Raw genomic sequence first — 71,658 nt, 5'->3', positions numbered from 1 at the left:
GAATTTAATGATTTCAAATAACAGAAGAGTTGAGCCACACTCTGTTGTTCACCCCCTGGACTATATTGACTTAACCAAATGAATCAAAACATTTCTTTTGGAACCATATGGATCCCAGTGCTGCAGACTGTATTTTGAGAAAGAGAAACCAGGCCATTTTAAAAAAGTAGGGTCCTCTGTTGAATCAAAAGACTCAGCTACCTCATGTCAAATCTCTAGGTACAGCTTCATTGTTTTATTTAATGAGTTGTGAATTCCCAAGATAAAAGGCATAGATATACCAACACAATTACTTAAAAAAAATTTTTTTTGTTTAGTGTTTATTTATTTTTGAGACAGAGAGAGACAGAGCATGAACGGGGGAGGGTCAGAGAGAGGGAGACACAGAATCCGAAACAGGCTCCAGGCTCTGAGCTGTCAGCACAGAGCCTGACGCGGGGCTCGAACCCACGAACCGCGAGATCATGACCTGAGCCGAAGTCGGACACTTAACTGACTGAGCCACCCAGGAGCTCCAATACAATTACTTTTTAAAACCCAAATGGAAATGGTTTTAATGTTGGACAACATTTAGGGTTAGACAAAATCTTTTCTACTTCCTCCATCCTTATTTTTCTAGAAATCTGGAATTGTCAATAGGCCTAATAGCCATCTTATTTGTGGGACTGATACATCGATTCTTTGTAGTGCAGACTAAATGGTATTAAGGAAAGTACCGTGTGTTCAGGTTCCATCAGGCACATTATTCTGATAAAGAACCTTAAAAGTATTGGTATCATATATTTTTGCCGTTTAATCCTAGGTTGGCGGTAAAATCACTGGCCATTGGAATCTGGGAGAATATGTTCCAAGGGAAATCAGGCACTTCTTTTTGGTTTGGTTTCTCGATTGATAATTTCGCCTGGATAATTTTCCTTTGTCTCAAATAACATTTTGGAGAGAACACAAACATTTTAAATAATGTCATTATTTGTCAAAGTAATTTGAGCATATTAAGGTCATTCAGAAAATATGCAAGAATAAAAAGAAGTACACGAAACTGTCTCATCAGCTGATCTCTGGAGGCACCTATAATAAATAATTAGGGCTAACCTGTGCCCATAGAGTTTTGTCCTGCCTTAAAAAAAAAAAAGGATATTGTGAGCACTTCCTTTCTTAGCACTTTGAATAAAAAGGGAAGCACAAGATTTTCTGTAAAAAAATATATGACTGAAAACTAAAAATAGGAAAATAACCTGTTGCCTTAGTGGACTTAGCTCAAGAAACAAACAAATCATGTAAATTTGAAAAAAAGCAGGGAGCTTGAGCTATTTCCTCAGAAAGAGTTATAGAATCAGCAGAAACAGTGATGGTATTATGTTAGCCGGAAAACCAAAGGCATTACTGTGCTATGTAGGGAATTTGGAAACCAAATGAAATGGATCATCATTTAGGACCGTAATAACCCAAATTTTTGTCAGCTGATTCAACATACATATGTAGTCCAGAAAAGGGGCCAAAATACTTGCACACTTTCCTCATCAGAATCCCCCACTGATTCAACAGAGACAAACTTAGATATTTTATAAAAATATTTATTTATTTTTGAGAGAGAGAGAGAGAGCACATGGGGGAGGGCAGAGAGAGAGAGAGAGAGAGAGAGACAGAGAGACAGAGACAGAGACAGAGAATCCCAAGCAGGCTCCTAGCTATTAGCACAGAGCCAGATGCAGGGCTCGAACTCATGAACTGTGAGATCATGGCCTGAGCCAAAATCAAGAGTCAGATGCTTAACCGACTGAGCCACCCAGGTATCCCCAAATTTAGATATTAATGGCTAACATTTATAAAATGCTTACTTGTCAGCCACTGTTCTAAGTAATTGACATGGACTAACTCATTTAATTCTTAAAATAACTCTTGGAAGTCAAGACTATTATCTTCCTCATTTAACAAGGTAACAGATTCAACTTTAGCCATTTGATTCCAGAGAATTTCAACGCTAATCACCAGATTATCCTGCCTCCCAGATCGAGACAGACAAGATCCTTTCTCTCTCCCTCTGGTCTTCCTCCCCTTTTTTTCTTCTTTTTCTGCCCATCCCCACATACTTGAATCCATTTTGGAAACCCTCTAGGCATCAAGGTTTAAAGCAAATATCCGGGTTCTATCCTTGATGGATGACATCACATAGATACTGTGCATCTTCAGAGCAGGCATTTTGTTTCTTAAATTCCTCAGAGTATGGTATTTAGAAGACAGAACAAGAGTTCTTTCTCTTGACAATTGACTGCCACTTGTTATTACCCTCACCAAGTTTCAATCCTTTTTTTTTTTTTTAAATCAGTTCTCCATTTCACGGAAATGGCCAGAGTAGAGAAAAAGGAATGAGGAAGAAAGAGAATTCCCTCTTACCACACATGTAATTGAGAACAGGGAGCAAAATGAAATCGATCCACAATTGTTTTGTAAAAAGACAATTTAATCATAATTGAGTTTAAGATGAACAAATTATTCTGATAGCATCTGTAACAGCACACATAATGTTTTGTTTTACCCTATTTTATTTTTTGAGCTGGGGACCATTGATCGCCAAGTCATTAAGGAACATATCAAAGGTCGGTTTTGCTTGGGAAGGGGAAAGAAAAACACCGCCATAACTGTTTATCATTATCCATTTGTAGATGGGACTTTTAGGTTCTTTCATTTCATTTCTGATTGATTTGACAAATATTTACTGAGCACTAATAATATCCTAATGCAAGGAATGGAAGGGGACCCAGGGCAGCGCAATAGGAACTGTAGAATGTACCTGTACATCATCTCATTTGGGGTGATAGGTCAAGTACATACCTGTGTGTATATCACAACTAGTTAAATTCCAAATTACTGTTATGATTGCTACTATGCAGGTAAAGTAGATCATAACTTACCTTGTGGCTGCTGGCAGGAAGAAACAAATTCATACTTCCCTGTAAAAGAACACTCACGTTTCTGTGATGGAAGCATAAAACTGACAAGATGGCCCGTTGTGTGTTAACCTTGTCCCTACTCGGAAAGTCAAACACGTGTTTCCCAAGATGGTGAAGCCAGTAGTATGCTCTCTGTCTTCTCGGGGTAGGCACTGAAGGGATGGAAAAGGAGCCGTATAGTGCAGCCCCTGGAAACCAGATGATCAAAGTGGACAGGGTGGTTGTACAAGAACGCATGTTCCTTTTCGATCCTTTTCTATCTTTGGGCAAGCGCTTGGTGTTTACAATGCCAGTCTTCTTTCCTTTACAGATTTTGCATCTGGTAGGAAAGACCTGTGGGGAAGCCAGTTGCAGAACGGCCTCTGTTCCTTTTGGTATCTTTCCCAATCTTGCAGGGCTTTGCCACACCATAGGAGAGTGACAGCAAAGAACTCAGAGGTCTTTGACCCTGGGCGGAGGCGCACCATGGCAGAGACTTTCCAGTTTGTCTCTGCTCTGCCTCCACAGTTTAGGTACGCCACACAGGTCCCTTCGCTTCTCCCTCTCTGCTTCATGTGTAGAATGAGGGTAGTAACATCAGCACGGGGTTATTATTGTAATACACAATAAAGGAGCGTGTACGGAAATACCTTGAAAAATACGTACAAGGTACTGGTCTTTGTTGATGGAGACTCTGCAAGGAAAACCGAGATGTCTTCTCATGTAGGGAAACCATCTGTGGCACCGGGATGAACGTTTTTGAGAAATAATGGTTTGGATTCTGGTTCCCAGAGGCCTGTGCTATCTTCTGAGAAAATGTCACTCGTCTATGATTTTGATCTGGGTGTTATTCTTTCCTACCTGAAAGGCAAGCCAAGAGTTTTTTCCTACCAATGGTGTCTCCAGTGTTTCAGGTTACAACTTTAGTCGGTCATTGCTTGGGGAATATTTGGGAGAAGGGGCAGAAATTAACCTTGTAAGATGACTCATCCGTGTTTTCTTAAAAAAAGAAAAGAAAAGAAAAGCACACACTTACGAGGAGCACAGATTACTTCAGAATATCAAGTCCCACTTTTTTTTTTTAACATTTTTATTATTTATTTTTGAGACAGAGAGAGACAGAGCATGAAAAGGGGAGGGGCAGAGAGAGAGGGAGACACAGAACGAAACCACGAGATCATGACCTGAATGGAAACCAGGAGTGAGACGCTTAACAACTGAGCCACCCAGGCGCCCCTATCGCGTTTAACTTGTACTTTTTTCAAGGTAAACAGTAAACTTGTCCCTCTTCTAGAGAGGCAGAAAGACAAGGAGGAAGAAGCGGGTCACTCTGATATCTGATTCCCAGAGGGTGACTGACACTAATGACTCCTGTGGGGAGTAAGTCTTGTCAAGCAGATGGGATGGAGGCCGATGGTCTCATCATCGTCACCTCAGCGTCACCTGGAATAGAGAGTGATGGCTTGTACGTGGGGGCCACCCAGACAAACGAGAGCTGCGTTCTAAAGCAGCCTATTCTCAGTGTCCCCAGACATCGAGCCTAAGATGCTTCCATCCTGAATGTGACTGATCCTAATTCCATGCTCTGTGACGGAGCGTCCTTCACTGTCTCCACCTTGACTTCAAAATGTCCATCAGTGCTCAAGCACTAACCAGGTTTTCAAGCGCCACCTCCAAATCATTTGATAAAATTGTCGTGGGCGTCGCCTGACCATTCCGTTCTTCCTTCGTGTTGCGGTCTTATTTTTACGTCAGCTGTTTTAAGGCTGAAGGTGCTCTCACAGTTAGCTCCTGGGGGCTCTGACAGACCTCAGCAGGATTCATGAGTCTCACGGGAGACACAGCTTGGAGAAGGGGAAGGTCACCTTTATCTAATTGGAAATAAATCTGAGAGTCTCACAAACACGAACCCAGAACATTATTAAAAACAAAGAAGGAAGCAGGGCCAAGAATGTTACCCAAGCAAATCACTCAAGGGCAGGTCTTCTGGGACTGGTAAAATCACGTACGTTTGCTTAAAGCCTGTAGGAGTCCTCCTGTGTCACAGCTGTGCACTTACCGAGTTTATTGACCCCAAATACCAAGTATGAGAATAAAGCTAAGACACAACTCACGCTGTGCTGTGCATAGGAATAAGCTCAAAGCAAGCTGCAGGCCTGGCACGAAAGGCAAAGGACTGGGTAGTTCTTCTTCCACTGCAAATCTATTTTAGATGCTCGGTAATGGGGACAGGAATGAGGTTGAGGAGAAAAGATATGAATAAAGGTAGCTACTGGCAATAATTCATTTGTAAAAGAAAAACGCCCAAATGGGGAGGCATTATCTGTAAACACAATTTCAGCAGTACTGGCTATATCAGACTTTGACAGGATGCTTTGGGTGACTGTTCCTCTTGGTGCTTTTCTCACAGATCTTAGAAATATATCATCAATCTTTGTGGCCCATTCTATGTCGACAACTGAGACAGAATTCTAGCGGACAAAACCAGAAACAAGAAGAATTATCCAGAATGAGTCTCTACAATGAGTAAACTATTCTATTCCTGCTCCAGTCCCCCTTCTCTCGGGCTTTCACAGGCCATGAACACCAGACTCTGTTACCCCATCAAGCACAGAACATCCCTGAGATTCCCTGGTTCACCAGCTGAGCTAAAACTTTCACACCATCTGGACAGACCAGAGATAATTAAGTAGAAATGCCTACTTTCATTTAATAATTACCCAAAGACACTCAAGCTCTTCCCAGGATACCCATTCAAACTAGATGATGTTTCGGGGGCGGGGGGTGCCTGGGTGGCTCAGTCTTTTGAGCATCCAACTCTTGATTTCAGCTCAGGTCATGATCTCGTGGTTCTTGGAATTGAGCCCCGCGTTGGGCTCTGTGCTGAAGTGTGGAGCCTGCTTGGGATTCAATCTCTCTCTCTCTCTCTCTCTCTCTCTCTCTCTCTCTCTGCCCCTCCCCTGCTCATTCTCTCTCTCTCTCTCTCTTTCAATAAATAAATATTTTAAAAAATGATATGATATTTCAGGACAGAAATCTAGTTTTCCTTTGGTATTGAGAAAATCATTTGAGAGCAAATGTTTCACCCAAACGTTCCAAATATTAGCTTCTTGGCTTTTCTTTTTCTTTCTTCCTTTCTTTTTTTTTTTTTTTTCAGCTCAAGTGGGTATGTTGTTCCTTATTTTAAAAGATTTATTTCTTCATAAAGAGAAAAAAATGAATATTTTGAAAGGAAGTTTTCTATCTCCTAACAGCATCTTCACCTGTTACCACAAAATAAGACACTTGAGGCTAGAGGGGAATAAGTAGTAAGTAAAATAATAATTCACTTAGCAGTTAGTATTTAGTGAGCTCCTCCTGTGTTCCGGGTATATGTTGGACTTACTCATAACATCCAAGCATAACTAGAGCGTTGTCGGTCCCAATTATAGATAAGGAAACTGTGCTTCAGAAACCAGAAATAAGATCATACAGAGGGGAAATGTGGATTTGAACTCACAGCAAAGCTTGTGATCTTCTCATTTTATCCCATTTCCCCTCCACTTACTATATTTGTTTTGTTTTTTTTTAATTTTTAAATTTTACTTATTTTGAGAGGGGGTGGGTAGGGGCAGAGAGAGGGGGGAAGAGAGACAGAATCCCAAGCAGGCTCTGTGCTGTCAGCAGAGGGCCCAACTTGGGGCTTGAACTTACTAACCATGAAATCATGACCTGAGCTGAAACCGAGAGACGCTTAACCAACGGAGCCACCTAGGGACTCCTTTGCTACATTTGTTAAGATGGGCATTTTCTTTTGTGAACAGAGATGACGCTAACGGACCATTTTTCTTGGAGATGATTGGTTGGGGACGATTCCTTCACACTCTCCCTTCTCTTGGTGTGAGGTGTCACCTCAGATCAAAAACCTTCAAGCACCCAGTACAACACCTGAGCCTCTTCAGATTTCCAGCCTCCATCCATCCTGTCTCTGGCCAGGCTCCTGTGGTGTGGCCCAACTCTACCTCTCCAATCCCTTCTGCCATGATTTACCTTCTCACAGGCAGACCACAGGCCCATGAAGTGACTAGTGCCTTCTCTCATTCTGTACTTTCCTACCTCCAAGACTTTTCTTTCTTTCTTTTTTTTAATATGAAATTTATTGTCAAATTGGTTTCCATACAACACCCAGTGCTCATCCCAAAAGGTGCCCTCCTCAATGCCCATCACCCACCCTCCCCTCCCTCCCTCCCTCCCCCCATCTACCTTCAGTTAGTTCTCAGTTTTTAAGAGTCTCTTATGCTTTGGCTCTCTCCCTCTCTAACCTCTTTTTTTTTCTTCCCCTCCCCCATGGGTTTCTGTTAAGTCTCTCAGGATCCACACAAGAGTGAAACCATATGGTATCTGTCTTTCTCTGTATGGCTTATTTCACTTAGCATCACACTCTCCACTTCCATCCACGTTGCCACAAAGGGCCATATTTCATTCTTTCTCATTGCCACGTAGTACTCCATTGTGTATATAAACCACAATTTCTTTATCCATTCGTTAGCTGATGGACATTTAGGCTCTTTCCATAATTTGGCTATTGTTGAAAGTGCTGCTATAAACACAAGGGTACACATGCCCCTATGCATCAGCATTCCTGTATCCCTTGGGTAAATTCTTAGCAGTGCTATTGCTGGGTCATAGGGTAGGTCTATTTTTAATTTTCTGAGGAACCTCCACACTGCTTTCCAGAGCGGCTGCACCAGTTTGCATTCCCACCAACAGTGCAAGAGGGTTCCCGTCTCTCCACATCCTCTCCAGCATCTATAGTCTCCTGATTTGTTCATTTTGGCCACTCTGACTGGCGTGAGGTGATATCTGAGTGTGGTTTTGATTTGTATTTCCCTAATGAGGAGCGGCGTTGAGCATCTTTTCATGTGCCTGTGGGCCATCTGGATGTCTTCTTTAGAGAAGTGTCTATTCATGTTTTCTGCCCATTTCTTCACTGGATTATTTGTTTTTCGGGTGTGGAGTTTGGTGAGCTCTTTATAGATTTTGGATACTAGCCCTTTGTCTGGTATGTCATTTGCAAATATCTTTTCCCATTCCGTTGGTTGCCCTTTGCACAGCAACGGAAACAATCACCGAAACTAAAAAGCAACCTCCAAGACTTTTCTAGGGCCACCAACTCAGCCAGGAAGGTCCTTCTCCCTGCCCCTTCTGCCTTCATGAGACTCACTCCTGCCACTTTCCCAGCCCTCCTCCAAGGCTTCCCTTACTTCTCGTGGCTGGAAGCAATTTCTCCTCGTGCACTTTTAGAGCATTCTCTGTATATTTTGTGTAAACTTATCCCTTTTCACACTGTAATATGGTATTTATATTTGAGTCTTATTTCACACTTTAGAGCCAAGGGAGGGTCTGTACCCAATTCACTGTTTTCCACAGAGCCTAGCTTATAATTTTAAGGATGCTAGATTTAGAAAAAAACTATATATTTAAAAAGGACATCTACTTAAAATTGAATTTCAAATAAAGTGTAATTTTTAAGTATAATTGAATATATGGGGTGCCTGGGTAGCTCAGTTGGTTAAGCACTGGACTCTTGGGTTTTGGCTCAGGTCATGATCTCGTGGTTTGTGGGTTGGAGCCCCACACTGGGCTCTGTGCTGGCAGTGTGGATTCTGCTTAGGATCCTCTCTCTCTCCCTCTCTGCCCCTTCCTTGCTCGCGCTTCCTCTGTCTTTCAAGATAAAGAAATAGATAAACATTAAAAATATTTGAATATGTAAACTATTACATGGAACATACTTATATTTTTAAAAAGTACCTATTCCTTATCTGAAATTCAAATGTAAGTAGGTATCCTGTATTTTACCTGGAAACTTTACTAGTAGATATTCAAATTATTTAAAAACTTTTTATTTATTATTTTTGAGAGCGTGAACAGGGAAGGAGCAGAGGGAGAGGGGGCAGAGGACCCAAAGCGGGCTCTGTGTTGACAGCAGAGAGCCCGAGGTGGGGCTTGAACTCATGAACCGTAATATCATGGCCTGGGCTGAAGCTGGATGCTTAACCGACTGAGCCACCCAGGTCTCCCCTCACCACGTGGTTTTTGAATGAATGAATTTCATGCAAGTCTCCAAATCTGACTGCTGTATCATTATACGCTCAAACAGTCATAAATTACAGATAGCTTTGGAAAGGGTCATAATGGCAATTAAGCCCAACCTTCTAGTTTTAGGATTATTTTTCAAAGCGGGATCTCTCTGAGACTTGCTGCAAATCACACGACTAGCTGGTATTGTTTTAAAAATATAACATAGATCCCTGAAGCTTTAGAGAGCTCTAAGGTTGGAGAGAACTTGAACCTTCTGGACGTACTCAGTGGCTCATTCTGGGGTTTCCATGTATAACTGTTTCAGCCTCTGTTTTGCTGCCCTTATGTGTCTTTACACATCTGCACATTGTTTCAAACTATGAAGTCTTAAGAATCAGGGACTGTCCTGTCTGTTGGGTCACTAGTCATTCCTGCACGCTAAATAGAATACAATTACAAAAAGACCCCTGCTATATGTCAATAGAACCAGGACGGACCTCAGGAAAGTGATGGAGGCCCCACCTCTCTGTCTCCTTGCCCTTTGGAAACTCAGCCCAGCCCACCGAGCTTCTGTCCTTACAGGGCCCCGGATCTCTGGCCCTCCTTCCTCCCTTCGGAGGCTTCCTCCTGTCATCCGACTGCCAAGTGGAAAAACAACCTGACAAACTAAGCTGAACGTTAAATGCCGACATGGATTTAGTGGGTTTTGTGTGCACCTCCACCAAGAACCAGCTCAAACGCCATACTTTGTGTGAGGACTCTATTGATTTCCCCCGGAGATTAACTGCTTCCTCTTGGGGGCCTATCACCACATTTCAATCAACTCCGTGGTATCATTCTTCACGGGCTGAAGTACAATTAGCTGTTTATAAACACGCACACACACACACACACACACACACACACAATGACCTCTTCAAGAACAGGGACAATACCTTCTTTATATGTGTGCTGCTAACATCTAATATAATGTCCATCTAATAATAGGCAATTAATATATATTTCTCCTATTTTGATAAGTTTATTGAATTGGGATTCCTAGGTGTATAACAGCCAATACAGTGACTCTCAAATGAGTAGAGGGTCGAGCACCGAAAATAGCCAGGAAAGAAGCTTTCTTCTTGTCTCATGTTCTAACGAGCCGTCTTCAGTTATGTCTAGCAGTCAGGCCTGGAGATTCCTTCTAAGAATAGGATTATGACTGGTTCAGGAGTGTTTACAATGCTAAGCATTATAAATCTTAAACTGTTTTTTTTCTTCTAAGTGTTGCCTCCAACGAAGCTGTTTTGAATCTCTCTCTTCTGTTTCTTTAATAGCATCGTGGGCAGATTCCATAACTTTCTGGCCACTTTTAATCATTAAAACACAGACTTGTCAGTTCAAAACAGGAGGGGAGAGGGTGAGGTTCTTACCCTACTCTCATTCCTTCCTTCTGGGCCCATTTTCTTTGAAGTTGAGGGCAGGGAGGAGGGACAGGAGAATTAAAGGTCAGCTTATAAAACCATCCCTATCCTGGACCAAGGTATAAGGCATTTCTGGAATCCCCCTGGTTTGGAATGGCTCTGTCCTTCGCTGGTGGCTTCTGTTGAACCAGTGGTGGTCTCTCTGTAAGGAAAGTGTCCTTCGTTTCTTGGAGAGGTGTTCACTTGTCCCAAGGCTAGTCTAAGTCCAGCCCTGCTGCCATATTTTTTGGGGGGTAAGGGCTCCGTCCCTTGGTCCTATGGCTGCCTGAGCTGCTCTAGAGACCCTGCCCCCACCGAACCCCTGTATCCTGTCATTTGGAATGACAGATATGATGGGTTCTCTTCCTAAATACTTACGTTGGTGCCTTTGAGCCCTGCAGGTACAGGCTACACCAGCATACTTTCTGTATTCGTTAATATAAGAATAAGAATACAAATATAAGAATAAGAAATAGGCACTTTTGCCATGTTTACAAACATGCTCTTCCTCTGAATCCCTTGTCAGGTTTCCCTAAGGACTCCCTCCCCACGCTCCACCGTTTTCCAGTGGGAGCTCTACAGTGAGCTGCAGGCTGTACAGGTCAGCAAGGGACAAGGAGACAGACTCTCCCTTCTGTTGGCATCTCCAACTCTACCCAGGATTCTCTTGCAGCATATGCCCCTTGACCATCCTCTTAGGCAGCTTTTCTTAAGTAGGGTCAGCAGCCCTCCCCTGGTCAGCCGTGAGCGATGCTCTAAAACTACATCACCAGAGTTGCGCCGCCCCATGCTGGTCTAGAACTCCTTGCGGAACCCACTGTTAGCAAACCAGCCTGTTAGCAGCAGTCTGGGGCTTGGGCACATTTTAAAAGTTGTTTCTACGCTGATACTTTGTTATTCTTCTTTAAAAAAATTTTTTTTAATGTTTATTTAAATTTGAGAGAGAGAGAGAGAGAGAGAGAGAGGGAGAGAGAGAACAAGCAGGGGAGGGGCAGAGAGAGACGGAGACGCAGAATCCGAAGCAGGTTCCAGGCTCCGAGTTATCAGCACAGAGCCCAACGCGGGGCTCGAACTCACGGACCATAAGATCATGACCTGAGCCAAAGTCGGACTCTCCCCTGACTGACCCACCCAGGTCCCCCAGTTATGCTTCTTTCAATTTTAATCTTCACGTAGTCACTAAGTGCCTAGTTTAGAATTCACAGACGCTGTCATTCCTGCGAAAATTAAGACAATCCTCTCTGCTCTGTTGGATACAACAGAGCATTTTTTTCTCTATGAAAGAGATCCAGAGTGTCACCAATTCTATCAACTTTCTGTTTGTTCCTTCTGAAGTTATCCAAGCAGTGCTTTTTAAGAGGATGGTTTCTAAGAAAAATAAAATGAATCACATATATTCAGCATGTTGCTCTCAAAGGGCATTAGTAATGCAAACATAATAAGTGATTAGTAGTCAATTTTAAAAGTACAAATCCAGGAATTGTATTCTGCTCAGAGGGGAGCTGGCACATTTGTCCTGGCTCAAGCCCTCAGGCTATTTATGGATCCTGTGCAGGAAGGCTTTTGGTTCATGATGTTGTGAACCTTGTTTTTTGGGGTTAAATGGTGTTCTCCAAGAGAGGTATATTGAAGTCCACATCTACAAAACCTCAGAATGTGACCTTATTTGGAAACAGGGTCTTTATGGGCATAATCAAGTTGAATGAGGTCATTAAAGTGGCCCTGATTCCAATATTACCCGTATCCTTAAAAGAGTGGGAAATTTGGACACAGACGCACACAGACAAAGAATGTCATGTGAAGAGAAAAGCAGAGACCGGGGTGATACTTCTACAAGCCAAAGAAAACCAGAGACAGCCAGCAAACTACCGGAAGCCGGGGGGAAGCAGGGAACGGGTTCTTCCTCACAGCCTCCAAAGGAATCAATCCTGCTGACGCCTTGATCTTGGACTTCTGGTCTCCAGACTGTGAGACCATGAATTTCTGTTGTTAAAGGCAGCCTGTTTGTGGCACTTGTTATGGCAGCCCTAATCCATAAGGCCTTTCTCTTAATCTCTTAACTTCTAAACTCATGTACCAAGGGCACTCACCTCCCATTTGGGAGAAGCACCTATAGGAAACGAGGCTAAAACAGAGAGCAGAGCTCCTGGGATTCTGTGGCCATGCTGCCCAAAGTGTGGTTTTCCTGCCCTTCCCCCTCCAGCCTCTTTACCTCACCCCCTTTCTGAGCCAAGAGACGTTATCACCCAGGAAAAATGAACTCTAGTGCATTCTTTGTTCTTTTCCTTGAAATGAAATTGTTTTCTCCAACATAAATGTAGAATTCTACATCGGCAAAGTGGCAAATAGTTGGGGAACGTAACATATTTGTGAAACAGAAATGAGAACTTTTTGGCTTTTTTTGGTGGAGGGGAAGCACCCATCTAGAAAAAGCCTCTGCTTTACTGAGAAGGAAACTGAAATAATAGAAAAAATATACGATGTCTATCCTCCTCTGCATATTCTCTCCACCCCCACTCCCATTCCTGGCACAGAGCTTCTGAAACCGTCGTAATATCCTCAGTGAAAAGGACACTAGGAAGATCTTTTGTTCTAATATTTGGTTTTTGAGCCTAGTTCCTGACACAGGACTCCTAAATCCTTTGGAATTTCTCGGGTGATAGAAGAATCTTTTGTTCTAATGAGATGACTCGTGGTGGGCTTCGTGGTGGGCTTCTGGATAGCTTCAGGATGGGGGCTGGTCACCAGGAAGATGAAGCCATGATTAGAAGCTTAGAATTTACAGCCCTTCCCCCGTTCTCAGGGCAAGGAGAGGGATAAAGATTGAGTTAATGATCAATCATGCCTGTGTGATGAAGTCTCCATAAACATTCCAATACTACGGGGTTCCGAGAGCTTCTGGTAGGTGAACACATCCACATATCAGAAGGTAGTACCCCAATTCCATGGGGACAGAAATTCCCAGACCTCGTTGTGTGTCTCTTCATCTGGCTGTTCACCTATATCTTTTATCATGTTCTTTGTTATATAATAAACCAGTAAATGCTTTTCCTGGAGTTCTTTGAGCCATTTTAGCAAATTATTGAACCTGAGGAAAGGGTCATGGAACCTCCAGTTTATAGCTGGTTGGTCAGAAGCATGGGTGACAGCCTGGGGCTTGAGACTGGTATCTGAAGTAGGGCAGTCTTTGGGTTGAGTTTTTTAAGTTCTTTTTGTTTGCTTTTTAATTTTTTAATGTTTATTTATTTTTGAGAGAGAGAGAGAGACAGAGTGTGAGAGGGGGAAGGGCAGAGCGAGAGGGAGACGCAGAATCCGAAGCAGGCTCCAGGCTCCGAGCGGTCAGCACAGAGCTGGATGCGGGGCTGGAACCCACAAACTGTGAAATCATGACCTGAGCCGAAGTCAGACGCTCAACTGACTGAGTCACCCAGGCGCCCCTTAGGGGCTGACACTAACCCCCCGGGCAGATGGTGTCAGAACTGAATTGAATTGTAGGACACCCAGCTGGCACTGGAGAATTAGGTGGTGTGGAAAAAACCACACACATTTGGTGACCAGCAGTGAAATGGAACGTTGACAGGAGTAACGGTCTTCCCTTGTCACTTACCTAGAGAAGAATAAAAAGTTAAGACATTATTTTGCACTGGCCAGTAATCTGCCCCAAGTTGGGGTTCTGAAAATACAGTGCCTGACACATAGAAGTGTTCAATGAATTCCTGTTGACAGACAGTGATTATCACTATATTTATAATCTATACAAAATCTTTGCAGTCCTTGCCAAGTGTGATTTATCCTGGGGTTGGAGTCTTAGTTCTAACCATGTGGGTGGTTTGGCACTGTGCTTTCTGTCTCCAAGCCGAAAATGAAAACACAAGAGGGGGTGAAATAAAATGTCCTCATTCCCCCACACAACTACACCCTTGCCGCGGTTGGTTAGGGGAGAAATAAAGTGATCTTGAGATAAATAATTCATTGTCACTCCGGGTAGGAGTGATCTCTGAGCATAATATAGCTGTTTTATTTCTAAGAAATAAGGTCAAAATTATGTAAATACTATGACCATGAAGTTTTCATGTAGAGAAAATAGTGGTTTTCTTAAGGAAATTAATGCTTAGGGTGGGGATAAATTACTAAATGTGTTTTGTTTTAGTTCATATTAACTGCAGGAAAAAAAAAAACAAAACCAAACCCACCCTCGGAGGACAGCAGGTCAATGAACGGAACCAGAAGCAAGAGGCAATCAACAAACAGCTAAAGCAGTGAGATTTCCTTTTAAGACAAAGGGAGAGACTGGGAGGTCTTGGGACTTTCCTCCCTTTGGAGAGACGGTAGGTCCTGGAGAAACGGGGGCTGGGAGAGACCTGGAAGCTGTCAAATTGTGGAAGAACAGGGTTGGGTATGAGACGATATCTACACAGGACACCTCTGAAGGCCTAGAATACCCTTGTGAGACTGCCAGCCTACCCAAAAGCCTCCAGAGGGTCATAAGGCCTCGAACAATCGAACAACACAAGGAGGCAAATTAGTTAGGTCAAAGGTTCCACGGGCTAAACCCTTCCCGAAGGAACTGCTTAACGCCCCCCGGGGAACTCTCTCATTGGATGCGTGTGTGTGTGTGTGTGTGTGTGTGTGTGTGTGTGTGTGGGTGGGGGGCGGGGGTCGGGTTGCAGTAGCTACGGACAGATCTTTTATCATGAGGTTACTCGGGGCCCAGTTTTGGTTCCCTGCTTTCTCAGATACGTGACTATGAGTAAACTGTTAATGTTTTCTTACGTGATTTACACTGTTGGCTTTTCATCGGAAAATGGGCCTAGAAACGACTTCAGGCAGCTGTGAGCATTCATGGGGTAGTGCACGGAGAGGGTCTAGAACCTGGGAGAGCTTCTATGAATCTGAGTAATTATTAGTATTAGAACACCACAAGTAAAAGATGTATGAAAGGGAAATGTCTTAATGGGCTATCCTGGGAACATTATTCGGTATTAATTTTGAATTTATATGGCCAAACTCTATTGACCAGGTCGAATCTGCTTGATAACAGTATTTTTAGAATACTGTTACTTAGTACTTACGTAGAAGTTGTTGATAAAACGTGGAGTCTCTTTCTTGAGAGAAAACAGAATTAGGGTCTATGAAAAGATGTTTGCAATTGAGAAGTGATTTCCCAGTAAGGGTTCACTAACTAGAATGTGTATTAGACTTACCCTGAAGGTTTACTTGTTTGTTTGTTTGTTTGTTTGTTTGTTTAGAGGGTGGGCAGAGAGAGAGAGAAGGAGAGAGACCAAGTAGGCTCCACGTTCAGCACGGAGCCTGATACGGGGCTCAATTCCATGACCGTGAGATCATGACCTGAGCCAACATCAAGACTGAGCCACCCCCCCGGGCACCCTTAGACTTACTCTAGGTAAGATAAGTCACTAGCATAAAGGAACTAGCATAGGAATGATAACACGACACAAGAACTATTGTTCTTGACAAGCTCTTGACAAGAGCTATTTTTCCCCCCAAGTTTTCTGATTTGTGACACCGTTATTATTGGTCTCACTGTAACTTTCTTTTCCAAAATTTGTTATGAATGATACATTTTAACATTATTATTTATTAATAGTTTTACAAGTTTTTTTTTTTTTTTTTAAATTCCAGTTAGCTAACATACAGTGTAATATTAATTTCAGGTGTAGAATTTAGCGATTCATCACTGACATACGACACCCAGTGCTCATCACAAGTGCCCTCCTTGGTACCCATCACCCATTTAACATATCCCACAACCCACCTCCCCTCCAGTAACCCTCCATTTGCTCTACAGTTGAGAGTCTGTTTTCTGGTGTTCCTCTCTTCTTTTTCCCCCTACGTTCACCTGTTTTGTTTCTTAAATTCATTAATACTAATGTTTTTTCTTGCAACTCTCATAAACACCCTTGAAAAAACTGGAATTACTACAGGATGTTAAAATATCAACATTGGAAATACCAGAGTATAAAATTTGTATTTGAAAAAAAAGTCACATTGGACAAAGATTTTTATCAGTATCCAATTAGTTTGGGCTATTAATCCCTAAGGTATTCTACATTATCTAAGTTAAAACAAGATGTTGGTGTGAAAGTTGGGGAGAGGACACGAGAGGGGTTAGAACGTAACACACTATGTATTTGCTCCCTTGGATCTGGTTTAGAGCTCATCGAAAATGAGCCAAGGACATGTATTTTATGGTTCTGACCTAAACATTCCATTTGAGTCCATAACAAAAATAAGGTTTAAACTGTTGCAAATGCACAGCTCAGTTCCCAAATCCACCAACAAAAGTGAACACAGCCAAGGAATGAAGGAGATCAATAGGTCTGGAGCGATTAAAAGGCAGTAAAAGCAGCAGCTACTTTGACTTCAATCCTCTGTGTCTTCTTTAGCCTGAACTCTAAACGTGTAGTTTAAAGCCAATAAATTTAGAATCTAATTATCCCCCCCAGAACATTGTGTGCGATGCTTATCACTCTAATTCTGTTGACTTATGTAAAAGAAAATGAAATAAAACTTTCAAAGGGCATAAGGTTAACGTTAATGCAACCACGCCACCCAGTGAATATGCCGTGCATACAAAAATGTTCCTAGAATTTAGCATTTTGTTTAAAATTAGTGCATTTTCAGTAGACCTACAGCCCCAACTTTTCCTATAAAATCATGCACTAAAATAGTAGTTCAAAACAATATAAGAGCATTATACATTTCTACCTACTCATGCAGAATTACAGTTAAAATGTTCAAAGGCTAGTCCAACCCTTGTAAATAAAGGGTTTTGCATATTCGATGTAACCTCTAATGTTGGCAAGCAATAGAGGTTAGATGACAGGTGAAGGAGGCCCATTGTTTTCTGTCTTATGAAATGTTAGGCAGGCACAAAACAATGACATGCCTTTGCAGTAGGAAATGTTGTCTACACCTCACAATAAGAAGTTTCAGAGATTTTTTCTGATGCCATTCAAGCAACATGAGCTCATAATTTCACTTCAGCTTGCTATTCGTGGTTAGTCATCATTTTTAAGAAATGAATGAATATTATTAATAATTCATAGAAGTGGGTTGAATAATGGCATCAGTGATATAGCGAAATAATTTGTGAATTAAGCGACGTGATGTGGTCAAAAATGCTGTCATGATTTCAGGTAGGATTACTATCCTACCTTCTACCAATCAGGCCATAGATATTGTTTTCAGTTTAAAGTTCACAAAAATTGAATAGACAACTTTTTTGGTCATCCTTTTATCTTGCTTAGAAATATAAGCCCTCTTAAGAGGGGGACGTATGAAGAACAAAGGAAGTACAATAAAAACCTCCTTTCACTCTGACCCCCAGTTTCCCTGCTCAGAGGCTACTACTGTTATTACTACTTTCTTTTGTTAGATGAATCATGTTTATTTATTTATTTATTTATTTTTTAAATGTTTATTTGCTTATTGAGAGAGAGAGAGAGAAACAGTACAAGTGGGGAAGGGGCAGAGGGAGAGGGAGACACAGGCTCCAGACTCTAATCTGTCAGCACAGAGCCCAACGTAGGGCTCGAACCCACAAAACATGAGATCATGACCTGAGCTGAAGTTGGAGGCTTAACTCGCTGAGCCACCCAGGCGCCCCAGATGAACCATGTTTAAAAAGGAATAGTTAATTTCAACAACAGACGTTAACGGGGTGTTCAGTTTGTGCCAGACGTAGCGTTAGGTGCTAGGGAATCAAGTCATTAAGAACCAGCCCCGTGAGGTGGTTGAGGCAGACACAAAACAGATCATTTCCATGTAACATAAACTTTTATTTTTTTTTTTAAGTATGCAAAGAATCCACCGATCTCTTCCAATTGTCATGTATCTGGACATTTTCATGTGGATCTCCCACAGGCATCTCGAGCTTGACGGGTCCAAAACTCAACCACCACTCACCACCCAAAATGAGCTTCCCTCTGTAAATCAGAGAATGACACCCCATTTATCCAGGTGCTTGAGCCAGAAAACTCTCGCTAAACAGATATTTATCAAGCATCTACAACAACTACGGACTTGTGCTAGGCTATGAATATATGACGGTAAATAGGGTAGTTCTTGTCTTCACCAAAACCTGTTTATGAGACTCTGTCCTTGCTTTCTCATACTTCTGCCCTCCTTGTCCAATCAGTCATCAAGTTCTGCCTCTTCTACTTCTTAAATTCCTCTGAGACCTATTTCCATTACACTGGCAATACCCTAGGACAGGCTGCCCTCTTCTTTTCTCTGGATTACTACACTGATGTCCCAGTTGGTTTCTCTCCCTCTTGGACTGGTTTCCTTGCCAATCCTGAATTCCATTTTTCTCACAAATTTCAGAATCATCATCTGAAATACAGACCTAATCATGTTTATATTAAACCTAAACCTTCAAACTTTCCATCACCTTTAGGAAGAAGTCCAAACTCCTTAACTAGTCCTAAATCCTTATGACTAGAATACTCTTCATGATCTGGTCCCTATTTACCTTCTCAGTCCTGAGTCTACAATCTGTGTTCACAGACTGTGCTCTCCTGTCATGCGTGGGCCTTCACACGAGTTGCTACCTATATCTTCAATGCTTGCCTCCCCTCCACCCCTACCTTTAACCTGGCCAATTTCTAGATATTCTCAAGCATGAAGCCAGTGAGACTGAACTGCATTAAAAAAATTTTTTTTTATTACTTGCCTCCTTTCCCTATGAGAATATAAGATTGGTCAGGTCAACTATTAGATTGGTTTTTACCACATTTGTTTGTTCACTATTCTATTTCTAGTATCTAGCTCAGTATCTGGCATAAAATTAGGGGCTTAATATTTTTGTATGAATAAATGATTGCTGGGGGCAAGTCAACTAATTCAGACTGTGGAATAGGTAAAAACTTCTTGAAAGACATCTGAAAAATAAGTAAGGATAAGTAAGAGTCAGGCAAAGAAATCAGGATAGTTCAGAGAGTCAACAAACATAAGTCTCAAAGTATAAAACAGCCTCATGAACGGGAAGTAGATGTGATGGGGAGGTGAGGTTGGAAACATAGATAGTGACAAGATCATGGAGGTCCCAGCAAGCCAGGCTATGGAGTTAAGACTTGATGTTGGAGGTGAGAAGAAGGATTGGCAGAAGAAATCTAAGCAGACAAGTGAAATGGTCAGGTTTACATTTGAAACTGATCATTCTGGCTGCTACTTATAAGATGAAGTTGGGGGTGTGGGCAGGGGTGGTAAGGCTAGAGACAGCACTGAGATAGTTGAAATGAAAGGGTCAAGTTAAATTTGGAAGGGCTCATGCGCCCTCCCAATGTAACTATTTAGAAGGCAAAGAAATTATTGAAGGAGTCACCAGGAGGACATGACCGCTGGTTGACCTACGAGTTGGACGCTGGCAACTGGAGGCTCCCCCCTGACCACCCTGCCCGTCCTTGGAACGTGCATCCAGCTTGCCTTCCCCCCTCCCAGAGGAGGTTCCAAGGACACAGCCTTGTGACAGTGATGTGGTGTGGAGAGCCATCTGGATTGTATATGTGACTGAAGGATTCTATATAAACTGTTAAGATTTGGCAGGCAAGTGTGGAGGTCCACTCCTCTTGTGGGCACCCAAGACAAGCCTTGTGTGTAAATTCCCTTGCCGATTCAATGTGCTATGTACCAACCTGGAGTGGCCCATCTCCCCCAGCCCTCCAAGTATGGGTCTGGTTACACCCAGGTTACACCCGGCCAAGGAGTTTGTGAACCAACAGAAATAAAAGCCTGAATCTCAAGGGAGAAGTCAGGAATAGCAATAGATTTAGGCTCCATGAGCAAACGGATTAAAAAAGTGAGAGTGGATGATAATCCTAAGGAGAAAATATAGACAAAACAACAACAACAACAACAACAACAACAACAACAACAACAACAGGTTGGAACTTACACTGGTTAAGACAGAGAAAGAGCCAGCTAAGAAGTGGGAGGCAGGTAGAAGAAACAGGGAGGGAAGCAAAGGGAATTAAGTTTCAAGGAGGGTCTGTCTGCTCTATGGTAGCAAATGTAGCCCAGAGGTCTAGAAAGAGAAGCACCAATGCATAGCATTGGTGGAGGTGGTATATTTCATTTTCTGAAATAAGCAAGGAGGTACATGTGGCGGGGAGGGAAAGGGAGAGGCAGGAATGTGTTGCCTGATGGCTTGAGTTTTCTCACTTCCCTGGAAACAAGACTACAGGGAATGTGTGTGGCCCCTAGACAATCTCTGTTCACATGAATGGGTGCCTGATTGGCAAGTAGGGAGTAGGATCCAGTCTTAGGATTTCCCCTATTTTCTACCACCCTAGACCAAGTGAAGCGACTTTTCATCCTTACTTATCTCCCCCAAACAAAGCAGAGTAACAATTTGGAACCCAGCACTTAAAAAAGGGATTTACTTTAACCCAAAGTACTAGCTTTGCGTTACAGGATGCCATCGTCTCACTGAGCATCTGCATCACGTGACTCAAAGGTCTGTTCAGTCCTTACAGGTCTGTCACACAGTCTCTCTGCACTCTAGGGAGGGAACATGAAATGGAAATGAGAAAAGGTACAGGCATAAAAACTGCAGGTGAATGTGCATGTGTGTGAAGTGCTTGAAAAATACCTCTTTGGCCACACTGGCCCCCTCCTCCTAGAGAGAAGGAGGGGCTGGGAAGGGGTTGAGGGAAGTGGTAGTTTGTTACAAAGTTTCCTGAAAGCTGTTAAGATGGGAAACTGAGGAATGATAAATTAAAGGCGTGTCAAGAATCAAGAGGTGAGCTGAAGCTGGAGACCAAGACTCTGTCATCTGTCCCCGTGTATTATTTCCTCGAGGGTGCCAGGGTAGGGATTTGTGGGATCCATTCAGGGGTAGTTTTGACAGCACCCGGGTCAGAGGCACTGGACGCAGGGAGTTTGGATGCTGATAAACCCTGCAGTTTAGGCTGGGAAGGGAGGCAATGGCCTGAGGGCTAACAAGGATAATGAAATAAAAGTATAGATATTAGAGCATGTGAGGGTACACAGGTACCGAAAAACAAGAGGCCACAGTTGTAAAGAATGCTATAGGTTTCATTGTCTGCTGTAGTTAGTGTCTTTCTGGATGATGATGAAAACTCTAGAAAGTCTGAGATTTCTACCCTTCCAGTCTCTACCTCACTACCTCACACTGCTCAGTGGCAGGCAACTGAATTTCTTTTCTTTTTAAGAAATGTTTATTTATTATTGAGAAACAGAGACAGAACATGAGCAGGGGAGGGGCAGAGAGAGAGGGAGCCACAGGATCAGAAGCAGGCTCCAGGCTCTGAACTGTCAACACAGAGCCTGATGCGGGGCTCGAACTCACAAACTGCGAGATCATGACCTGAGCCAAAGTCGGACGCTTAACCGACTGAGCCACCCAGGCACCCCTGGGCAACCGAATTTCTAAAAAATCACACTTACCCTTGTAACTGAGTTGATTTTAATAAATACCCATTTGCTTTTTCACACTTTTCATTCTAATAGAACTATCAAATCGCCACAGCTCTGGTAAAATTATCCCCCAACTGAACAGTTATGTTGTAGAGTTCTCTTGCTCGTCCTTCACCTCAGTTTTTCCTCCCCCATTGGGTCCATTCTATTCTTGGCCTACACAGAGGTCACTCTTTTCTCCTTTGGACTCTCAACAGTTTACACATTTTGTTAAGCTCTTACCATTTACAAGATATTTTACCAGGGACCAAGTATAAATACTATCAGTCAAAAGAACAGCTAACACTTTTTGATTGCCCACAATTCTTTCTTTCTTTTTTTTAATGTTTATTCATTTTTGAGAGAGGAGGGGGGAGGGCACAAAGAGAGAGGGAGACACAGAATCTGAAGCAGGACCCAGGCTCCAAGCTGTCAGCACAGAGCCTGATGCAGGGCTTGAACCCACGAACCATGAGATCATGACCTGAGCAGAAGTTGGATGCTTAACCCACTGTGCTACCCAGGTGCCCCAAGGGCCCACAGTTCTGCCAGGTACTTTATAAGAACTAATTCATTTAATCTTCATGACACCCTGTACGTTGAATAGAAAGGTTATCTCCATTTTTGAACAGGTGGAGACCAGCTTAGGTTAAACAACTAGCCTGAGTCCACATAGGTAGTAGTAGGTAGTGTGATTGGGGATTGAAACCCAGCTACTTCTGATTCCAGACCTGTGCTCTCTGTCCTTCAGTGTCCCCACTTCCCCTGCCTCTGAGGAGATGTGCTCCCGTAGAGGAAGTGTATGTACAAGTAATGAATTTGATTTGGTAAGTGCCAATGAAAGGTCGTTTTTCTCTCCTTTCCTCACTGACTCTCTGAGATCTCTAATATTCTATTTTCCTAACCTACTTTTGAGTTTTACGAAAGTCTGACTTTGAGATTTACCTAAGTACATGGGCTTAGATAGGGGAAAATTAGCCCTCAACTACTTAATATGGAATGTATTTGTTCGAAACGGTATAGACTTCTCTATGAATACGCACAACGAAGCACCAGAACGTCTACTTCCAACACAAGATTTTCAGCGTTTTCACTTTATCCAGTCCAGACTCCCCATTCAACATATGACCCTCACCAGCTAATACTCTACCCAGCCTGCAGTCAGACGCAGGTCCTATTATGGCCTCTCCGTGTCCCAAACCGCCATAAAACTTAAGGACTTCTCCAATGACAACTAGTCCAGTCTGCAACACTCTTGGCTTGTGATCATGTATGAAGTGCCCTTCACTGGGGGACCGGCACGTTTGGGGAACAGTTGGTGCTGGGAAGCACCTGCAGCGCCTGGCTTCTATGGAGAGATGCACGGAGGGAGGGAGGAGCTAAAATCGGGAGACCTGGGTTCTGCTCCAGACAGTGCCGCTTACTGTCTTGGTACAAATCACTGCTAACCCCCGTTCGCCTGTCGGCAAAGGTGAACGGCTTTGACCAGATGTACTCGTGGGTTCCATCCACCTCTCGAAGTCGTGCTCACCAACGCCGGATCAGGGGGCCTGTGTCAGGATACCGGCCGTGCTACTCACAGACTACCGTGCGCGTCCTTGGGCCAGCTCCATAACGTCTCTGATTCAGATCCCTCATCTGATGACAGTATCTATTCGCCCCTTCTTCCTTCCCCCCTTTTAATGTGGCCTAACAGAACGCGTGCGCTCACGGTCAATATCAGATCATCGGTATTATCATCACCCTGGGACTCACCCTGCCCCACGGGGAGCCCTACATCCTCTCCCTTCTCACTCTGAGCTTGGCTCAAGACTCTAGGACGTGTTCGCTGGCTTTTGCTCTTCACCTTGGGCCCCAGACGCTCTCAAACGTCCGGGGGAAGGCCGCAGCACCCCACCCCCTTAACGCCCGACCCTTCCGGCGAACCGCGACGCCCCCACGTCCTGCGGACTCCAGGTCCGACTGGACGTCGACGCCGCGAAAAAGGGTTCCGCTTGGAGTCGGGCGCGCTCGCTTCGCAGCACAAGCCCCGCCCGCCTGGAGTCTGTTGAGCCTTACGGGCACCCGGCGCGGCCGCCGCGCAGGAAGTGGGCTGGGCGGAGGGGGCGGGACCTCCAGGAGGAGGCGGCAAGTTTGAAAAGCGTCGACGGTTGTCGGCCGACTTCTGCCTTCGCCTGCAGCACCTCCCGGGGCTCGCTGCTCTCCCGCGGGCGGCTGGCGCGGTAAGTGAACGCGAACGGACACGGGAGGACGGGAGGACGGGAGGACTGGAGCCCGGACGCCGGGCCTGGCAGTGTTTTCGTTGCGCGCAGCGCTGGGGAGGAGGCCGGAGAAGCCAGCCCCCGGGAGGTGGGGGCTCTTTGGATTTGGCGTTGGTCCCAGAAACAACCTAGGCTCCGTTCCTACGAAACGAACGAGTATCGTCTGGTGCCGCGTAGGCTGTGTGAGAAGACACTTGAGCTGAAGCTGGCCATGTGCACCTTGTGTTTATATGTACTGTTAATCCGCTTATTTAGAAGGCGGTAGGGTTGAGATGCTCATCAACTTCCTGCAGACCTCCGTTGCTCACACATCGCTTACCCACAAAATCAAGAAAGGCAAACATACATACTTAACCCAAACGTCGAAGGAAAGAGCCGTACATGTATGGCACTGTGCCTGCGTGGGACGATCCTTTTCTCTGAACGACTTCGGGAAACTTTTTGCAGTACTTAATTTATTGAGGTTGAGAGTCATTTCTGTTTGTTTTTGTTTATCGCCTTTGCCTCCCGGAATTTTGACTTCCATGAACTAGTTTGTGTTAGCAGAATGAAGTGTGTACAGTTTAAGAGGTATTCTGCCAACGTCTACTCGGCCCAGCGTCTTTGGTGTTGCAAATACATAAGAAACCGGAGGGAGCATTAGCAGATAATCTCTGCTTCCTTGCTAAGCTCTCTGAGGGTCACTCTACGTATATTATTAGGTCATTTGTATGCTTTATCCCAGGAGAGAGCTCAGACGGTGTAGGTGGGAGGCCTTTCCCCCCACCGGCCAAAAATGAATCGGAACTGAAATTGAAATTGGAAATGGCAGATGATTCCAAAAAGAAGCACTGGGAGTTTGGGAAACATCTTGGAGGAGACCAACGTGAAACAGAAAAGTCATTAAGTTACTAAATATTGGAAGGTTTCAGAAACCAACGCTAAAATTTGAATTTATGTGGTGGGTAGGGTAATTGAAGTATTTTTGTAGCGATGTTACCTGAGGCATGTGATGTTTATAAGGGTTAATCTGATAACAGAGTGTGCAAGGCAGAGAGAGGAGAAGGATGTGCGACAATGATTACGAAGGTCTTTTACACCTGCTCTTTCTCTATCGTGACGATCCTTGATCCAGATGTAGCTTGTTGGTTTTTAAATCTGTGACTTAGATGAAAATGTGGAATGTGTATTTGTGCTGAAAAGGACACCTAATATGTGAGGTGTGTCAGGATTTGGAGTCAGAAAGATGTGGGCTATGGAATGAAAGCTTGAATTTATGAGGGTCAGTGATGGGAAGTGCAAATCCTCGCCTAAGGTTCAAATAGTTCTCTAAGAAAAACATGGAGGAGTCCTGGCTTCATAAAAGTGGGTCACACTGGAGAAGTTCTGGGAGTTTTTAGTTGATCGTGGGTGTGTGCGTGAGTGTGTGTGTGTGTGAGAGAGAGAGAGGGAGACAGACAGACAGACAGACAGTAAGTGCTACAGCGGTAGACCAGAGCAGCAGTGGCCAGGGTCACTGTATTGATCTGCTGCCCTCGACAAACCATCTCTGGAGTCTCGTGTTCAGTTTAAGCATCAGATTTTAAGAAGACATTGACCACAAAATAGTTGGTTTTAGAGGAAAGTGAGCAGAACGGTAAAGTCTCCAAAGTAATGTTGTGTGAGGAGTGACTATACTTACACCATGCTTAACCTTAGAGAAGAGGCGGCTGAACAGGGACGTGGTAGCTCTCTCTCTTCACACTTTTGAGAGTGGTGTCACGTAAACAGAGATGAACATGCTCTTTGTAGCTGCACAGACTGGAAAGAGGACCGGTGGGTGAAGGTTACAACGCACAGGTTTCTGCACAGTCTGCGCAAGAGTTATCTAATCGTTAGAGCCATAGTGAAGCGGGAAGAAGTTGCCTTGAGAGTTAGTGAATTTTGTGATGTTTGCACGTGTTCAAGCAGAAGTGGGAAGTTACTTGCCAATGGTCTTTCAGATTGGCTTTCTACGTTTATCAGAGTTGAGGCAAGTTACTAAAGCTTCTTTTTAACTGTAGTGTTCTAAGAAACATCAGGAACCTAAAGAATTGGGTGTCCAGAATTGTGGGTCACTTCAGTTTGTTTGCAAAATGGAACATAGCCACACGGGATCTCCTGAGTTATGCTACTGCCTTACAGAGTGGGGGGTCCGTATGTAATAAACCGGGTGTTGTTAACTGAGTGGCGGAGGCAGGAGCTGCTCTCTGGTGCTCCTCCTGCTGTGTTACCACTACTGCTGTTCTCCTGGGCACAGCTAGAAATACGAAGAAAGCGTTGGCTTACCGGGGCTCCAAGTGTAGTGTCAGTTCTGTAAACACAATCACAATACACTGTGGCAGGCGTTAGAACAGTTAAAGGCTCTAGGGCAGAGTTTCTTAACCTCAGCGGTATCCACAATCGGACGGAATAATTCTTTGCTGTGGGGGGCTGCCCTGTGCATTAGGTTGTTCAGCAGCGTGCTGGTCCTCTGCCCATAGGTCCCAGTAGTGCCCCCACTCCAGTCCGGACAACCAAAGATGTCTTCAGACATTGCCAGATGTCCCCCCACTGGGGCGGGGGGGGGGGGGGGGTTGGGCAACATTGTGGGAACTACTGATCTAGGGGCACAGGCCGGAGTACCTCTGAGGGCCCTGAGGGGAAAGTGGTTTTTGTTGTTGTTTTTAAAGTTCTCTTCTCCGGTGATTGGAATGCCTACCAGTTACAGCATTCTATTCCTCCTGTATTGTTTCCCCTCTCTTCTTCCTATGTGCATCTTAAATCTTATTACCCGTCTCACTATGTGTACATTGCATAGAATGTAAGGTCAGAGTTTGGTTTTATTATGTGCCCTCTGTTGCTACTGTTTATATACAGCTTCTGCTGATAGGGTTGCCTCTGTATCTTGGTTTGAAGAATAATTCTCAGGACCAAACTTGTTAAACTCCATGCCCCCAAATTTAAAAAAGAAAAAAAAACATGCTTTTTCAGGTATATTCATGCAAAGTCCTCTTTCCCATATGAAAGAGAACAGCGTTAGGAAACTTAGAGAACGATGGTGCCATTTCAGAATAAAAGATATTTTAGGATCCATATATCCACATTTATAATTCAGATGTATGATGTAGGATTTTTATATATATGTCATTTGTGTTCTCTTACTGGGATGTTTGATGATAGTTATCACTACTATGAATATTCAACCTCGGCTTGTTAATTTTACTCCTGTTTATCAGCTTCTGGATCAAGAGATCAGCTGCTCTTGCCTGGTTACTGATCTTTGTTTTTCTTCCTTCAGACTCAGGCTAGCAGGACATTCCCAGGATGGAAACTTTGTCTTTCCCCAGATACAATGTAGCGGAGATTGTGATTCATATTCGCAACAAAATCTTAACAGGAGCTGATGGTAAAAACCTCTCCAAGAATGATCTTTATCCAAATCCAAAGGTAATATGTGATTTGCATGTGGGTGATGGCATTTAAATACAAATGAAACTACTTAGGTCTGCAGTGTTTGTGGAGAAGGGCATGTATGCTACCTTTTGATGTAAGCCAGTCATTTTAATCCAGAAGCAATCTCTCACTTCTTGTAATTTTAAAATAATGTTAAGTCTGTATCTGGGGTGACTTCTACATTTCCATTAGGAATTCAATTCTTTAATATGGTAGTTTTCTTTAAAAAAAAAAAAACAACAAACCTTCTAAATCATAAGCGTATTAAAGTATATTAAATTTTTTATTATTATTGGAGTGGTGGTCTGAGTGCATTATTTATTGGTAGGGCTTGAAGGAACCTATTCCAGGTGGTTTCCAACCACAAAAAAATTGTTTAGAAACAATTCTCTTTGGAAGCTTGCAGATTAATTTTCTTGCATTGTGCCCCAAGGGGGGATTGAGTTGTTTTGACAGGCATCGTTCTTATTTCTTTAGTTATTAAATGCAAAAATGAACTATTTATGTGTCACAGAAAATCCCAGAGTCTCCTTCCATTTTCCTGTGTTGGTCTTGAAGTGATAACATAATAAAACCTGGTTTAATGATGTAGAACTCAAACTTGGTGATCTCAGTGCCTTTTTAGTTCTTTAAAAGGGAATGAATAATCTCCCAAAAAATGAACTTGTATATGGAACAGAACAGGTTCTACAGGCCAGCGTTTGGCAACTACTGTATTAGAAAACATTTAAAAAATCCCAGGCTACCCTGTTAAGTTTATATCCCCAAGGTCATGGTGTTCACTTAAACTATTAACATCTTGGGAAACCTTAACATCTAGAACATGAACTAAGTTTGCCCATGGTCTTTGTTTAAAAAACGAAAAGAAAACAGAACAACCCACCCTCAGTGTGCTTTAATTTTTGCCACATGTCTGCAATCTGTTTTGAAAGACTAACCCTTCTTCCCTTCCCTAATGTGAATGGATTGCTTGGATTGGATTGGGTTGGATTGAATATACTTGCTCTCATTCTGTTCAGAAGCTGAGACAAATAATCTTATTCACCACCTACTACATCTGAACAGACTGGTAAGTGTAGAAGTGTGTTAAAATTTGGAAAAATTGAATATTTCAAGGGCAATAGAGCCATTTTGTTTCTCTTTTCTTCTCTGCATCCAGTGGTGACAATATTGGATGGTGACGATGATAGTGACACAGCGTTACAGTCACGCATCCGAGTGTGAACAGTTGTTTTTCTCTTGTAGCCCGAAGTCTTGAACATGATCTACATGCGAGCCTTGCAAATAGTGTATGGGATTCGACTGGAGCATTTTTACATGGTGGGTTTAAGATGAGGCAAAATTACGTTCTTCTGCTGTATTTCTCTCGTTCGCATCACATGCTGGTTTCAGGATAAGAAGTTCTTGACTTTGTTTTTAACAAAGTCAAAGGCTTATGTAAAATTAATGTCACCTACAGAAGAATCTTAGGCATAATAGTGGCTTATATTGATAGCCTTAGTAAGACAAGAACAGAAGTAAAAGATTTAAATGGCACGACTCCTCGACGCTGTGCAGGTATTCACAGACGTACAGACTGGTCTGCAGAGACAATAATGAACGACAGTGGAGTCTTCACAGATTCTGTTCTCTTCCGGGGCAGGACTCCCAAAATAGGGGAGAAGATATGCACTAAGGTTGGGAAAAAATGAAATGAGGCAACTGAGCTTTTAGCAAATTAGATATTTCTAGTAGGAAAGGTCATTTTTCTTAATTTTGTCGTTGTTACATCTTCAGGGCATTATCTGAAGTTTTAACTAAAAATGTAGTATCTTTAGAATCTCACCAGTATGATTACATGTTGTTTAAAAATCAAAGGCTTTGCTGCTTATTTGCTATGAAATCTTGCCAAGGCTTAGTTTCTTTGTTTATAAAATAGGGTCTTGTAAAAATTAAAAAAGAATATGTCCTAGCCTGTCCTAGGGTTCTTGTGAAAATTAAAAAAGAATATGTAGAAAATGCTTAGCCTAGTTCCTGATACCTAATATGTGCTAGCCTTACCCCTCCATTGTTTCATTCATTTGAAACATCTTTACTGAGCTCCTGCTGTGAACCTAGATTATAATATTAGCAACAACTCTAGTTTTGTGCTAGGATCTATATTGTTGGCTGAATTTAAAAATGTTTTTAATGATAATAGGATTATTTTAATCTTAACTTATGACTAAAGTTATCTTGAGGTTGAAGATTTTTCTCGTTTTGTCCAATGAGTGTGTAACTTAGATTTTGTGATGTGTCACATCTAGATGCCCGTGAACTCAGAAGTCATGTATCCACATATCATGGAAGGCTTCTTGCCAGTTAGCAATCTGTTTATTCATCTGTGAGTAAAGTGCTTTTATTTTCTTAGACCACCTACATGTGCATGCGCATTACATTAAGCTTTCTTAATGACAGGGTTTCTTGGAGAGAGAATTTCTGTCATCTCCCTCTCCACTCCATCAGTACGTTCAAAATTGCAGACTTCGCCCCGGATAGAACTAACTGCTTCCCTCTGTGGCACTTTGAATCCTGCTTGCGATGGAAGTTTTGAGATGTTGTGAATCTAAAATTGTTGGCAGTGTTTTGAGTTCTTAAAGAGTCCTAGTACCTCTAAGTGTGTGTTGTTTATTAGAATGTATACCTTGGTATGGCATGAATACCTGTAGAGTGTGCAGAAAACATAGGTTTCTGTACTGCAGGATTATGCACGGTAGTAGGCTTCTGACTTGGTCTTTTGATGTTGAGAAACATCTCCAGAGAGCTCTCTGAAAATGAAATGTTTATGTCCTATGGTTTGTATATAATTTATGACATTCTTTCTCTCCTTCGTCTTCAAGGGACTCCTTTCTGCCCATCTGTCGGGTGAATGACTTTGAGATTGCTGATATCCTATATCCAAGTAAGTGGGAATTTGAAACAGTTTTTTTTTTTTTTTTTAAATTTTTTTTTCAACGTTTTTTATTTATGAAACAGTTTTTAATATCTGACTCCAATCTCATATATTACCTTTCCATTAACAAATGTAAAAAAAAAAAACGGTAGGAAATTGGTTTTAGAAAGTGTATCCCATTCTTTTTTTTTTAAATTTTTTTTTTCAACGTTTTTTATTTATTTTTGGGACAGAGAGAGACAGAGCATGAACGGGGGAGGGGCAGAGAGAGAGGGAGACACAGAATCGGAAACAGGCTCCAGGCTCCGAGCCGTCGGCCCAGAGCCTGACGCGGGGCTCGAACTCACGGACCGCGAGATCGTGACCTGGATGAAGTCGGACGCTTAACCGACTGCGCCACCCAGGCGCCCCAAGTGTATCCCATTCTTAAGGATGAATTTTTTCATATCCTATGACTGGAATTTTTTCTTTCGTAGATCTGCAGAAAAACTCTTTTCTTGATCTGTTTTTCTTAACTGCTTACATTTAAAAAACACTCTGTAAATTTGAAAATAAGCTTATGAGTAATATACAAGCTGTGATATTGCATAGCGGATTCTTCATACCAATTTTATCAAATGTAAGAATTACTTTTTACCATGAAGAGAATATCTTTTAGCACTGCTAAGAAGAGCCTTGATATTAGATTAAAATGTCAATTTCTCTTAACTATTTAAATGTCCTTAATTCGTTTGACTCTTTGATATATGTCTACTTACTTTTTAAAGTTTATTTATTTATTTTGAGAGAGAGAGAGAGAGAGAGAGAGAGAGAGAGAGAGAGAGAGAGAATCCCAAGCAGGCTCTGCAGTGTCAGTGCAAAGCCGGTGTGGGGCTTGAACCCAAGAACTGGGAGATCATGACCTGAGCTGTAGTCAGATGCTTAACCGACCAATCCACCCAGGCACCCCTGACTCTTTGATATTTCTATGTCAAGTTATTTTATGTTGCAAGAGATTCAGTGTGCCATTTAAAACTTTTTTTTTTCCTCTTTCTGATGTAATTTTTTGTTTTGTTTATCAATGTATAATTTACACAAAATAAAAATTCACCAATTTTAAATGTATAATTAAGTGAATCTTAACAGGCGTATAGAGTTGTATAGCCACTACCACAGTCAAGTATAGAGATTTCGATGACCCTGCAAGAGTTCTCTCAGGTCCTTTGCAGTTGGTTACTTCTGACCGACGCCCCTTCCCTTGCGACTGCTGGGCTGCTTTCTGTCACTGTAGTTTCTTGACTTTTCTAACATCTGATATAAATGAAATAATCTGTAGCCTTTTGCATTAGGCTTCCTCAACTTAGAATGCTTTTGAGATTCGTCCATGTTAATTGTATTTATTAGTACTTTGTTTCTTTTTATTTTGGAATAATATTCTCTTGAAAGTATAAACCACAACTTATTTACCCAATGATTTACTCAGGGACCCGTTGAGAGACATTCGAATTGTTTCCAATTTTTGGCCGTTATGAACAAAGCTGCTCGGAACGTTAGGTTACAAGTCTTTGTAAGAACATGTGTTTTCATTTCTCCGGGTAAATACCTCGCGGTAGAAATGCTGGTTCACGGGGCAAATGCATACTTACTGTTTTAGGAAACTGCCAAAGCGTTCGCCAAAGTGGCGGCATCGCACCATCGGCAACATCTGGTCATTTCAGTTGTTCCATATCCTCTCCTGACTTGCCTGGTATCAGAATGGTTTAATTTTGGCCATTTTAGCGGCTACGTAGTTTTATCTCATGGTTTTAATTTTCATTTCCCTGATGACTAATAGCAACATGTTTTCATATACTTATTTACTATCCACGTATCTTCTCTGGTGTAGTGTCTTTTTGAATCATTTGCTTGAGTTTGTTTGTTTAATTAATTAACTAATAATTATGTTTTGAGTTGTCTTACTGAATTGTATGGCTTCTTCAGATATGAAAATACATAACTTACCAGATATGTATTATGCAAATATTTTCTGCCCATTACTTGCCTTTTTAATTTTATAATAGTGTCTTTTGAAGAGCAAAATATATTTCCATTTTGAAGATTCTAATTGATCAGTTTTTTCATTTATGATTCATAAAACCAGTTTTTTGTATGTACTATTAAAAAAATCTTGGTTGCTAAGATTTACTCAGATACTTTGCTTTAAGCATACTATAATATGCTTTTACTATTTAATGCTTGAATTTTTATATATTATGTAAGGTCAAGGTTCATATTGTTTCCTTTTTGCATATACTCATCAAATTATTCCAGCACCACAGTATTATTATTATTTTTTTTTTCCTAAAGTTTCTGTATTTACTTAGAGAAGGGGCAGAGAGAATAAGAAAAAAAGAGAGACTCCAAGCAGGCTCTGCACTGCCAGCGTGGAGCCCGATGCGGGGCTCAAACCCGCGAACTGTGAGATCATGACCTGAGTCAAAATGCTGAGTTGGACGCTTAACCGACTGAGTCACCCAGGCGCCCCTGAAAAGATTATTCTTTTCCCATGGAATTAACCTTAACACTTTTTGTAAAAAATCAGTTGACCAAACACTGCACACCTATTAGAAGAGGAAAAATCTGGAACACTGATAATATCAAATGCTGGTGGTTTATTGCCAAACTCCTGAGTGAGCTTTGGTGTTTCCCCTTTTTAGGGAACTTATACACTTCATTTAAATTGGCAATTTATTAACATAAAGTTGTTCATAATTTTCCTGTATCATTTTTTAACAGTCTTTGGGCTCAGTAGTGAAGTCCCCTGTCTCATTCTAATATTTATCATTTCTTTTTCACTCTTGTTTTTCCCGGACCCGTCTGGCTAGAGGCTTATCAATTTTATCTTTTTGTAGAACCAGCCTTTGATTTCATTGATTTTTCTGTATTTTATTTCTTTTCTCTATTTTATTGGTTTCTGGGCTTATTGTTATTCATTCTCTTCTCATGCTTTCTTTGGATTTGCTCTTTATTTTCCCACTGTTTTTTTTTTTTTTTTTTTTTTTTAAGTAGAAGCTGAGGACATGAATGCGACAGCTTTCTTCTTTCCTAATACAGGTGTTTAGTGCTATAAATTTCCTTTTCGTCCTGCTTTAGCTGCATCCCACACACTGATGACAGGTTGTTTCTTCTGTGTGTGTTGTGCGCGTGTGTGTGTGTGCACTCACGTACACATGCACATGTGCCTTTGGAGTGTAATAAATTTAAGCTTGTTCAACAGTCTGTCTTTAACAGAGTAGTCCTGCGGTCTTCTGCTTCTGGGGTTGAGGCCACATCCCTCCTGAGATACTTTTTTGCCTTTGGCAGTTGTTCCGGGGTTATCATTGGACAAAGATCACTTTTTAATTCCTAATTTTGGTAGTTCTCAGACCACATATGTAGTTGAATTCAAACCGGAAATCCCTATGGTAGTCGGCTCCGGGTTTAGAATTCTCAGTGTTTGTCTTCTTGCCAGAGATAAGGCTAAGAGACAGTGTTACCTGACATTTTCCTCACTGGCGTGAGAGATTTTCTTTCCCTAGTCTACCTTTCCACTAGACACGTCGCCTTCTAGCATCCCACGTCTTCTGGGGCCTCTCCGCTCCAATTCCCAAGGCATTTGCAACTCTTCTTACATGAAAGTTCATAATCCAAACCATTTGCTTATTTAGTCTGGACTTATCTCTTTTGGTTCTCCTCCATCTGGTTGCTTGTAAGACTTTCTCCTTATCGTAAGTTTTTAGCAGTTCGATTATGATGTGCTTTTTGGGGCATTTCTCTTTGTCGTGTTCCCCCGACCCAACTTAGATTTGCTCACTTCCTTGCTTATGTCTATAGTGTCTATCAAATTTGGAAAATATTCAGATATCTGTTATAAGTTTTTTCTGCCAGTTCTTTTGGTGGGGCTCCGATGACACGTTTGTTATTCTACTTGATGTCTCTCGGCTCATAGATACTCTATTCATTTTTTCTCTCTGGCCTTGTAGATAGGTTTGATTGTCCTGTCTTCATTTTCACTAATATATCCATCTCTCAGGCTGTTCTGCTGTTCATCCTATCTGGTGTATTTTTCATTTCAGATATTTTTTAAGTATAAAAGTTTGATTCGGGCCTTAAAAAAGAAATTCTTCCCCGGGGCACCTGGGTGGCTCAGTCTCAGTTAAGCCTCACACTTCTGCTCAGGTCATGATCTCACAGTTCATGAGTTTGAGCCCCACGTCAGGCTCTGTGCTGACAGCTTGGAGCCTGGAGCCTGCTTCCGATTCTCTCTCTCTCTCTCTCTCTCTCTCTCTCTCTCTCTCTCTCTGTCTCTCTGCAACCTTCCACCCCCACCAACCCTGCTCACATTCTGTCTTCTCTCTCAAAAATAAATAAACGTTAAAAAAAATTAAAAATCATCCCTTTATAATGCTGATGTGTTTCTCTGTGTTCCTGAACAAACGATATCTGTATAGAATAAAGGCTGTCAGGAAGATATTAGTTTGGAGAGGCCAAGGCCTCTAGAACTCGTAAATTCTAGTTGCCTTGGGGTCCCCAAACTCCACACTCTATCTCTGTGACTGAGCAGGACCTGTGAGTTCTGATGGTGTCCTTCCCTCCCAGCCTGAAAAGTCCCAAGTAGCAGGCTGGTGCATGAACAGGGTTCACTCATGCGTTTGTCTTGGGGACTGCTGTCCTGTGGTGCCTGTTGTCCGGTGTCTAAAATCTGTTGCTTCATACATTTTGTCTGGTTTCCTAGTTGTTTAAGATGGGAGAGTAAATCTGCTCCCTATCATTCTCTCTCAGCCAGAAATGATTTGCCATTTTTTTTTCTTTTTTAGTTATTAATGCAAAGATCATTCTGATCTTTATATTAGAGCACATTTTTTTTGCACTTTGGCTAATTATAGCACATTCTCAGTTTTATTCTATAAACTGAGCCACGTATATAGTGGGAGAGGATGAATTTTTATTTTCACATTGTCTCCAAGATTTATTTAAGGAGTCTTGCTTTCTGTTTTAGAGGCAAAACGAACAAGTCGGTTTTTAAGTGGCATTATCAACTTTATTCACTTCAGAGAAGCGTGCCGTGAGACATACATGGAATTTCTTTGGCAATACGTAAGATTTAAATATATTTTGGGGTCACATAGCAGATCAGTAACATCATTTATGAGCTACTAACCTGTTTTGAAATAGTTGTCGTGGGTATCTAATTGTCGTATGGCTGTTAGAGCCCAATTTATTTTAATATTTATGTGAAGTTGAAGATTTTAATGACTGGAAAACATCTCTCAAAAGGAGTTTTTCTTTGCTATTTGATCATGTTAGGGAACTTTTGTTCCCTTTTGTTTTCTTCTTGTAGCTGAGGCTCCTTTTCCTATATTAGGAATTGTAAGGGAAGAGAAATAGTAACGAATCTGTTTTTATTTAATTAGATATTTGAGGTTTGTATTTGCTTTCTAAAAAATAGCCTAAAAGGATGTTCTGTTTATCAAGCTTGCCCAACATTGTGTTACAAGATTCAAGCCAAGTAAATCACTCTAACAGATGGAAACTCGTTTCGTCAACAATTTAGAGAATTTGGAAAGATTATGGGTCATCTGTGTGATTTGTTTCCATCTGTCCTCAGTGTGGGGTTATCATATTCTTAGAAGAGTGCCAGAGGACCACCAGACAATTAGAACTTAAGCTCCAGCTACACTGAGTGTATATGTAAGTGCTTCCTTGCACAAATCCCGTTAAGCTTATACTTCCTCAACATCACACACTCTCCAGAGCTTACACACGTATTTGCTACACACACAGAAACATACAGTTTTGCTTGGCTGATTTCTCATTTTTTAAGCCACAGCTCAAACATCTGTTGGTTTCACGAAGCCCCGGGGACACTCCTCCCCAGCCGTTACCCACGTCGGGTTTGGGTGTCATTGTATCTAGTCCTGTAGCAGGTTGCTCTGTGGTCTTCCGTGCGTGTGTCTGACTCTTCAAGGAGCTACTTAAGTCCGAAGTGTAACTTCGCCTTCTTGGGTATTGTTCCTGGCACTTAGCGCAGTGCCTGCCTATGGTAGGAACTTGGCATTTGTGTGTGAACAAGAAAGTTTCTAGTTCACTCATCACGAATGCCTGTTCTCTCTTAAATTTCTTATTTCTGATGGTGAAAGATGAGGGGTAAGCATTCTGTGGTGTGAACCGGTAGATGTTTTTTGAAACACATCGCTGTTTGTATTGAAAAGCACTAATACAAAATTTGCTTTAACAGAAATCTTCTGTGGACAAAATGCACCAGTTGAATACTGCACACCAGGAGGCATTGATGAAACTGGAGAGACTTGAGTAAGTCGGAGATTTACGAATAAGTACGGTTTCGGGCGCAGAGTGAATCGCAGGTAGGACTTTGCAGTCCTGCAGTCCCCTTCAGGTCTCCCCCACTGCCCTCACTAAATAGCAGACGGTCTAAGTTTACCTGTTCTAAAATTTTTTTTTTTTTCAACGTTTTTTATTTATTTTTGGGACAGAGAGAGACAGGGCATGAACGGGGGAGGGGCAGAGAGAGAGGGAGACACAGAATCGGAAGCAGGCTCCAGGCTCCGAGCCATCAGCCCAGAGCCTGACGCGTGGCTCGAACTCACGGACCGCGAGATCGTGACCTGGCTGAAGTCGGACGCTTAACCGACTGCGCCACCCAGGCGCCCCTAAGTTTACCTGTTCTAAAAAGAAAAACTAGCTTTCCTTCTTTCTAACTCTTCGTACATAATATATTCTTTAACTTTATCCTTGTGGTTAGTGAAATTAGCCTGAGATGTGTAAAGCCGTGAACTTACCTCCTAAGTTGTGTCTGGAGTTACTAGTGTAGGGGACTAACTGGACTCTGTTCCTTAAGGTCTGTTAATTCTGGGCAAGTTTTACTCCTTCCACAGAGCTTTGTTTTGCTTCGTTGGTCAGTGGGGAGAGTCATTCAGGAGTTGTGATTTCTTGGCCAGGTACATAGACTTTGAGCAGAGGGATTTTTTTTTTCATCCCTTCTGATTTCTTGACGGTTTTGAGTTGACCTGCTTCGGGGAGAACATTCTTCACCTGTCCGTGTGTAGATTTAGAGACAGCCGGAAGCTGTGAAGTCTAGGGGTAGGAGGCAGGTAGTAAAATGTAACAGGTAAATTTGGCGTGAGCCAAGGGGAAAGATGAGTAACAAACCAGGAGCAGGTGTTTCCAGCATGTGCAGCAGAACGGCCCTGTCCCTAACAAAGCCTGATACACACATGTACAAACCAGGAGCCAAAGGATGAGAGAAAAATGGGCAAAGGTTGAAAACGGGATTTACGGAGGAATACGTGCAAATAGCCAGTTGAAAACGTGTCAAGATTATTCAGCGCACTAGCAGCCAGGGAAGTGATAGCAAAAACCACAGTTCTAGACTGCGTCTCAAAACCGAAGTTGAGAGCCACGCGCAGGGCAGAGACCTTTACGTGGGCAAGTGCTGGTAGGAAGGATGGGCAGAGTAAAGGAATGCGGGACCCAGGAGAGAGAGGGGAGGAGAGCAGCCAGGCAGGAACCGGCACGAACAGAAAGGGATGTCCCGCCCCTCGTATCAGGAGCCGAGTTAGAAGGGGCAGGTATGAGTGCAGAGGAGTCCATCCATAGATTGGGAGGTGGGAGGCCGAAGGAGCCCATCTGATTTTTATTTTCTGTGTCATAGAGGTCAGGTCATCTATTTTAAACCCCTGTCACATGAAAGGATGAGAATTCAGACACATGAAAACAGTTTTTTGTTTCTTGTTTTTTCATCTGAGTTATTTGAGGACAGGGACGGCTTTGGCCTTGCACAGTTAAGAACTTGATATGTGTCATTTTAATCTGTTTTGCTATGTTTAGTTCTGTTCCAGTCGAAGAACAAGCAGAGTTCAAGCAGCTTTCAGATGATATTCAGGAGCTGCAGCAATCACTGAATCAAGAGTTTCGTCAGAAAACGGTATCAGCTGTGTTGACCGTAAAAATGAAACAGCCAGTTAATCTTATCAGCAAAAATGGGTTTATGTGGGAAGAGCAGAGAGTTGCAGCTTGGTACACGTCAGCTGAGCACGAGCCGAGGGCTAGTCGGACAAGGAGAGCGATGTTACTTTATGGAGAAGGAGGGGGTTGGGGGGGGCGACTTTGAAAGAAAGTCCACGGAAGAAAAGCAGAAGTTGAGGCTGCTGGTGGCTTCTCCTTGGCTGAGTGGCGCGGTGGTTGGGGGAGTTGATTCCCAGTGGAGACTCGGCCATGAACCTCCTGCCAGCATTGGGCCTGCGGTTGCCGAGGCTTCCTGTAATTGACATGGAGTGGTGCGGGGTGAGGGCTCCCCCTCCTGGCCTCCCGACTCCATGTGAGCGAGGTCTCATTTTATTTTCACGGTTGTTAGCTTAAAATTTAAAAACACCGCTTTTTTTTTTTTTTTGGTGGGTGTGGAGGGGTAAGGGAATGTTACTTCCAGTTGCTAAAGATACAGGGTACCTTGCTGTGCCCACTTGTGCCCCTTAGAATGGATGTATACTTCTGTTGACCATGAGTTATTTATTCGTGTTGTCAGAGTTACACGCTGTCTCCTTGACTAGAGTTTTTTAGGATTTCCCTTTTTCTGCTCCCGCCGTTCCCAAACTGTCCCATGGCACCCTGGACACCACAGCGAACCCGCAGGGGTGCTTCAGGATATTTTAAAATTTCAAGGGCAACAATGATAATCAGCATCTGCCATACCCTGCTTGAACCACCAGTTCAAGATAGTCCACAGTTCCAACAACTCACATTACCTTCCTTTCGTGTCTTTGTGAACCTTGGTTTTGACATTGGCCATGCTAAAAAACCAGTACTACGTGAAAAAAATCTCAGAACAGGAAATGAGAATGTCTGAGTCCAATCTGATTCCAAGATGTGTGCATTTGTGCAGTGTGCAACAGGTACACACATCCAATTTGTGGTTGTAGTTGTGGTTGTTTGAGAATAAAATAAACATCTTTTTCTTTCAATTTGTATATATTGCTTTTTCAAAGGGCTACTGAGTTGTTAGGACATAAGTACTTATGCACTTATTTGGACTTCACTGCTTAGTAGAGGAGCTGTTAGATATTTGTTTTGGAGCAGTGGTATCACAAATAGATAAGTTTGAGAATATATATTATGGTCTAATCCATTTAACTCCTCTTCTTTCTTACCTTTATGTTAGTGGCAAATTTAAATCTATTGTGAATCATTAGAGAAGAGTTGTTTGCTTTTTTCCTTAGATAGTGCTACAAGACGGAAATTCCCAAAAGAAGTCAGAGATTTCAGAGAAAACCAAGCGTTTGGTAAGCTCCTTTTCATATAACTAGCCCTGAAGGTTTGACTGTGTTATGTGAGGAATGTTTGAACTGTGTGTGTTACGGTCACATGTTTCTCCCTTTTTCCTTAAAACGAGACTAATTGAACTTTTCTCAATTTAAATACAATAGCTGACTACTGTCAAAAAACGGAAACACAGAAATGTGTGAGGAGAGCAAAAATCACCTGAAAGCTCCCGCACAGTCTGAGATGTGTCCCAGATGACGCTTGTCTCTGCGAACAAGCACGTGTGATTGTACACGGGGAATGCTAGACCCTTCACGCCTCAGACCTGCTTGCTTTCACTTAACAAAAGAGTGTAGAGGGTTAGCACGTCACCGTCGATCCTCATCATCTAAATGGTTACCCATGGTTGTGCGTTGGGCTAACATAGCTACTTCTAGTGTCCTGTTGATAGACGTCCGCTGGCTTCTAATTTTTCTGCGATCGGACAGCAGCATGTATGGGCTACACACGTACGGGCGTCGATATTTGTGCACGTGCTGCCCTTCATCTTAGAATAAATTCCCACATGTAGGATTTCTGGGTTAAGGGGAACACACGTGTAAAATCGACCCACCGAGGGGCCCCTGGGTGGCTCAGTTGGTTGAGCCTCTGACTCTTGGTTTTGGCTCAGGTCGTGATCTCACGGTTTGTGAGTTCAAGCTCCGTGTCGGGCTCTGTGCTGACCGTGCGTAGCTTGCTTGGGATTCTGTCTCTCCCTCTCTCCTTCCCCTTCCCCTGCTCACTCTCTGTCTCTCAAACATAAATAAATAAACTTGAAAAAGTATTTAAAATTGATCCACCTTGCTAAACTGACTTCTAAAAAGATATCAACTTGCATTTCTACTGATACAATATGAGTGTTCTTTTCCCTGCACTCTTGCCAAAATTGGATGTTTTTAGTTTGCTCTCTTTGTCACTTTTGTAGGAAAAAAAACACCTCATTTTAATTTTGATTTTTTTTGTTTCTTAGTGATTTCGACATCTTGATTCAATGGTTTACTGTTATTTCTTATTTTGTAAGCTATCTGCGTTCTTTTCATTTCATTTCATTTTTTTTAATTTATTTTTTTAATGTTTACTTATTTTTGAGAGAGAGACAGAGCACAAGTGGGGGAGGGGCAGAGAGAGAAGGAGACCCAGAATCCGAAGCAGGCTCCAGGCTCCGAGCTGTCAGCACCGAGCCTGACGCGGGGCTCGAACTCACGAGCCGAGCCGTGAGATCATGACCTGAGCCAAAGTCAGACGCTCAACCAACTGAGCCACGCGGGCACCCTGCTTATTTCATTTTTTTTAAAGAAGATTTATGAGTTTGGGGTATTAACTATTTGTCTTTTAAATTCATCATTTTTTCCCCATTAGAAGGCTTATGTTTTCAATGTGGTAAAATGTATAGACATGGCCTTCATGGTTTGTGGCTTGAATTCTTTACGTGGAAAATACCGTCCCACTTCTCATTTGTTTAATCCCACATTGTCTCATTGTACTTTTATGGCTTCCCTGTTAACACTGACACTTTATTTATTTATTTATTTATTTATTTTTTTCAACGTTTTTAATTTATTTTTGGGACAGAAAGAGACAGAGCATGAACGGGGGAGGGGCAGAGAGAGAGGGAGACACAGAATCGGAAACAGGCTCCAGGCTCCGAGCCATCAGCCCAGAGCCTGACGCGGGGCTCGAACTCACGGACCGCGAGATCGTGACCTGGCTGAAGTCGGCCGCTTAACCGACTGCGCCACCCAGGCGCCCCAACACTGACACTTTAGATCCACCTGAAATTTACTTTGGTGGAACATGTTCCTTGTTTTTCTGTCACTCTTTTTATTAGCAAAGGCTTTTATCTGAGTAGTATTGGCTGTGGTTCAGTTTTATTATTCATTTCTTTCTGTCCCATTTAAAGCTACACTAAAATAAAATCATTTTGTAATTATAATATCCAATCTAAGCTTTTTATCAAGGGAAAAACTGTGATGAAAGTCAGTATCAATTGGAAGGAAAGTGATCGCTAGTTTTGTGGAGCATGAAGGAGCGGACAGTGGGGCGGTCTACTGTAATAACAGACACACTGTTTCAAACATTCAACTTGCCTCCCTGAGTTAGTTGGAAAAAAGGTGAGATCAGTTGTGGTACTTTTTAGTTAAAATAACTTGTAGACAAGTTACACGAGCCACATAGCAGTACATTCCTGTTGTGAAACACTCAAATGGCATAACGTGTGTATCGTTATATATGCAGGGAGAGACAAGGGACAGCGAGTGAGACACAAAGCCCCTCTTCTCTGGGCCCGCTTACCCTGCAGGCCACACCCTCCCGTCCTTTTCCCTGACATGGTATGCACCTGTGTAGAGGCATATGGTTGTCTTGCTTTTTCATTATTCTGCTTTCGTAGAAACTATTCCGTTTTGTGTTGTATGTTGATCTGTAATTGGTTCTTGCACTTCATATTTCTTGGAAACCTTTCTATATCGATTCATTGAGTCATAGAGTGTTTCAAAACAATGTAATTTATCAGCTAATACTTTGGGAGGAAGTTCATGTGAATATTTTTCTTTTTATATAATTTTAGACTTGCAGAGATTTTTTTAAAAAATATTTATTTATTTTGAGAGAGAGAGAGAAACAGCATGAACAGGGGAAGGGCAGAAAGAGAGGGAGAGAGGGAGAATCCCAAGCAGGCTCCGCGCTTGAACCTACGAACCGTGAGATCACGACCTGAGCCGAAATCAAGAGTCAGAGGTTCAACTGACTGAGCCACCCAGGCGCCCTTACACTTACAGAGAAGTTTTAATAGCATTTTCTGATGCCCTTCACCTCAGTTCCCCGGGTGGTTTGAAATTCGGGAGACTAGGGAAATTTGTTTTAATTCAGCGAGCATGTGTCGATCACCCCCCCAGTGCTAGTGCTTGGTGTGTGCTCTGGGAACACAAAAGAACTTTACACAACTCCAGGTCACCCAGCCAAAGTCAGCAACACATATGAAGTACATATGGATAGCGTCCCCTGAACAGTAATGGTGTTGTTTATAGAAGGACGTAAAGGCAGTGGGGGCAGGATTTCCAAGGATTAATGGAGCTCACAGGCAGCACAGGGCTGACGGTTTTCAGAAGGACCGTGCTGATCAGAGAGACATCGCTGGCACCTTCCGAGCCTAGGCCTGACGTTAGCAGGTCGTAGGTAGAGCGGGGCCCTGGTGGAAGAGGACCCTGGCGAGGACGGGAGGGGTACACGGCAAAGGGCCTTTGAATGTCCTGCTCAGGGGCTTGGTCTTCGGCCCACAGACGAATGGGAACAAATACGCAGGCGAGTGACAGGGTCGTAGTTGTACAGCCGCCCCCACCACAGCGAGCAGAGACCCCGTTCCTTTGTCCTTTTCTGTTGTCGTAATGGTAAGTTACCAGTTTTATTACTGTATCTAATATAAATATGTTTTCTCAACAGAATGAACTAAAATTGTCCGTAGTTTCTTTGAAAGAAGTGCAAGAGAGTTTGAAAACAAAAATTGTGGATTCTCCAGAGAAACTAAAGAATTATAAAGAAAAAATGAAAGATACCGTCCAGAAACTTAAAAATTCCAGGGTGAATTTCCTTTTTATTTAAAAAAATTTTAATGCTTTTCTGTATATGTATTTTTTCTTTTTAGCAACTCTTGCTTAGTGGTGTGTTAATTTTGTGGTATCCAGTTTATCTACATTTCTTTTTTTCTTAAGCTTCTTGCCTTTGTCTCTAAGATATAGCTCTTCTCTAAAGCAGGTGTAGGGAAAGGAAGTACAATTTTAAGACATTTGTTCAATTATACAACAAAGTTTTGAGACCTTGTCCTGGATGATCAAAATAGAAATTCTTTGTCCTTGTGAGACCTGCTTACTTTATATGATGGAGAAAGGTATTAAGTTTATAATCAATTACATAATTACGGATTATAATATGTATTATGAAAATGCGTAGGGTGTGCATGTGTTGGGGTAGGAAGTACATGGGAAATCCCTGTACCTGCTGCTCAGTTTTACTGTGAACCTAAAACTGTTCTAAAAATACTTTTTAAAAAAGTGCCAAAAAGAGAAACGAACAAAATAATATGGGGTTCTTTGAAATAATGCAATGATGGTGGTCTAATTTAATATTTTGGAACTCTGGGAGTAGAGGGGGAAGGAAGTAGAAATTGATGCTGACATCTGAAGGATAAACAATGTTTATCCTACTAAATGCATGGAAGAGCATCTGAGGAGTGGGAACAGCATTTGCAGATTCTTTGAGGTAGAAGGGAGCAAGGTATATTCAAAGAATAACACCTTAAATGTAAGAAGGGGAATGGCATGGGGTGATGATGGAAAAACTGGCAGAGTTTTCAGGGTGCTGGATTTTACTGTGGGAGCAGGACATACTACTGACTAGTTTGAAAGGGGGATGTTGGAACATGATATAATTTATGTTTAAAAAGATGATGGGTCATGTGGGAGATGGATGGAGGTGGACAGGGACAGAAGTAGAAGTGGGTGGACAATTTAGCATCCTTTGTGAGGCAGGGTTTTTAAACTCCATTAAAGGAACATTTCTGGTTTATCTCTCAATTCGTTATTCCAGCCATTCCTGATCATTAAGATCCTATTACAGGAATAGACGGCAGAACGGAAATGAAAGCCAACAAATAGATCTGAGTATTTAAGAGAAAAGTGTAGTTTATTTAGTAAACAGTTCTGGCTCAGTTGGCCATTCATTTAGAAGAAAAGGGAGCTGGGTCTACACCTTGTGCCATTTACAAAAGTGAATTCTACGTGGATTAAAACTTAATTTTAGAAATTTTAGGAGAACATTTGTATAATCTTGAACTGGGCTAGATTTTTTTTTTTTTTTTTAAATTGAGACAGGAAATCCAAATCTGTAGAGAAAAGAGGACCTATGGAACATGTTTATAGTGCATGAGAGGTAAAGGGGTTATATCTATGACACTCAGAGATGCAAAAGTGTTTACAAATTGGGAAGAAAAAGACAACAGAAAAGCGAGCAGTCATCTGGTGAAGCGTTTCACTGAGGACAAAGTCCAGTTGGCCAGTAAGGTGGGCGGGGACGGGGACGGGCCCCTGGGAGAAGGAAAGGAAGCCTGTTGTTCCAGGGGTTGTAGTAAACATGCTCGTTTTCTAATTTCAGAAGACGAATTAATCTTTTAAAAAGAATCTGCTGTAGCAATGGTTATTAGAAAGATGAACAGGAAGATTATCATTGGTAATACGATTGCCCAGGAGTAATTAGGAGTAGCTCGAATATTAGCAGACACGAACTCTCTTAAACTCACCACGAATAACCTTCGGAAGGTACTTCAGTGAGTGATTTAGTAAAATGGTGGCAGTTCTCCACTGTGCAAGGATATCTGGCAACTAGGAAGCATAATTGTACGTACTTAGACACGTGTCAGTAATAGCGCTTTCTCCCTGACCCAGAAACTTAATTGTCCTCTGCTCTTAAGCTTTCAGTATTAAGTGCAGAAATTATTTAAGAGCAAACACAGTACTGCAGTTTCATAAAGGAGACTACCGCACTGGCTTTTATGTTTTTTGTTTTCTCTCTCAAAGCAAGAAGTGATGGAGAAATACGAAATCTACAGAGACTCAGTTGAGTGCTTGCCTTCATGTCAGCTGGAGGTACAGTTATATCAGAAGAAAATACAGGACCTTGCAGATAATAGGGAAAAGTTAACCAACATCTTAAAGGAGGTTTGTATTATGTAGCATTTTAATGCTTTTATTATGTAATGGTTTACTATAGTTGCTTGGATTTGCTTTTACTTTTTGTGACTATTTTCCTAAAGAAAAGCAAGGTCATTCTAGAGAATAATAGATGTGGCAGTGTATGCTGGGCAACGAAACATTCTTCTTCTTTTTTTGTTTTTAAATACTTACCTTATTTTATATTTGAGAGAGAGAGAGAAAGAGAGAACGAGTCGGGGAGGGGCAGAGAGAGGGAGACAGAGAATCCCAAGCAGATTCTGAGCTGTCAGCACAGAGCCTAACATGGGGCTCGATCTCCCGCACCGTGAGATCATGATCTGAGCCGAAATTGAGTTGGATGCTTACCCGACGGAGCCACCCAGGCGCCCCAAAACAGTTTTCTTGTTGCACACAGTAGTGGGAAGGCCTATGTTAAACTTTCAGATGAGATGAATAATAAATTCAGTAACATGGCATATTGCCATGTGTATTTTGGGGAAAAAGTAATGGAATTTTAAACCTGTACTGACAGTTGCAAATGCGCTGTCCCTGGGGTCTATAAGGAGATTTAGGTTTACAATGTAGGCCCTGCTCTGGGGGTCCAGAGGTATACTAATGTTACTTAAGTTTCTCAGGCTGGAAGCTTGAAAATCCTTTGTCACGTCTTCACTCTATCATAGTAATCCAGACTATCCCCAGGATCACTGACTTTGCATTTGATAAAGGACTTCTTTGAGGGAAGAGAGGGGTAGAAGGTGAGGTTGCCTGGGGTAATCTTTCCCAAGCGCGTACTCCCTTATCTGCCGTCTGGAGTCAGCAAGAAAAGAGTGAGGTGCACCTGCTGTAACGGTTCCTTGCACTTCCCCTTTCTCCTTGTTCCTCCTACCTTAGTTCAGGCCCAGCGCCCTCGGCACAGCCTCTCGGCCGGTCCTCCTAGCACACGGCTCTGTCCTCATCCTCACTGATGAGCGACCCCGTACGGACCCCTCGCCGGGTGTCCCATCCTTTCCCAGGGTCCCCGGTGCCTTCCCGTGCCCTCCGGACGGTCCGGGTTTTTCTCATCTTCCAACTGTATCTTCGTAGAGCTCATCCAAGAAATAGACATTCCTCCTGTTTATAAATCCTAATGGGTTGTATTGACTTTACGTCCTTGTGTTAAAACGCAGAGCCTGAACTTGGAGGACCAAATTGAGAGTGATGAGTCAGAACTGAAGAAACTGAAGACTGAAGAAAATTCCTTCAAAAGACTGATGATTGGGAAGAAGGAAAAACTTGCCACAGCACAATTCAAAATAAATAAGAAGCACGAGGATGTCAAGCAGTACAAACGCACGGTGATTGAGTATGGAGACATTGTCACTTCAATGTGTTAGAGAAAATAAGCGGGGAAAGCTAGCATGTTGTCACCTCCGTAAGATTCCAAAGCTCCTGTAATCTGAAAAAGGTGTCCCGCCTTTGGGTGACCAGAGATGAATTCATTATGAATCTCCTAATGCTGTGTGTGGATGGAGAGATGTTGTAGGTCCTCGGTTTTTCCTTTTCCGTACATCACACTCGTTAGTGTTTCCTTTGCCTGGTTCTCCAGAAGGGCCTCTGGTATCTCTGCTCATGTCCGTGCCCTCTCGGAAGATGAACCGCCTGGCCCGTCTTACAGTCCAGCTGGGCTATGGCATTATAGCATCCATGTTTTGTTTTGAGAAAAGGTTGCCCCCGTTTTTTAATCTAGTAAGAATTAATACTTCAGTAAGCATGTTATTGTTGTTAGCCAGTGTGCTTCCTGTCCGTTCCCTTTTGTTTGTTTGTTTGTTTATTTATTTAATATTTATTTATTTTTGAGAGCAAGAGAGACAGAGTGTGAGCCAGGGAGGGGCAGAGAGAGATGGAGACACAGAATCCGAAGCAGGTTCCAGGCTCCGAGCTGTCAGCATAGAGCCCGACGCGGGGCCCCAACCCATGAACCACGAGATCATGACCTGAGCCCAAGTCAGACACTTAACTGACTCAGCCACCCAGGCGCCCCAGAGACTGTATTTTTAGAGTACGCACCGCATGTATGCCCATAAGACCCATGTTTCAGCCTGCATATGGTGAAGATTTCCTTTGTTCTGCCTCACGCGGATGAAGAAAAAGGGCAGAAGCGGTGGATTTTGTATTTGTGGCCAATCCGCCTTGCAGAAAAGTTGTACTGATTCACATCCCCACCCGTAGTACAGGAGTGAAGACACCTGGGGGAGTGTAACTTCAAGTCTCCGCTTTAAATAATAGCCCTCGGGGGCTGCACCACACGGAGTTTGCATCCATTTGCTTTTATGTCTTGAGAAGGGGTTTAGGTTTGTCAAACAAATCGATGCGATCACTTCGGAGTCAGTATTAGAGTTAATGTTTTCCTTTTCAGATGCTTGAGTGGAATTAAAATTTAGCTGTCTCTGTTTTCCTTTAGAGATTGCAGTAAAGTTCAAGAAAAAAGAGGAGCTGTCTATGAGCGAGTAACCACAATTAATCAAGAAATCCAAAAGATTAAATTGGGAATTCAGCAACTGAAAGATGCCACTGAAAGGGAGAGACTGAAGTCCCACGTGAGTGTGTGTTCACAAGTGAATTTCACATCGTCTACCAGCTCACAGTGGCGGTTCAGTCACCCTCATCTTCGGGGTTTGTCCATTCTCTGAAGCAGAACTTGACCTCCTGCGTCCTTGGGTTCTGTCTCCATTTACCTGTGTTTGTTTGTCTCCTTCGTGCCTTTTCTTCACTGGCCTTTCCCCCTGGCCTGACTACAGTAAGAGCAGGTGCTCCCGAAAGGCTCTGACTCTTTTTTGATAAGTAAACTTGCATCATGGTCGTAAGTAATGTCCTCTAAAAAGTTTCTCTCCAAATGATTTATCATCAGTGTTCAGTGTGTTTGAGTTGTTACGTGAAACGAAATAGCTTAGGTTAGTCCCTGTGTGAGGAGACTTTTAATGGTATCTTTATCACAATTCCTGAAAGTTACTTACTGGTTTTATTCTTTGCTTGTCTCGGCGTATTTATTTTATTTCGTACATAGTTCCAAGTTTAATGAGGACACACATCTTGACTTCCACGTTTGTGTCTTCCAAAATGTCAGTGTAGTGCCAAACATAAAGTGTTTACCTTCTGTCCTTTTCTTAACTGCTGATGTCTCAAAGAAGTAATCTATTCCTGATGTGTTGATTAGAGCTCATTTTCTCTTAATCTTTTTTTTTTTTTTTAATGTTTTTTTTATTTTTGAGAGAGAAAGAGCACAAGCAGGGGAGGGGCAGAGAGAGAAGGAGACACAGAATCCGAGGCAGGCTCCGGGCTCCGAGCTGTCAGCAGAGACCCCGACGTGGGGCTTCAACTCGTGAACCGCGAGATCATGACCTGAGCTGAAGTCGGACGCTCAACCGACTGAGCCACCCAGGAGCCCCTCATTTTCTCTTCACTTTTGAAGTTTGACCTATATCCTCAAGACTGGCCCAAACTGCTACCAGAAATCACTGAAAACAGCCCTTTATCACGTAAAATCCCATGGCCTCTTTTTTTTTTTTTTTTTTCTTATTCTTCTTCACCTTACCTGTATTGCCATATTGGATCAAGGTTTCCTAAAACCTGAAAGCTGAAAAGTGTTTAAATACTTGCCGTCACTACCTTCCACCATCCACATCCAGTTTGCCAGGAGTCAGAATGCTAAAAGCCACTGCAGACACGCCCCTCACCTGTTCTCGGGACTGTTATCTCCTTGAAAGAGGTTGTTGCACGGCCACTTGTAGGCGTGCATGTGCATACACTGAAGGCCGTCTTGAGGCCACTGTGGAGGGAAGGAAGCAAGAAAGGAAAGGGAAAGGGCTGTGTTTCCCTGTGCCTGTCTGCCCAGTGTGCTGCCCTGACTTTTTTCTGCCCTTCCCTTTTCTTTCTACATTTCAACGGCTTCTCTTTTTCCTGCCTCTTACCTGGATATGCACCAAGACTCAGCCTTTGTCCCTCTGTTTATCTCTAAAATGTGGCTTACAAACATCTTAGGGGAGATACTTAATCCTCCTTCTTAACCAAATCACTCAATCAATTAATATTTATTTGTTATCACAGGGTCAAGCACAGTTAGTGAAGCAGTTACTGTGGGAGGACTTCCTGCCCCTCAGCCCTGCTTGCCTTATGTTACTGTGTGCAACGCAGAGATGTCTGGCCAGTAGCATTTCAAGTTTCTCGACAGCAGCAATCATGTATCTTTTATCACTGTACGTGAAACCGTGCCTTGGCGGGTGCCTTCTACGTAGTGTGCTTTTCATGAATATTTGTAAACTTGGATGGTCCTCTAGCATGAAATTGCTAAAGCTGGCTCTGTATTAGAATTCAAAGAGGAATTGCAAAATAAACACAACCCCCCACCCAGGTGTCCTGAATTAGAATCCTCAGCAGCGGGGTCCGCGGACTGGAATTTTTTATTGTGGCTTCTGAGAACCACTGATAGGTTCCGCTTCATTGTTTTCAGTATCACAGAGCCCGTAACCACCCAAGCTGTTTTACCAGGACAGCTTTGGTTGTTAAAATGTTACTTGCCATTTTTAGTTTAGAATATAATTTCTGTAGTCTAGTGAACCAGGATCTCTCTGGAACAAATCTGTATCCTCCTCTGCTTAATATCACTGCAGACATTTGAGGATAATGATCATGGGTTCCTTCAGCCTTCTCATCTGGGTTAATGAGCCCCAGTTTTCCAGCCACTCTTTATATAGCTTAATTTTCAGATTCATTACTATCCTGTTTACTGTCTCTCCCCCCCACTCCGCCCCGTTTCCTGCTTGTCATTATTCTGTTTAAAATGTAGGACCTGGTTCTAAACATAGCCTTCCAAATAATGGTGTGGCCAGCCCCCGAGCACGGCGCTCCTGTTAATGAAGTGTGATCCTGGCTTGGATTTTTAGAGCAACAGCTTGCCCTTGGCTCATATTGAGCTGGCGATCAATTAAATGACCCCTGTCGTTTCCACATGTAGTTCTGCCTAGTTAAAATGTCTCACTGTACTTTAATGCAGCCATTTCTTGGAACTTTTAATTTGGAATTTTATTACTATTTTTTCAAGGCTTCATTTATTTCCTTCAGTGTGGATTTCAAAGGATCGAGGTCGTTTGAAATCTTTGTATCACTCACATTAACTGTTTTTCGTGGCTTAGCTGTCACCCGCACGCTTGACCAACATGCCTTTTTCTCCAGAATAAGAATGTTGACTAGAATTGGGCCCTTTGCTGCGTTAAGTTTTTCTTCCTTCAGACTGGCAGAGAACCTCTGATCGAGACCTGGGAGATAGTTGTTGAAGGTGCCTGGTGGTTCTAACCGTTACCCAGTCTGCACTGTGATATCCGTTGGTTCTGAACAGGATGGGGGCGTCTAAATCCTTGGCGAATCACGATGCATTTTGCCAAAGAGCTCCTCTTAGCTTCTTTCATAAGCACCCTCCGTGGAAAGGAAAAGATGCACTGTGGTTGCCCAGTTATGCTGTGTGCGATTCTCTGGGACCCTAATGATCTTCACATTCCTTTCTTCCTTAAATATCCTTTTTCCCAGAGATACCTGCCTCTTCTGCTTCCAGTTAGCACCTTTATTTGGACGGGTTTTCTCATAGTCTCTTCCTGTTCTGTCCAGTGACCTCAACTGTGCTCTTTTTCGTAACCGCCTGCTGGATATTTTCCGTGGGCTTGCCCACCTCGACAAAAATAACGTTTTCAGGGTGACATCCAGATGACATCCAGCATCTTCCAGCAGCCTTCCTCCTCCTCACTTTTTCTTTCCCCTCTGCCCTTTCTCTCTTCCCCTTTTACTCCATTTCTTCCCAATGTCTTCATATGACGGCATCATCACTTTCTATCACAAAGAGTTGAAATTTTGGACTTTGTTTCGATAATCCTGGTGTCCGGTCACCGAGTTAATGTTAGGATTTTTTAAAAGTCAGTGACACGTTCACAACCACCCTTTTCTGGTCTGCTTCTGTCGCGAAATTCTGTGATGCTCGTGGATTGTACCAAAAACTTGCTAAGTTTCTTCCTTGACTTGGGGTTCTCTACCTCAGATCTGCCCTAAGTGCTGCTGGATTCATCCTGCCGAATATCACTGTTGTGACACTTCCCTGGTGAAAACAGGAGCTCCCTGTTTTTTCTGTACTTTGTTCATCCAGGCACTCGTTCTCCAAATGGCCTGTGCACCTGCTGGGTGCCAGGTGCTACACCTGTCTTGGAATAAGTTGTGACTAAGGAAGGCATGATCCCTGCCTTCTAGGACTTTTATTTTAAATGTCTGTTTATTTTTGAGAGAGAGAGAGAGAGAGAGAGAGAGAGAGCAAGCGTGCGTGCGTGCGTGCATGAGCAGAGGAGAGGCAAGAGACGGAGACAGGGGATCCAGAGTGGGCCCTGCGCTGACAGCACAGAGTCTGACGCGGGGCCCCAGCTCGCAAACCGCGAGGTCGTGACCTGAGCCGAAGTTGGATACTTGCCCGACTGAGCCACCCAGGTGCCCCTGGATACAGAATTTAATTGGAAACTAAAACTGCATTTGTTTGGGCTGTGGTTTCTTGTCATTAACGTCCTGTGAGGGCCATGAGGGTCGGCTTGCTTCTGCTGCCGTGCCCCGGAATGGGCTTTGATGCGTCACTCATTTAGCTGGCTCCATTTGTGGGCTTTGGTTCCTCCGTGAGAGTCTGTCTGTTCTCAGAAGGAGGGGGTTTGGGGGGTGTTGAAGCGGCGGGTTCAGATATTTAGATTGTGTGTCTTTATTTAAACACTTAGTTTTAATAGTTTCTCACGAGTGCTGCCTTACTACCAAATTTATTCAGCTTCCTTTTTAGTAAGAATAAATGTACATTCCTATGGAACTGGGAAGGTAAATTGATCTATGGCTGCTGAATGTGCTGAGTTTTTTAAAATGGTGTTTACACAAGCTAGCAACTAATTCACCTTGTTTTTCCTTTAAGACTTAAGAAATAAAGCTTTCAAAAATGTTTGATTTATTTTCTTAATGATTCACGTCCCATAGTTGTAGTAATTTGATGCCCAATTAGATCTTAGAAATCTAAATAAGACTCTTCTATTTTTGTATTAGGATTTAATAACTATCTGTGTTTGGATTTGGGGAAGTGTTTAGCCTTAAGCATCTATTTATATTCCCGGAATCTTGAGCAGGAGTGCTCACACTTGCATAGATGTCAGAGTCTGGAAATAGTTTTGTTCTTTTTGGAAACACTGTGAACTGCAATATATTAAATTATAATCTATATAGTTTGTTCAAAAAGAGGTAGTGTCTACACCAAAACTTAAGCTTAGGTAAGTAGTGGGGCACCTGGGTGGCTCAGTTGGCTAAGCATCTGACTCTCCACAGCGGCTCAGGTGGTGATCTCAGGGTCCTGGGATTGAGCCCTGCGTCGAGCTCCACGGTCCACGGTCCTTGCTTAGTGCAGAGCCTGCTGGGATTCTCTCTCTCCCTCTGTCTCTGCTCCTCCATCGCTCGCACGTGCACTCTCTCTGTTGCTCTTAAAACAAATAAACGTTTTAAAACAAACAAAAAACCCCTAAGGTCAGTAGTAGACAAAGTATAGGTTTAAGAAAAAGTTAATGGGAGGGACGATTAAAATTAAGAACATTATCGCCGTCACACCCATTTACTGCTTTTTCTTCCCATTGGAAAAGGACTGCTGTCTGCTATTTTATTTCAGAGATGAAACTATAAACTTTCAGAAGGCCACTTTTTCTTGTACCGAGGTTTGAGAATTGTTTTGTTCAAGAAAAAGGAATAATATGAAGGTCAAAATCATACTGCGTAAAGTACGAGAGAGAAGAGAATGCATGGAGGCCGACTGGCTTCTTTTATTTCATCCCATCTATAAAAATTGTTCTCTCGTGGTTTTCTAAATTCTTAGCCCATCCCCATATGTTTCTATGAAAACGCGTTATTGCTTATTAGAATTACCTGATGGCTTTAGTGAAGCATCTCTGCCATGTATTTTCCAGTCCTCCCGATTACTTCTTAGACCTGCATACACAGCTTTTTAGTGGTGATCGGGGCCAGATGCACAGGGTGTAGGGGTATATACAGTCAGTAACCCAGGTACTTGCCTGGTACAGATGAAAAGCTCCAAAGTAGGAACTCTCCCTTGACAGTTAGAAATATGTTCTTGGCATCGTGGAATCCAAGGCATTGTTGTGCACATCTCTGCTTTCTTCTGAGTAGCGGACTTTTTCGAGGTGTCTGCCCAGCTTGCAGAAGGAATTTTTAAAACGAGCCGGTACACGTGTGCGTGCGTGTGCACATAACGATCGTTGGGGCTTTAAAATATGACTAATGCATGTTAACGAGATGGTTCGAGTTCTTGCCACTCATTATCAGGTTAGCTTGATGCATGGGATAATCCTTACTCCAGTTCATTTTCCACCTAGGAAATCTTTCTGAGTTTGAAAGCTGCTTTGGAGAAGTACCATGAAGGCATTGAAAAGGCGGCAGAGGACTGTGGTGCTAAAATCGAGGAGAAAACGGCTGAACTGAAGAAGAACATGTTCAGAACGTCGGCTTGATTAACGCAGGCACTTGTCTTTCCGCAAGCAGCTAGCCGCCTTCCTTTTACATTGGGAAAGAGGACAGTTCGCTTGAAGTTCTTGGAAGTATCGGAAGCAGCACGTAATGTTGGCTCAGCCGTTTTCACGGGCTCTTATAGGTTGTTATTTTGTAAGAGAATATGTGTGATGTAGACTTTTATTAACTTACAATTAAAATAACCTGTGCAGCTGTTCATGTGTCTCCTCTGCCCCTGGTTGTCAGTAGTTGGAGTAAGACAGAAATGGGTGCACTGAAATGCAAAATCTTCCTGTTGCCTTCTGCTGCCTTTGCTTGCTTTGTGGACATCAGGAGGTGTGGTATCACTGAGCAGCGTGGTCCGGGTCTTGTTCGCTGCTCACTTGGGCAACGCGCGTACATATTTCTGTTACTGCTCTGTGGGTCCTGAGAGACGGAACGGGTTTGCCAAGATTTGAACCAGGCTCTGTTTGGTACTGGAGTGCGGAACGTGTGTGCTGTACCACTTTCTAGCGTGATTACTTGCGAGAGAAGGTTTGAGTGTGGCGGTCCAGTTCTTCACTGATGCTTCACTTAAAAATAAACTGTCAGTTTTTCCACCAGCAAAAATGGGATTATTCAGTAATAGAGAATTGCAGTTCAGGACGTGCGGGCAACGGCGGGACCACAGGCGGGTCTGGCAAACGACAGGAACACTGTCTCCGGAAAAGATGGATGTCGGGAGGGGTCGTTTGATCCCAGGTCCGTTGGAGAAAAGTGAGAGTTGGAGGCGATGATGGTTTCTCGTCGGCTGAGTTGCCAGCGTGGTCTCTTCCTGGTAGGAGATGCAGAGCTCATCGCTCCCTGTTGGATGACGATTCCTTACTGTGGACGATTCTTTTGTTGGGATCTGCAGCTGGCGTTCTTCCAGTGATCGATGTTGAGAGGTAGGGCTCCCCCTTCTAGCCTCCAGACCCCACTGTGGTGAGGTTTCCTTTTGTTCATGTTCACGGCACCACGACATCTTTATGAGGAAAATGAGGTAAAATGCGCCAAGTGCCTAGAAGAGTGCCATGGTAAGTATCAATACGTATTCCATATTAGCATCTGGAGTCATGGGAAGTCCGGGTATTTCTGTCTCTGTCAGAGATAATAAAATATCAGTGCAGGTAGAGACCAGCCTTTCAGTGAGAGGAAAAGCCCTGGAATGAAGGCACTGGAAAAATCTAGGTGTCCAGGGAGGGATAGTTGGGCTAAGGCTGAACTATTGCGCTGTTCCTTTCTTGCTTCTTTTTAAATAGTTAGAATTTTAAGCCTTTAAAAGGTCTGTTTATGAGGCTAGGTAACAGGTGTAAACATGACCATGTCTCTTTTTATTTTATTTTGTTAAAAAAAAAATTTTTTTTTTAACATTTATTTATTTTTGAGAGAGAGAGAGAGAGAGAGAGAGCGTGGGAGCAGGGGAGGTGCAGAGAGGGAGACACAGAATCCGAAGCAGGCTCCAGACTCTGAGTTGTCAGCCCAGAGCCCGACATGGGGTTTGAACTCAGGAACTGTGAGATCATGGCCTGAGCTGAAGTCGGATGCTTAACCGACTGGGCCACCCAGGCACCCCTAAACAATTTTTTTAATGTTTATTTATTATTGAGAGAGAGCACAAGTGGGGGAAGAGCAGAGAGAGAGGGAGACACAGAATCCGAAGCAGGCTCCAGGCTCTGAGCTGTCAGCACAGAGCCCGATGTGGGACTAGAACCCATGAGCTGTGAGATCGTGACCTGAGCTGAAGTCGGACACTCAACCCACTGAGCTACCCAGGCACCCCTCTCTTTCTTTTTATATTTAAAAGTTTAACCCCCTGGACCTATCTCCACCTTTAAGCTGTTGTCCCCCACCCCTACCCCCAACCAAGATGCCACCTTACACTTGTCAGAATGGCTAAAATAAAGAGAGGGAGGAAGCGTTGGCAAGGGTGTTGAGAAAAAGGAACCCTCATACACTGTTGGCCGGAATGTAAATTGGTGCAGCCACTGTGGAAAACGGTATGGAGGTTCCTCACAAAATTAAAAATAAAATAGAATATGTCGCAGTAATTCCACTACTGGGTATTGGAAACACGAATTCAGGGAGCCACATGGGCCCCTATGTCTATGGCAGCATCATTTAGAAAGGCCAAGATAGGGAAGCAACCCAAGTGTCCATCGATGGATGAATGGACACAAGGTGTGTGTGTGTGTGTGTGTGTGTGTGTGTGTGTGTGTGTGTGTTTCAGAATATTACTCAGCCATAAAAAAGAATGAGATCTTGCCATTTGCAACAACATGGATGGACCTAGAGAGTATAATGCTAAGTGAAATTAGACATATTATATGATTTCACTCAGGCGGAATTTGAGAAACAAAAAAAAGGGAAAAATGAAAAACAGACCCTGGAATCCAGAGAGCAAACTGCTTCTCACCAACGGGGAGAGGGTGAGGGGAGGGGGATCAAGGGCACACTTAGCATGATGAACACTGAGTCATGGATAGAATTGCCAAATCGCGACATGGTACGCCCGAAACTAGTAACAGTTACCGTAACTGGTTAATTAACCTTCGAAAAGAACCGGATTTCTAGGAAACCGTAATCCTATCCACGTGAATCTGCGTCCTTCTCTGCCCTTCATGACATTGTTCCTTCTATCCATGCTAATTTATTGGACTTTCTAAGATCACCAAAACATTGCTGATATCCAAGTTCCCTGGATACTTGTTCAAATCTCTATCTTTCTTACATTCCACCTGCCCAATACTTTTTTCTCTTTGTCTCCGTAGCACCACTTTCTTGGTTCTCTTCGCTCCCTGCCCTTTAAATGTTTTTCCCCCGGGGGCCACTTTCAACGTTCACCTCTGAAGTGTTTGTGTTCTAGGCTTCTGCCCTTGATCTCCTACCTCTTACTTTTCCTTGAAAACTCTTATCTACACCCATAGCTTCCACCACAAGCTAGAAACATCTATGCAACTCTTACTTGCACTACGTACGTTTAATTACATTTTTCCTGTTTCCCCTGAATTTCGCACTTGTATATCCAATAGTCAGTAGATGGTTTTAACCTTTTGGCATTCTGGTGGAGCTTAATGGGCCCTCTCAAAATGATGTTTTCCGTGCATGAAATAAAATGCAGGATTGCCAGGGCAACCAATTAGATTCAAGCACGATTATCAAAATACTCAACACACGTTCTGCTAAACAGTATCACTAACTACACTCTGCCCGTGTTGGAAAAGTAACTCCTCTGCTTTCCCTCTTGTGACACTCGCCTCACTCCTTCATATCATTTAGTTGCAAGAGCTGTGGCTCGATGGACCCCACTCTGCCTCTTGTCACGTCTTCACCTGTGGTGCAGTTCACATCCTCATTTCCTACCCGATGTTTGCCATGGTCTTACCAGGATCCTGGTCTCACCACCCTCACAAAGGCATCAGGGCATTTTAAACATGCAAGTTAGATTATGTCAGCGATTTGTGCAAAGTCTTTTTGGATTTTCCAGCTGTGCCAGGGTGACGTGGTGACCCCACGGGGGAACCACAGGATAGTTGAGGTTTTTGCAAAGGAAAACAGCGATAGTTGCTCCCTGTTGGACACCGTGCAAACTACTAGCCCAAGGTAGTCCAAGGTTTCAAGGTTAGATCACCCTGCATTCCTTTCCACGATACATCTTTATGAAGTGGGTTTCTGGCATTTGCTGTGATAGTAAGTATCACATGGAAATCATTATGGACTAAGAAATGAGGGTAGTGAGGTCTAATCTGATTGCGAGCTTCCAGAGCAAGTTTCGAGAATGTGTACAATGCCCAACAGGCATGCGTATCCACTTAGTAACTGGTTATTTAAGAGCACAATAAAAATAGTCTTTCTGTTTTTGTGTTATTTTTCCTAAGCACACATTGTTAGGACATAAATGCCCCTTAAGTTGTTCTAATCTACTTCTTAATGGACCTGTTTTGTTTGTTTGTTTTGTTTTGGTTTGGTTTGTTTTGGTTGGCCTAGGGGCACAGTGAAAGAATCTCTGAAAGACGAAGGGCTTCATGAATGAGAAAGTCATGGGACCCCTCACTTACAGGATAAAGTAAATGTGATGAGTTCTATTAAGACCCTTCTTAATCCAGACTCTGGCCTTGTCTCTCGCCATTTCTCATCAGAACTTTATCCTGGAGCGGTAGCAAACTGGTTGAGTGTCCTTTTGGCCCATCTCACTTCCGTGAACTTTCTGTTTGCACGTGTTTTCTCCCTTAGCTTATGTTTCTCCTTTGTATGTTCATCTGGAAAGTACTCCGTTTTCAAGTCTCATTCCAAACTACAGCTGATACACCCTTTTAAACTTTATATCAGGTTTTCCTTTATATCTTATTATTTTCATTAATTTATATCATTGTGAGTTTTTACACATCTTCACTTGCTAGACTTAATGTTTCTTGAGGCCGTGTCTCCCCCAGTTCTCTCTAGGACTTTCTAGGGCAGCATCGTGCTAAGCACCTGGTAGTCACTTATGTTTAGTTAAGGCACTGCCATTTTTTCCTCCCATGACCAAATAATGTATCCATCGAGGTCAGGTTTATCTGAATCCAGCAAGAAACTTATTTCTCTCATCCTTTATTTGATTTATTTTTTATTTTTTTGTTAATTTTGAGAGAGAGAGAGAGAGAGAGAAGGCAGGAACAGGGGAGAGGCAGAGAGAGAGGGAGACACAGAATCTGAAGCAGGTTCCAGGCTCTGAACTGTCAGCACACAGCCTGACACGGGGCCCGAACCCATGAACCACGAGATCATGACCTGAGCCGAAGTTGGACACGACTCACTGAGCCACCCGGACGCCCCCATATCTTTGGTCTTTTTTCACGCCAAACACCAACATATGTTCCGCTAGTTTGAGAGCTTTACTCTCCCCCCCCCCCCCAAACAGGTAAAAAAAACAAACACATGCAAGAAGCCCTCAGTGTAATCCAAATGCTAACCTGTATTTGGCTGTTAACATTGAAGAATACAGTACAAAATTCGAAGTTTTTTTCCCAAAGCCTTCTTGAACATATCTGACTTATGTGAGCGGCATAACGTTTTCAAGTTTATTCGCGGGGAAGCTAGTGCTCTGAAGGAAATAAATGGCATTGTGTGTGACACTCACTGCGGCCTGATCTTGAGGGACGTTCTGCACGTATTTAGACTCTAGCCCCTCTTGTAGGAATCCAGCCACTCAGCTGTATGTAGAGCAAATATTTAATTTCCAATTCAACTGACATATTTCAAGGAGCTAATCCATTTTATGACAAAGCAAGGGAAATTGAAATATGCACCTTGCAGGCTAAACTTAATACATCTGATTTTAGCTTCACGGGATGTTTCCTATTTTTAGTAAGACCAGAAAAGTTTTATATGAAATTCCATTTCAAATTCAGGGCCCGCCACCTACTTCAATTAAGTTGGCTCTGTCCCTTTGATTGAAAACAGGACTCTGTTCTGCCTACCCATATTGCCACCAGGGGGCATAACGCAACTTGCATAACCAATGCTAGAATAACTTGGTTTTCAGATTTGAAAGCTGACAAATTTAAAGTGATAGCAACGACTGAAAAAAAAAAAAAAACAAAAAAACAAAAACCAGTGTCAGAAAGAACTGAGAGACAATCTATTCAGAGTCAAAATAGATTCTAAACAGTAACTTAAAATTATTTAAAATTTTGCTACCTGGATAATTCATCCCAAAGCTCCAATTTCTGACCCGGTTTTATTATCTTTTTAAGATTATTTTATATATATTTTTTTATTAGAGTGAGTGTGTGAGCTGGGGAGAGGGACAGAGGAAGAGAGAGAGAATCTCAGGCAGGCTCCACGTTCAGGGTAGAGCCTGACTCGGGGCTCGATCCCACGGCCCCTGGGATCACAGACTGAGCCTAAATCAAGAGTCAGACACTCCACTGACTGAGCCACCCAGGGGCCCCTTAAGATTATTTTATCTGAGTTATCCTCCTACTGCTTGGTTCTGGAATTCTAGCTCAGATTCCATGCAACTCTTAAAACCGACTTTTCCTGAGACAAGAATTTGAGATACCCATACGACGATGAGCGAGTCACTTAGGAAACAAACCCAGATCGCCACTGGCATTGATAACTCAGGGACGTTATTTTTTTCCGAGAAGATTACTGGTCACATCAGTCCCTCACATCATCACCATCCTCTAATCCATTCACACTGCCTCCCCATAGATCTTCCTGAAATACAAACTTGGTCATCGCTTCCCCCACTGCTTAGGAATCTTTGCCGCTCGCCATTTCAGGATAACTCCAGGGCCCTTTGAAGGTCAATGCCGCAACGGAGGCAGTATGGTGTAGCACAGTAGTTCCCAGACTGTCACGTTTGTGAAACATGCCTTGATTTGGTGCGTCTCTGGGAATCTACTCTTGAAACAAGTGACTAAGCGACTCTAGTAACAGGGAGCCTTGGGGATCGCTTTATGAAGCTTTGCTCTGTGATTTCTTTTGTTTCCTTCTTAATTTTTTTTATTATGTTAAAATTATTTATTTTATGGATTATTTTATTTATGGATTTATTTTATTTTATGGATTATTTTTATTTTTTACTTTTTTTCTAAATAGAACTTATTGTCAGGTTGGCTAACATACAGTGTATCCAGTGTGCTCTTGGTTTCGGGAGTAGATTTCCTGCGATTCATTGTTTACATACAACACCCAGTGCTCATCCCCACAAGTGCCCTCCTCACTGCCCATCACCCATTTTCCCCTCTCCCCCCCACCCCCCATCAACCTTCAGTTTGTTCTCTGTATTTAAAAGCCTCTTAAGGTTTGCCTCCCTCTTCTGTTTGAAACTATTTTTTCCCCTTCCCTTCCCCCACGGCCTTCTGTTGCTATGTGATTAAGAGCATCGGCGTTAGAATTAGCCCTCACATTACTTTCTTTATCATAAAATGGGAGTAATAACTACATCTCTAGCACATAAAGACCGAGGGAGTTTGGGAAAGCAATTAGCACGGTGCCTGCCACATAGCAGATATTCAAATGGCAGCAGGTGCTGCTATAGACATAACTGTTGGTAGATCGCTCCGGGGACCAATCTGATATGCTTTCTATCTTCTGCCCCACCTCTACTGCAATCCTTTACACCTACTTGGTGCCGAATGAGTAAATGTTTGCCGAATTAAAGAATCTGGTCTGCTTGACCACAATGGGCGCAAGACCCTAAAGCAAATAGTTCATAGGGAAAGAAATCAGCCTTGTATTTTCAGTGCAGGGAACAAAGGTCATGACAGTCTTATCTTACCAGGGAGAAGGAGCAGGTGCACGCGTAGAAAAGGTGCAGACTTCCCTTGGCTCCACAGGGTGTCGCTGCTGACTCTCCTTTCCAGGTTAAGCGTAGGTGTAAGAATGACATCAGGAGGGTTCTCAGACCTCACGGTCGGTCGATCAGAATCACCTGGAGGGCTCAACCAGCTTATTGCCCCAGCGTTTCTGATTCCGTAGGGCCGGGTGGGGCTCTAGAACGTGCACTTCAATCAAGTTCCCAGGTGGAGCTGGTGCTGCTGGCTCGGGGTCCCAGTTGCAGAATCACTACTTTAAGGGGCATCCACCCACAGCGGGGTGAGGTTTTTTTACAGGTCTCCTTAATGCGTGCAAGTCAGCTAGAGCTCTTCTCTTGTTAAAATAGTCATTTAGTGGGTCTGGGTGGGACCTGATACCTTGCATTTCAAAAAGGAGGTGATCCTGGGGCGCCTGGGCGGCTCAGTCGGTTAAGCATCCAACTTCAGCTCAGGTCATGATCTCCGGGTTTGTGGGTTCGAGCCCCGCATTGGGCTCCGTGCTGACAGCTCAGAGCCTGGAGCCTGCTTCGGATTCTGTGTCTCCTTCTCTCTCTGCCCCTTCCCCGCTCATGCTTTGTCTCACTCTGTCTCTCAAAAATAAACAAATGAAAAGAAAAAATTTTTTTTTAAATGTCTGTTTTTGAACGACCTTCAAACCCCGTGTTTACAGCTGACCAGCCGTGTGAACTGGGACACCCAGCCTAAGGTTCCTCGTTTGCGAATCAGGGACCGTAGTGTCTTTACCTCGCAAGGTTGCCGTGAGGGTTAAAATCAGATGATAAATGCGAACTACTTAGCACTCTTTGTAAACAGCTGTCATCACTAGTAAAGTCCAAGAAATAGAGGTGACGGAAATGGCTGTGGCACGTGTGAGGTGAGATTTTACAGTTCGAAAGAAATAGAATCTAACCAGAAAAACAGGTCCTACTGTATTCGTGATTCCGACCACCCGCTACCAGTGTTGACGTATCGCTTCAGCTCTATCACCAGGCAAAGGAGAGAGGATTCAGAGAAGACCGAGATGCTTAAAACCTTCCTTTCGACCAGATTCGAAGAAAAAAAATGTCATGGGAACGTTAATCCCTCTTAAAAAGTTCTCTGAACTCAATTGCATTTTTCCGGGAGGGCGAAGTTGTCCAACGTCACCAAAGCAACTTTATATATCAGTTCTTTGGAAGCCAGAGACTGTGTTTTTTAATCTTTAGAACTTAGCACATAATGGAAGCGAAGTCATATTTGATGAACAACTGAGTGAAGAAACTTCACCGTATTCAAAGGTATAATAGGGTTGCCCCTCATTGGTTTCTTCCATGAATTCTCCTCCTTCCAATGGCTCCCCATTGTCGTAGTTTTAGAGCCACACATCCCACATTCCGGAAACCATTCCGTTCTGGGCAAGCCAGGATGGGTGGCCTCCCTAGACATGTCTTATACATGAAGCCCTGTTCGCCCCTCGCTCCTACCCCTGGCTGGGCTTTCTTCAGTTTTACAAAGCCTAGGCTCCCTCCCCCTCTTCTTTTTTTTTTTTTTTTTAATTTTTTTTTTAACGTTTTATTTATTTTTGAGACAGAGAGAGACAGAGCATGAACGGGGGAGGGGCAGAGAGAGAGGGAGACACAGAATCCGAGGCAGGCTCCAGGCTCTGAGCCATCAGCACAGAGCCCCACATGGGGCTCGAACTCACAAACCTCGAGATCATGACCTGAGCCAAAGTCAGACGCTTAACCGCCTAAGCCACCCAAGCGCTCATATTTTTATATTTTTTTTTCAACGTTTTTTATTTATTTTTGGGACAGAGAGAGACAGAGCATGAACGGGGGAGGGGCAGAGAGAGAGGGAGACACAGAATCGGAAGCAGGCTCCAGGCTCTGAGCCATCAGCCCAGAGCCCGACGCGGGGCTCGAACTCACGGACCTCGAGATAGTGACCTGAGCCGAAGTCGGATGCCCAACCGACTGAGCCACCCAGGCATCCCCCTCCCCCTCTTCTTCACTCGATAACTCAAACCACATCTACTAAGAGTCCATGTTATACCGGGTCCAATACGAGTGCCTTGAAAGAAGTGAATGCGTGATTCCTGCTCTCAAGAAGGATCCCTGGATGTTTGTCAACTCTTAGACTTTCTCTCCGTCCACGTGTTGTTAGTTGTCCCGTTTGCTCCAATCGGGGCGTTTGTACTCCGTGGCTGTGTCACCAGTTAGGTCACCGGGGCCGACTCTTGTGGCACAGCTAGTCCGGCCTCTGCCAACAAAGAGAAGGATGACTTTTTTGCTTCACTTTTTTATGTCCAGGGTGAAGGGAAACTACCAAGGTTCCTGTGAGTGAAGATTCTTTTTCCAACTGCCGAGAAAGGTGGGCAGGGGTGCAAGGCCAGAGCGCATGCTCTCATACCCTACAGAGCATCTGCCCAGGGGTACACCTCGCCCCTCACACCTGTCCCTCTGTGGGATCTAGGCATTCGAGGAAAAAAACCCCTCTCATCTACGCACTCAGCCATAGAGCCCTTCAGCCCCTGTACCACATCCCAGGGCCCCCCTTTTGTAAGTGCAGTACCTGGAAAGGGGAAAAATACAAACCTTGGACTTTGGCTGGAGCTACTCCCCCTGGCTGTGACTTTTAACTATGTAATGACACAGCAAAAAGGTTGGTGGTATTCTAGAACTCTGTGTAACTTCCCTATATCTGCAATTTGAAATATAAAAATATGTGGGGCGCCTGGGTGACGCAGTCGGTTAAGCGTCCGACTTCAGCCAGGTCACGATCTCGCGGTCCGTGAGTTCGAGCCCCGCGTCAAGGCTCTGGGCTGATGGCTCGGAGCCTGGAGCCTGTTTCCGATTCTGTGTCTCCCTCTCTCTCTGCCCCTCCCCCGTTCATGCTCTGTCTCTCTCTGTCCCAAAAATAAATAAAAAACGTTGAAAAAAAAATATAAAAATATGAGCGCTTGGGTGGCTTAGGCGGTTAAGCGTCTGACTTTGGCTCAGGTCATGATCTCGAGGTTTGTGAGTTCGAGCCCCATGTGGGGCTCTGTGCTGATGGCTCAGAGCCTGGAGCCTGCCTCGGATTCTGTGTCTCCCTCTCTCTCTCAAAAATAAATAAACATTAAAAAATTTTTAAAAAGGGGCGCCTGGGTGGCTCAGTTGGTTAAGCAACTGACTTCAGCTCAGGTCATGATCTCCCAGTTTGTGAGTTCGAGCCCCGCGTCAGGCTCTGTGCTGATGGCTCAGAGCCCGGAGCCTGCTTTGAATTCTGTGTCTCTCTCTCTCTCTTTGCCCCTTCCCTGCTCGGGCTCTGTCTGTCTCTCTCTCAAAAATAAATAAACACCAAAAAATTAATTAATTAAAAAATAAAATATAAAAATATTCGAGATTTTAGTTATTTGGCAAAAAAAATCCTCCAAATAGGATCTGACTTTTTTGGTCACTTTTAACAAAAGCGGTCAGATATTTATTAGCCATGTTTCCAGAATTTTGGAGCCCAAAGCATGAACTCTACAAGCCAGGGGCAGTGCCAGCGACTTAGATCTGTAGATTCTGGCGAGCACGGTTTCTGGGTTCCCTTATAGGAAATACAAATACGGTTCTTTTCCCACCGTTGTTTCTTCTGTGGCTCTCTGGGATTTACCACCAGCCTTTTGCCCCATATATGTCTTGGTCCACTGACACATATTTTTTTTCTTTGAAACTCAAGACCCGCCTATCCTACCCTAGTCCCCGCGATTTGGCAGTTATATAGCATGCCCCAAATAGCTGACTTTCCTTAGCAGGCCCACTAAGTCTTTTCTGCCTCCATCAACCCCACGAGAAATGTCCCCTCGAATTCTTTTAAATAGATCATTGGCATGTGTGGTGAGGCAGCCCTGTTCTAATTGGAAGGGGGTTAAGGAATCCAGGTCAGACTTAGAGTACCCACTGAGAAGTTTTCCCTAACTCTTACGGATACAAATATTTCTCATTTTCTATTTTCCTGAAGGCGACCATTTTTTTTTTTTTCTGGTTATAAGAGAATTTTTCCTAAGGAATTATAAACATCTGACATGGGGTCCCAGCCCAGAAACCCTGAAACAATAGGCTATGTTTTAATTGATACAAATCACAGTAGTGAGCATTAGTTTCAATATAATGAAAACTCTATAATGTGCTTCATTTCTCAAGAGCTAGTTGAATCTTCTCTGCGTATTCAGAATATCAAGCAGACTCTTTAGTTTGTTAAATATTTGGTTGTAACACTTAAATAATCAAAATCTTTACATAGGGATTGAACGTGAAGACATTTCTGTTGTTCCAAAAGAAAGGTATTATATTTCAGAAATCTACAAGGCTACTACATTGTGAAATATAATAACAGCATCCCTATACTGTCACCTAATTTAAAAGAGAACACATAGGGATACCTGGGTGGCTCAGTTGGTTGAGTGTCCAACTTCGGCTCAGGTCACAATCTCACGGTTTGTGAGTTCAAGCACCGCATCGGGCTCTGTGCTGACAGCTCAGAGCCTGGAGCCTGCTTCGGATACTCTCACTCTCTCTCTCTCTCTCTCTCTCTCTCTCTCTCTGTCCCTCCCCTGCTTGCACTCTGTCTCTCTCTCTCAAAAATAAACATTAAAATATATATATATATTTTTAAAGTGGTTCTCAAGCTGGAGCAGGAGGGGAAATGCTAAACAAGGAAAGAAAAAGGACCAACACAACGATCTAGCTCTGTAAACAGACAGTATACGGGGACCTATGGTGGAGAGACTTGTCAGGAAATGTATTTTGGATTTTAATAAGGTCTTCATGAACTGAGGCAGTGTTTATGAACTAAAGTAGCCAAGGGATCTCTATTGGTAAACAGTAAGCAGAAAAGTCACGGAACTAACACTCTGTACCCCCTTAAAAACCCAGGGTCAGGGAGGGGCCCCTGGATGGCTCAGTCGGTTAAGTGTCTGGCTTTGGCCCCAGTCTTGTTGTTCTTTGGGATGATAAAACGATCGTCTGCCATCTTCTGCTTTGATGGCTCTCCCAATAAAGTTGCTTTCTTTATGCCAACATCTTGCCTTTCATCCTACTTGCCTGTCATGTGGCCGGCAGGACAAGCTTGGACTCCGGTACCTTTACAGAGGAAGGTTGTAAGCCCTGGTCCAGTAGGTAAAGGTGAATGTGCTGGAAGGCATGCCACTGTCACATATGGCTTCAAAAGAAAAAGTGCACCTAATCTCTTCTGTCATTTTCTTAACATCACCAGCCTATATATGTTGCAACGCCTTACCTCTTCCTATTTTAAAAGAGCCAATAACAAAATATACAGAATATTTAAAAGTAGTCTGATTTAGGGGCGCCTGGGTCAGTTGGTTTTGTGGCCGATTTCGGCTCAGGTCATGATCTTGCGGTCTGTGAGCTCGAGCCCCGCGTCGCGCTCTGTGCTGGCAGCTCGGAGCCTGGAGCCTGCTTCGGAGTCTGTGTCTCCCTCTCTCTTTCTGCGCCTCCCCTGCTTGTGCTCTGCCTCTTTCTGTCTCTCAAAAATAAATGTTTAAAAACAAAAAAAAAAAGTAGTCTGGTTTAATGTAGGTCCCAAATAATGCCATCATTCTATCTTCAATCTACCCATACAGGAATAGATTTTATCTCACAAACGTTTCTACCAAAAATTGCCTCCAGGGTCATCAACTATTTAGGGACGGAGAAAGTGTCTGAATTCCTTTGTAACCCACGCTTGCCTGCCTACGACCCCCTGCACCATGATCAGTGCCGTTCACGGAGGCCACTCCATGAATGTGGACTTTTGGCAGGTGGTTTTTATCGCGTGCTATTTCCCTGCTTGCACTTTGTAGGAAATAATTGGGGCCGGCAGAGGGGCCCTAGGATGGGGGGGTGGGGGTCGGAGGGACAGGGGGAAGCTCTGAAGAAAGACGGTCCTAGAAGCATTTGCTAATTTACCACTTCTGGGGCTGCTGAAGCCACTTTCAAATTTTGCAGCCTTTGACATTTCTGCAATTTTTTCTGTGTCTTTGCTGCTGTTCCAGTACCACAGATAAGAAAACCCTCAAACCTTGCTCTGTTCTGTAATAATGAGATTGGAAAGAAAAGATCTTTTTCATCTTTTTAACATTAAAAAAAAAATACTAGTCAAAGCCCAGCAGCTCCACAAATATTACTCATGTCGTTGGCAAGAAGAAAAGGGGACTTCTGAATTAAAAAAAAAAGAAAAAGGGAAAGACGAACACAGAGGCATTGTTTGCATATCAGGAAAATTAATCTACATAGGAAAGTGTAAGAGCCTGCAATTCAGAAAGCAAAGAATTAGGACAGCCCAGCTGAGAATAATTTCCTAGCCAGTTAATTTAATTGCATAAATCATTCCTTTGTTAGCAATAAAGAGATATAATTAAAATGAGATTACCTCTAGTTCCTATTCTCTAGAAACTAAAGGAATTGATTTTGGGCAAAGCATTCTTCCAAATACCGGATCGGCAAATTACATTTACCTTTTTAGAAAAGCTAAATTATTTTGCCCGTAATATCATGGTGGGTTTAATTAATTATAGATCTGCCATATGATCTTAAAGAAATAATTTATTTAATGTCCTTAGAACAGAAGTTTGCAATCATGTGTGTATCCCTTTGGTAGATGGTGTGCAGATTTTTACAAACAGGTCAGATGTTGAACAGGCAGCTGTCGGGAGGAATTGGAGGCAATATAATGATTGTTTGGGGTTTTGGTTTGCTGTCCTTATTTAAAATAAAAAACGCCACTACTAAGTATTGCATAATTTAACTGAACTCATTCAGGTTGGCTTTATTCTAAAATTGCTACTGGTAATTATTTGCTGTCTCCGAACCTGTGGGATTTAAAGAGCCTATAATTGTCTATTAAATAGGGGGAAATCAGATCAAAGAGAAAGGCAAAAAGTCTCCTACTATAAAGCACAGGTCTGCTGATCAGTCAATTGAATGTCAGAGAGAATTTGCAAGCTGTGACAGAGAAGAGGCTCATTTTCATGGTAATGAACTTGAATTTTTAAAAAATGTACTAAACTGTACTTACTTGCTGCAGAGTTTTAAAGTTCGTTGGCATTACTTGGCAGCATGGATTTGAGCCGTGGTGGGAGGGAATCTCACCAGGCTTCGGAGGGCCTGGGCTCCGGGAAAACCATGCCCCGGTGCTATGACTGCCTGGGAAGTTCTCGGACCAGGTCCCCACCTCGCCGCAGGTGGCCATCTTTCCCTTTGAAACTGCAATCAATTTCAGGTTAGGGGTTCCTAGAGATCGGTGACGGTGACGTGCCTTGTCCTCATGGAGGGCTGTAATAAAGGCTTCGACTGTATTCCTAATGTTTTCTTTTTTAAGTTAGGTGATGATGGTACAGGGATGTTTGTTATTATTCACAATGTGGTAAACTTACATATTCCTGAAAGATAAATACTTTTTTACAAAAGTTTTACTTATCCATTTTTGAGAGGTAGAGGGAGGCAGAGAGAGAGGAGAGAGTGAGAATCCCAAGCAGGCTCCACGCTGTTAGCACAGAGCCCGATGCAGGACTCAGTCCCAGGAACTGCGAGATTATGACCTGAGCCGACGTCAAGAGTTGGTTGCTTAACCGACTGAGCCCTCCCAGGCACCCAGTTAAATACTTTTCTTAAAGGAAAACAGAATGTTGTAAAATGCTCAGATTCATTTTTATGCTGGATAACATGGTTGGTGTGGCTGTTGGAAGTTGACATTATTGACCTGTTAGAACAAGAAGTGCACCATTTATTTGAATTCCTGGCTCATGAAGGCAGCCAGAGGAGAAAATTAGCCCAGTGCTCAGGAGAAGTGAGATCTTCCTGCATGATTTCCACTGCTCCCTGAAGATCTTCCGGAGGAGCTGGACGGTGAGAAAGACCATCTAGACACTTCCGCACTCTCCTGTTCACTCCCCAGGACAGAACAGGTGGATCTGAGCTCCTTCTGCTTAAAAAGTCACAGAAGGTTCCCATCTCCACCAAGGTGGTTGCTATGAGGGACATCTGGATCCAACTGCTAGAACAGGGTCCAGCCCTTAGATTCCCAAATGCCTGCTAGACCTTTCACCTAATGCCACAACTTTCAGTGTCAAATTCCCTCTCTTTGCTCACTACTTGGCATCATGACCAACTGGCTGGTCCCTTGTCACCCTTTCAGTGCGTTCAAAGCTGGTGTCACCTCCTTCCGTATGCCTAGTCTTTGTGTCTAAAACCGGTGACTTGAGCAGGCCATTAATGCAGCAAAAGTAACTAAAAAGTAATGTGAGGTTAACCAACAAATGCTCTCCTTTATTTGCAAAGTCTAGACTGAAAAATTAATGGTGGAGGACATATTTAGTGTTAAAATCGTGGCTTCAGCCAAAATTGCTATGAACTCGAAATGACATTACATTGTTAGGATTAGAAACAACTCTTACCCTTGGGTGGTTTCAACCTTATTACCTGATGCTGGATAATCTCTGCTAGTTAATCCCAACTTTAGGCAACGTGGATCCTGTTTTACATTTTGGTTTTCTTAATCCACATCAATCGGATGGAGATTCTGACTTGCTCCCCCAATACTGTGGTTTTGGTCATTCTATTTTCTATTCAGTAGGTATACTTTCCATTCAGTAAGTTTACTCATGGGTGGCACAGATAATGTGGCTAATGAACTCGAGTATACCGAGGGATATCCCAAGATGCGATACCCGGTCCCAGGCCCGTCAAATGTGATGCCTGTCCTGAAGATACATCTGAAAGTATTTATCAGTGTTACCGAGTGTGACTAGAATACTTGGGATATCCTGGGCCATCTCCTGAGTGCATTGGTCTGATTTGGGGACATCATGACATTCATCCTCATCATGTGGAGAGTGTCTCCTAGGCTGCCCACCTAGATTACAGATGAAGGAACTTAGGGTCAGAGAAGTTGAACAGCCCATGGGTAGCCCAAGTACAAGAAGCAAATTCCCAGCAGTTCCCGATGGCAGTCTCTGGCTTTCCTACTTCAGACCCCATTCAGTTACCTGATGTGGACCAGGGAAGAGTGGGCTGATGTTTCATCAAGTTACTTTGCCATAGAAGGCTTTCATTTTTGTGATGTTTGAAAATAGCTTCAAAATACCCACCAGCCCACAAGTATTTTATGAACTATAAAGAGTTTTAAGGGCTTTATCTTTGTGAGCCCCAATGAGGCTTGGTACAATCTGTCTCTGTCCTAGCGTTGGTCATTTGGCTGCACCCACGGGTCAAGCGCATCACTTCCTCTCCTTAGTGGTCCAGACCATTACAACCACCTCCCTCTTCTGTGTCCCACAATGTCCTTTGTCCCACAATGGTCCGTTGTTATTTCCCTACGTGCGTAACTTCCCTTCCATCTGTGAGCTTTTGGGCTCATTCGCTGATCTCCAACAACCAGCACACTGCCTGGCATAGAGACACTGCACCACTCGTTACTGTGCTTATTACCAATATGGTTGGGGGTCACCCATATCCTTGGCCTTGGTGGCATCCTCTTCATGCCCTTGGCCTCCTTATACACAATTCTTATCTAGAGATACATTACACGTGTTACACATTGCCTACCGAAGAACCTTTTCGTGCTAGATATATAATAAATTTTGCAAAATGAAAGTCATCCTGAGCTGTGTCTGAGGCTCTCTTTTCTTGGTCCACGCTTCCCCTCGGCTTTGTTATATCCTCTTCCAATAGCTCCCAGTTCTACATGTCCAACCCAGACCTTTCTTCTGAGCCTAGACCCAGGCATGTGCCTTTCTTTCGAGCACCCCCACTTAGATGTACCACGGGGACCCCATTCCAACACATCCAAGATATAACCCATTATTTTCATCTCCCCTTCTTAGCAAATGCTACTACAAGCTACCCAGTTGCACAAGACAAAAAAATAAAAATAAAAAAAGGCCTTCCCCCCTCCTCTCCCTCCCTTATCCTCAGTACAAGCCAGTCAACAAGATAACCAACTCTCATTTCTAAATGTTTCTGGACACAGTCCCTTTTCCCATCCCTTGGACCACCTGCTACATTCCGTCTTGCTCCTCTCCAATCTAGACTCTACAGCAAAGCCAAAATAATCATTATTTCAAATCACACTACTTATCTCTGGAACAGACTCAGCTGTTTTCTCGTTACCCTTGGGATAAAGCTGAAACTCCTAAACGTGGCTCTAAGGGTCCCTGCGGGTCTTTGTCTCATGGCATTCTTGCCTACCCCGGCCCTTAAAATGGCTGCCTCCTCCCCACATGCAGCCCTCATTGCAAGTGTCATCTCCTCAAAGACCCTCTCCCGGACCCCCTTGGCTGAGGCAG

The 71,658-nt window shown here is 43.1% G+C and overlaps 1 protein-coding gene across 3 annotated transcripts; it reads left to right on the top strand.

Annotated features, from left to right (window-relative positions):
* The first annotated feature begins 23,959 nt into the window (after positions 1–23,959).
* On the top strand, positions 23,960–54,259 carry NUF2 (NUF2 component of NDC80 kinetochore complex). 3 transcript variants are annotated; one of them, XM_058700476.1, is made up of 14 exons: positions 23,961–24,096; positions 27,413–27,561; positions 28,813–28,887; positions 29,853–29,929; positions 30,426–30,487; positions 35,475–35,572; positions 36,714–36,787; positions 38,324–38,420; positions 39,709–39,771; positions 43,229–43,366; positions 45,358–45,498; positions 46,659–46,834; positions 47,933–48,068; positions 53,910–54,259. In XM_058700476.1, exons 2-14 carry the CDS (start codon positions 27,439–27,441, stop codon positions 54,042–54,044), a joined length of 1,395 nt encoding a protein of 464 aa, XP_058556459.1. In that variant the 5' UTR covers positions 23,961–24,096; positions 27,413–27,438; the 3' UTR covers positions 54,045–54,259. The 3 variants fall into 3 exon arrangements, with proteins under 3 accessions (XP_058556461.1, XP_058556459.1, XP_058556460.1); XM_058700477.1 differs by lacking the exon at positions 23,961–24,096 and adding an exon at positions 24,934–25,075; XM_058700478.1 differs by lacking the exon at positions 53,910–54,259 and having other exon boundaries at positions 23,960–24,096; positions 46,659–46,826; positions 47,933–48,061.
* The last annotated feature ends 17,399 nt before the right edge of the window (positions 54,260–71,658 follow it).

This window comes from Neofelis nebulosa, chromosome 15 (assembly GCF_028018385.1).
Source record: "Neofelis nebulosa isolate mNeoNeb1 chromosome 15, mNeoNeb1.pri, whole genome shotgun sequence".
NCBI classification, from domain to species: Eukaryota; Metazoa; Chordata; class Mammalia; order Carnivora; family Felidae; genus Neofelis; species Neofelis nebulosa.
This window is presented reverse-complemented; position numbering and strand designations above follow the sequence as displayed.

What these genes read in the sequence shown, in the direction of transcription:
- NUF2 (XM_058700476.1), top strand. Translation starts at nt 27,439, where the DNA reads ATGGAAACTTTGTCTTTCCCCAGATACAATGTAGCGGAGATTGTGATT. An exon ending in ATCTTTATCCAAATCCAAAG is followed by an intron (nt 27,562 to 28,812) that starts GTAATATGTGAT and finishes TTTCTCTTGTAG; the next exon opens with CCCGAAGTCTTGAACATGAT. An exon ending in TACAAACGCACGGTGATTGA is followed by an intron (nt 46,835 to 47,932) that starts GTATGGAGACAT and finishes GTTTTCCTTTAG; the next exon opens with AGATTGCAGTAAAGTTCAAG.